This window comes from Cupressus sempervirens, chromosome 2 (assembly GCF_028749045.1).
Source record: "Cupressus sempervirens isolate cs-2001-9-10 chromosome 2, ASM2874904v1, whole genome shotgun sequence".
Taxonomy (NCBI): domain Eukaryota; kingdom Viridiplantae; phylum Streptophyta; class Pinopsida; order Cupressales; family Cupressaceae; genus Cupressus; species Cupressus sempervirens.
The window spans coordinates 345,026,673-345,098,761 of NC_143119.1; the positions used below are offsets into that span (position 1 = coordinate 345,026,673).

At 34.5% G+C, this 72,089-nt stretch overlaps 1 protein-coding gene across 1 annotated transcript; it reads left to right on the plus strand.

The window, feature by feature from the left end:
- Positions 1-918: 918 nt before the first annotated feature.
- LOC149572537 (uncharacterized) lies at positions 919-53,831 on the plus strand. Its single transcript, XM_089815852.1, has 8 exons — positions 919-1,765; positions 1,865-2,062; positions 2,177-2,247; positions 2,398-2,503; positions 2,591-3,360; positions 3,472-3,996; positions 5,290-5,643; positions 53,721-53,831. The coding sequence occupies exons 1-8, from the start codon at positions 919-921 to the stop codon at positions 53,829-53,831; spliced, it is 2,982 nt and encodes a 993-aa protein (XP_089671978.1).
- The last annotated feature ends 18,258 nt before the right edge of the window (positions 53,832-72,089 follow it).

The window sequence follows — 72,089 nt, forward strand, 5'->3', positions numbered from 1 at the left end:
TTAAAAGATCAAGATCAAACATCATAACATCACAATCACATAACTCCCAAGCCTCTAGTAACATCCTAAGACTGGTCAAAGCTAGGTCAAACCTTGAAACCTCAAATCATAAGTTATACCTCGCATACAGAATGTACAATGTAGCTTTTTGAATACATTACATTTTGAAGACACAAAGGTGTACTTTTGCCATAGGTTTCAAGTTTACACTTTCATATAAATCCAACTTGGAAATAAAATCTCAAGTTCGCCTGTTAGTCATTCATAACTTACAATTCCAATCTATTTTAATAATAATTTAATTAATTACTCTAATTAAATATTATTAAATTTTGATAATCAATTCTTATTCCCTAAGAGTATTTTAATAATAGATAATTAAAACCTTTAATTAAATATCATTCACTTCTTTAATAATAATTTTTTAGATTATTAATAAAATAACTATTATTTTATTAATAAAATTATTATAACATTAATAACAATTTAATTAATTATGTATAACTATACTTTAAAATAATATTTTTTCTTTTCTTTTTTTTAAAAATACGAGCAAGGGGAATAATAAAAGAAATCGGATGGTGACTGTTGCGAGTTTTGCAGGCGCGAGGGCCTGTGTGCCCTAGGCGCAGTTTGGACGTCCGTTGGTGGTGGCGTTCGCGCAACGTTTTGGCCACAGGGGCGGACTGTGCAGGCGGCACCGTTTTGGATTGAAGGGTGGGTTTGATTGCTCGAGCGGTGGTGAGACCGGCAGGGGCGGGCCTGCATCCGTTGCCTCCTTATTCTGGGGCAGCCAGTGTGGGGCATACAACTGGGGGTGGGCTTTGTGGCTTCTTTTATTGATTGGGGTTTGGATTTTGGTTCTTGCTCATGGGGAAATTGGAGGTCCCATTTCAGATTTTCTCTGAGGATTTGGTGATGGCTGAGTCCTCTCCTTTTTTGCGGGGAGGGCTTGAAGGTAAGGGTTTCAATACTTTTTCTGGGATGCATGCATCATCATCGAAAGATTCTGTCCGTATCAAGAAGAAGAATGGATTTTTGGAGCGCTCTGATGATCGACCAATGTTAATCATTCAACCAGAACAGATTTTAGAGGATGTGGAGTATTGGGGCAAGCATGCACTCATTTGTAAGTTTTTGGGTCTCTGGCTCTCCCTTCCTGTGCTAGAATCGTGGGCGCATCAGATATGGAACTTGGAAGGGGATATGGAAATTCTTCTAGCGGCCAACAACTATTTTTTGGTCATTTTTTCAAGTATGTCAGACAGGAACAAGGTCTTTGAGGGGGGCCCATATTTATTTAACCAGGTTGGGCTTTTCCTCAAACCTTGGCACATTGGATTTAACTCTGCTGAGGAGATACCGTCTCGGGTCCCTGTGTGGGTTAGGCTTCCTCGATTGCCTCTGGAATTTTGGAGAGAGGACATCCTTCATTCAATATTGCTTCTGCTGGGGAAACCGGTTGGGTCGGCCACACTAACCCAAGACCGAAAAGTAATTTCATATGCTCGAATTTGTGTAGAAGTGGATCTGAATAATCCGCTTCCTGACTCTATGGAAATTTGTATGGGCACTTCTTCATGGGTTCAACAGTTGGACAATGAGACTTTACCCTTTAGATGCAGGATTTGTCGTGAGTATGGGCACCTACAGTGCAAATGCCCCAGGTATAAATCTTCTCAGTTAGCTACAGCCACTGTTTCGTCTCCTAAGGAAGACAAGGGTAAGGCCCAGATGCCAAATGGTCCCTCTGCGGATAAGGAAGGTTTTATCCCAGTTAAGCCGTGTAATAAAGGAAAGGGGTAGAAGAGAGCTTGGAGAAATAGACAAAATGATGGTACTTTTAACAGGTTTAATGTTCTAGAGAATTTGATTCAAGAGGAAGGAATCCCTATGGAGTTACCTCTGGGTGATGGGTCCTTATCTGCTCCCCAGCTCCAGGAGGATGGGGTTCTGACCCAGGTTGCTGAGAAAGAACAAGGCCAGCCAGTTGGATTAGATGGAGTGGTTCAGGAGATTAGTTGTGATATTCCAGGAGGGTCGCATCCTGGTGAAGCTCCAGGTATCGCAGGTGCAAATCTTCCCAGCAAGAAAGGGGTGTATGATAATACAAAAGGCGCTAAAACTGCTTCCACTTTAGGTTTACAATAGAAGCCTTTTAAAAAGGGGACCGCAGAGAAGTCTGCTAAGAGTGGAAGGAAGACGGATCAGGAGAAGGTCAAGATGATGGGAGAGACTTTGGTTGAGGTAGGCTTAGTGATGCCCATTGACTCTCATTTCTCTTAGTCCTCTAAATGATTATTCTATCTTGGAATGTGAGGGGGTTGAGCAACATCCCTAGACAAAAGGTTGTTCGTAGATTGATAGTCTCATTCTCTAGATGTTTTGTTCATTCAGGAAACTAAGCTTTCAGTTGATGAATTGAATAACTGTGGACCAAAGATTTGGCCCCAAGGTTGCTGGCAGGGAGTAAGTGCTCATGGGAACTCAGGGGGCCTTGCTTGTCTTTAGAATCCTATGAAGGTGACTCCTTTGTGGTGGATTGCGAGCAGGCCTTCTATCTCCTTCCTGGCTTCTCATTTTGAGACAGGTGAAAGGTGCTTATTTTCTAATATTTATGCTCCTAGTGACTTGGTTGGTAAATCTCATATGTGGTCTCATATTATGTTTGTCCGTTCTCTGGACCCCTTTCTTCCATGGATTGTGGCTGGAGATTTTAATGTTGTTACGAGTCTAGAGGAGAAGAGGGGCGGACATTCCCGTTTGGGTCCTTCTTCTAAAATGCTTAGCGATAATATTGATTCTTTGAATCTTATTGATGTTAAACCCAACTCTGGTATATTCACCTGGAATAACAGAAGGAATGGGATGGAGGCTATCTCTGAAAGGCTCGATAGATTCCTAGTATCCTGTTATTGGATGCATAGTAGATGGACTACCAGTTCAAAAATTCTTGATTGGAGAGGCTCTGATCATTGGCCTATTAGGCTCTCTATCACCCCTTTCAAGACCTCCAAGAATCCCTCTTTCAAGTTTCAGCTGATGTGGTTGAGGGATCACTCCCTACATGAGCTTACGATTGCCTGGTGGTATGAGGGTAAGCCTTCACATGGAACTTCTATGTACACCTTCGAGAAGAGACTTCAGCATGTTAAGTTCAAGTTGAAGAAGTGGAACAAACAGTGTTTTGAAAACCTGCAAGAGCAGTTGAGTGATGCTCAAGCTAGGTTGAATAATGTCACTCGCCAAATCAGGGACCTAGGCATGACTCCAAATTTGATGTCTCAAGAATCCTCAGCTCTGAAGGAAGTTGAAGAATGGGAGCTTCGGGAGGAAATATTTTGGAAACAAAAGTCTTGGGTAGACTGGTTGTAGGAGGGAGATAGAAACACTACTTTCTTCCACAACACTGTCAAGGCCCACAGGTTTGGGAATTCTATCACTTCTCTAGTCTCTACTTCTGGTGATCAGCTATGTTCCAAGGAGGCAATTGCTTCAGAGGCCATTAGATACTTTTCTCAACTCTTCTCTAGGGAAGATCCTGCTTCCTTGGAAGAGACTAGGTCTATTTTAGACTGCATTCCTCATCTTGTTTCCAGCAGTATGAACAGAGATCTTTTAAAACCTATTATGATTGAGGAATTGGAGAAAGTGGTTTTTGGTATGCCGAAAGGTAAAGCCCCAGGCCCAGATGGGTTTCCCATTGAATTTTTCCAGGAGTTTTGGGAGATTATTAAACTTGATCTTCTAGATTTGGTCCAGGAGTCATATCAAAATAAACAAATGCTCAAGTCTATGAATGCTACTTTTTTGGCTCTCATTCCCAAGATTGATGGCGCTAACAGGTTGGACCAGTTCAGACCCATTGCTCTATGTAATGTCACGTACAAAATCATCACCAAATTAATTGCTGAAAGGCTCAAGCCTTTCCTTACCACTCTGATTTCTGAGGAACAGGGAGGTTTTGTCAGTGGGAGACATATTCTTGATGGGGTGGTGATTGCTATAGAAGCTATTCATTCTATGGCCTCGTCCAAGGAAAAGGCTATGTTTATTAAGCTCGACTTAGCTAAAGCATATGACCGAGTTAGTTGGGACTTTCTAGGTCGTGTGCTTCTAGCTTTTGGATTTTCTACAGAATGGGTGGATTGGGTTTTCAGCTGTGTGTCGTCCCCATCCTTTTCGATTCTTATCAATGGAGAACCTGATGTTCTCTTGTCCTGATGATGGATCATGTAGTATGATCCGAAACGTTGATGCTAAAAAAACTCACACAATCTAATCCAGAAACATTGCTCACATACTAATGGATTGTGGAAATCTGATTATGTTAATGGAGAACCTACTGACCTTTTCTCTGCTTCTCGAGGACTTCGCCAGGGGGATCCTATCTTTCCTTATCTATTTATTATTATGGCAGAGGGCTTAGGTAGATTTATAAAATCTCAAGCATAGTTGGGACTTATTCAAGGGTAGAAGTGGGGTAATGATATTCCTTCATACACGTACCTCCAATTTGTGGATGATACTGGCTTGATGGGCTTGGCTACTACCAACGAGGCAAGGAACTTTAGAAAGATTTTGGATATTTATTTAAAAGCTTCTGGACAAAAAATTAATGAAGGGAAATCTTCTATTTATTTCTTTAATACTCCTTAGTCGATTTAGCTCAGGATCGCTAGAATTCTCAGGTTTCAAGTTGGATCCCACCCTTTGATCTATCTCGGAGTTCCTTTAGCTTTGGGGACTCAACGGAAAGAGTATTGGCAAGGTCTTGTTGACAAATTTCGTAGTAGAGTGAGGCATTGGACACATAGGTGGATCTCATCAGCTGGGAGGGTTACCTTGCTCAAGACTATGATTCAGGCCCTCCCTATTTACAGGTGCTTAGTGCAAACCCCTCTCGTGGGAGTTATGAAAGATTTTGATGCTTTGTCACGACAATTCCTTTGGTCAGGCAACCTTCAATCTTCTAAATGGAGCTTAGTCAACTGGGACACTGTTTGCTTGCCTAAGTTTTCTAGGGGTCTGGGCCTTAAATGTATGGCTCTCAGTGTCAAAGCTCTTGCTACAAAGTTATACTGGAGATGGTGCAAGAATCAAGACCGGGATTGGGCCAAGATTCTGACCCATAAGTATTTCCCAGGAGTGGAGGTTTAGGATATTCCCAAACTTGAGCTTGATGGTAAGGGGTCCTTTATTTGGGACACCCTTAAAAGGGGTGCTCCTTTAATTAAGGATGGTCTTTTCTGGATCTGTAATGAGGGGTCAAGTGTGTTATTCTGGCAGGATTCTTGGGATGGCCACCCTCCTATTCTCTCCAATTTTCCCCACCTTCGACCTCCGTATCAAGTTTTTTCTTCTGTAGGTTGGACCACGGTTGCTCACTTCGAGGCTGTCCAGAGGTGTGGTTTGATGGAGGTGGTTAGCTGGAAGGATCCACAGCTTTGGCCCACAGGGGGCTCCCCGAAGAATCAGGCTGAACTGGCACATATTCTCTTCTCTAGGCTTTGTAGCTCTTCTAAAGACAAAGACATCTTGGTGTGGGGACCTTGCCCAAAAGGTAAGTTCAGTGTGGCCCAGGGATATGCTCGGCTGGATAGGAAATGTAATGTTATTCAGGAGGTTCCCTGGTGGAGGCAGGTCTGGAATAAATTTTCTTGGCCGAAATGTAATTTTTTTCTTTGGTTGGTTGCACAAAATAAGTGTCTTACTTGGGATAATCTCCAGCGAAGAGGATTTCAGGGACCCTCTTGTGTTTTTCTTATGTCCTCTCTCTAGGGAGATCTGGCATAAGTGGTGGGAGGCATGGTGCCATAGATGTATTCATGTTGTATCTCTTATTGAATTTTGGGCCAGCCTTGGCAGACCCCCTACGAAAACTTCATTCCTTCAAGTGGCCTGGGCTATTGGACCTTCTTTCATTCTGTGGAATCTTTGGTTGGAGCGTAACCGTCGAATTTTTTGTAATTCCAACTTGGGAGCCACTAAACTATGGCAGTTGATCCTATCCAGGCTTCAAGAGACTATCTTTGCTAAATGTGATATGTCAAAGCCGGTGGATCCTGGGGATTCTCGTATTATCAAAAATTTAGGATTAGTGGATAAAGGATTTGAAACTAGTAGCAGTAAGAGATATCAGCCACGAAAGAGGAAGGTCTGTAGAGTGGGGAGATGGAGCCCTCCTCCTGCGGTAGTCCTAAAGATTAACACTGATGGTTCCTCCCGTGGGAACCCTAGACAGGCTGGAGTGGGGGGATTGGGAGAGATGCAAATGGTAATGTTATTTTCATATTCTCTATACACAAAGGAGTTCATTCCAATAACGTGATGGAGGCTTTGGCCATTAAAGTGGCTATGGAGTGGGCTTGCTCTCTTGGATGGAGGAGAATGGTGTGTGAGTCTGACTCTCAGATAGTTGTGGATATGATTAATAACCGGAGAGTGGATGAATCTACCTAGCAAATTGCATCTATTGTTAGAGAGATTCTCCACTTGAGTAGCTTTGTGGATGGGATCCTTTTCTGTCATATTCCTAGGGAATGGAATGGAGTGACTGATGTTTTGGCAAAATGGGCATCAGAGAAGGGTGCTGGTTGGGATATTTCTGATAGAGATGATCTTCCTGCTGATCTTAGTGGGATCTTCAAGTAATTAGTGGATAAGGATAGATCGTAACTATGTTGGGTTGGTGATTTGGTTGTTGGGCCTAAGGCCTCCTGTAATCGGGATTTAATTGAATAAATTTTTACCCCTTTTTTGAAAAAAAAAAGAAGAAGATCTTTTTAAATTTATTTATCATATAATAATAATACATTAATAAAATCTTATTAAATTAACTTATAATTAAATCATATTGAAACTAAATTAAATTTTAATTAATTAAAAATTTAATAACTTAAATATTTCATATTTAAAACTTATTAATATAAACTATTTTTAAATACTAATAAATAAATAAATAAAAATTAACATGTGATTTTTAAATTGAATCCAAGCCATATGAAATATGGTTGCTGTCGTAGTCGTACTGCGACCGTAGCAACCATGTTGCTGCTATCGCAAGCACGGTTGTGAGCAACATCCTCGACAATAAAAGTCACAGGGTAAAAGGTAAGGCGGGAGGTGGGGGTGTTACAACCCTGCCTTCCCATTTTTTATTTTGTTTAAATTATATACAATTTAATTCAAACAATAACCCCCTCTTTTAAAATTATTTTAAAAATATATATTATTTTAATAAAATGTTCCAACTTTAATTTGATATAAGAAATACGACCAACGGGTCGAATTCTCAATTGAAATTTTCCAATTTAATACAAAATCCTTCCCCATTCAATTCCCACTTTTAAATCTACTAAAGAAGGATAATATTGATCTTTTAATCTTCCCATGTATAGAAGATTTGACATACATGCTAGAAATTCACAATACTGAAACATTCATCACAAGAATTATTTAGATAACCATTTGATAGTTGTGATGAAGATAGGAAAAGAAAAAGCGTAGTAAACTGTGCGAATAATCACAAACATCTACCTGGACTCTGATGCTAATCACTATGCCCAAGAAGATTGAGAAAGGAATTTCTCCTCTCAAAAACCTTCTCTCTTCTAAAATCCTTTCCTCTTCCCAAAATTTTTGGTCCTTTGAAAATGAACCCTCAAATTGTGATATGGAGTTCTCTCCTAAAATTGGGGCAGTAATTGTGCGATCACCTAAGAGAACTCTTTGCTCACCAGACTTTAACTCTTTATTATCTTTTTATTATCTTTTTCATGCACGTTTATTGAATTATAAAATAACTTTATTTAATTTCACTTGACTTCTTTTTTCAATTAATTTGTTAAATTTTAATCTCATGCATACATTATGCACTCTTAAAACTTTTAATAAGTTAATATCTTTTTCACTTAATTTATTTTCAAAATGTTAATTGATAAAAATATTTATTATCCTAAATAATAATAATATCTAGCATTTATTTAAAAATAAACTCTAAATATATTATTATTAAATTAAATAAATATTATCATGTTCTAAAATTAAACTTATAACTTTTATCTTAAAATTTAATTCTTTTTATTTAATTAATTTCCCAATTAATTAAGTATAATTAAATATTAAAAACACCATAATAATTTTCCATTAAATTAAATCATTAATTTAATCTTTTAATCTGAGTTAATTAATAAAAAAAATACCAAAGACTTATAAAACAAAATACGAAAAACCCATCATAGAAAATACATATAAGATCAAACTAAAGGGTTATAATCACGAATTAATGTCATATGACACATTCAGAAGGTAACCAACTCAGATACTTGTCCTAATTTTCTAGGACAAATTGGTTCAAAGGTTAGGATTTGGACTTAAGAATTTATCTCCCCCCTCTTACCATTGAGATAATGCGATAGGGTACACTCATCCTGGCAATTCAGGAAGTTGATACTCGGTACCTGTAATCTGCATAAAATTCACACATGTACAAACATATATATACTAAGCTAAACAAGCAATCACAGAAAATGATGCATTGTGTAGATCCTGACTAGCAGGTGACTACGACTTCCTTCCTTAACCACATCAGAAATGCCATACATAAAGAAAATACACACACACACACACACACACACACACACACACACACACACACATGCAATATGGCACCATAAAGAAAACATACTTGTCCTAATTTTCTAGGACAAATTGGTTCAAAGGTTAGGATTTGGACTCAAGAATTTATCTCCCCTCTCTTACCATTGAGATAATGCGATAGGGTATGCTCATCCTAGCAATTCAGGAAGTTGATACTCAGTACCTGCAATCTGCATAAAATCCACACATGTACAAACACATATATACTAAGCTAAACAAGCAATCACAGAAAATGGTGCATTGTGTAGATCTCGACTAGCAGGTGACTATGACTTCCTTTCTTAACCACATCAGAAATGCCATACATAAAGAAAACATACACACACACCTTACACATGCAGTATGGGGTAAGTATCCATAAGAAAACAAGTATGATAATCCATCTAACTATTCATCATCAATAACTGAAAACACTATAATAATCATTATGCATACATGAAGTATAGAGTACTACGTAATCTCATCATAAATCAACTAAATCTAAAACAATATATGATAATCTCAAAAAAATGGTACTAATCATAAGCATAAAATTGGCCTAAAAGAGTTCAACAATAATAGAAAAAGTGTAAACTAGGGGCAGACACTACAGATATGAAACTAGGAATGCAGATGAGAAGAAGCAAGTTGAAGACATGATAATGTCCAAACTAGGTAAATGGAAATACTCACCTGATCAACTTGCACAACAAATTCCTAATGAGATTATGGAAAGAATCAAGCCTAGATGGGAAAATGCTAGGAAAATTGCAAAATATATATTTGAATAGACTCTAAGGCAGCTCATGCCGAGTCTTAGTGATAAAGAGGTGAAAGAATCTATAAAGAAAAATGAGGAAAAACTCACTCTGAAATTCAACACTTGCATGATATTGGTTAATGACATTGAACATGTGGTGAAGACAACTTCAAACAAATGGAAGAATATCTACAAACTTCATCAACAGAGTGATTTTGTTGTTCATTCTAGTGATATAGGCGATGAAGATGACAAGGAAGAAAATGACAATAATGATAAAGAAGATATAGAAATAGATGATGTAAATATGGATGATGAGGAGCAAGAATAGGAAGCTACTGAGGAGAATACCCCTGAGATTCAGAGCATTGAGGAAACTGACCCAGAGAAGATTGCAACAGTAGTTATGGCCTCATTTCCTCACTCTCTGAGAAAAGCTTTAATGTCATCAAGCTCAAAGAAAGCTTCTACTGAGTTGGTTGTGGCAACAACTGCAACACCATGCACCCAACCAATCTCTACACCTATTCAACTAAGTACCATATTGACTAAAGTAATCAACACTTCATCTACTAAGTAGCTAGTGATTCCTCCATCATTAGATTTGGCTTCATGACAACTAGGTATTTCTATTATCAGTGCAAAATCTACTTTTGGTTCTAGCCCTTCTATTTCTACTATTGTTACTATTCCAAGTATGCAAATAGTAAGTACAAAGACATTTGAGAGCAAGCCTTAACTAAGTACTAAAGTTCCAAGAAAGGACAAAGGTAAAGAAGAAGACATTGATCTTGATGAGGATATAATTATCCCAAATTGGGATATCTCTACTCTAAATCCCTGATCAAATGAACATCGTAGGTGAACTATTGCAGAAGAAAGCTAAGAAATAGAATCTTAAAGAAGAGAAAAGCAAAGAAAATCAAGTGCTTGAAGATGTGAAGACTATACTTGTACATGCACTAAGTACTGAGGTTGATAATACACAACCTATTTTGGTTCAATTAGCAAAAGTTGTTTAGAAATTCAACGAAGATCTAAATGGACAAGAAAAGTTGTTACAAAGAGAAGAGAGGAAAATTGAGAATAAAGTCACAGAAAATTACAATATATCAAGTATAACTATCTACTATTCTTAGCTCATTAGAAACCTCTACAAATAATGTTACTTCATTATTCAACAAGTTGTGTGATACATCTATATTCACTCAAGAAATCAAAGATAAACTATCTAAGATAGATGAAGACTTGAAGGCAAGTGCACACCAGTTGTCACTTGACCCGAGCTACAGTTCTACTCACTACTCAAAGATTAGATTTCTGACTAATATGCAAGCAAAATTATTAAGGGAAGAAGCCAAAATCAAGGTCACACTTGTAGATATCCAAGGCATGATTCTCCCAAATATGGATGCATTGCAAAAACACATTGCACATGCCAAAACTCTCATCCATGATAATAACTTCTCCATAGTTGATCACATGATGGAGTTATTAGTAGAAGTACAGATTACATTACATGCAAACAAGGTGTTATAGGAAAATTGAGACAAGATAATGGCATTGATTTTGAAGGTACATTCTTGATTTTGAAGGTAAATTCAACTTTGGCATTTATGTCAAAAAGGGGGAGAAGATGAGATAAGATAAAAAGGGAGAGAAGGATGTGATATAAAGATATGAGATATATAGTAAGTAAAGTATAATATGTATATATGTATGGGGGAGTAGCATAATATTCATGTACAATTAATCATAAGACATCTTTACAAAAGCAATTTTGAAAAATCTCAAAAATAGAGTATGTTACCAAGTTGAAGACACAAGATGGAGACTAAAGATTGTTTTGAACTTGAAATTTTGAGAATTTAGTTTTTGATTGCTAAGTTTTTTTGTCACTAATGCCAAAGGGGGAGATTGTTGACATTATGGTCAAGTTTGTTCATTAGTGACTCACATTTAATCAAATGGTTGGCAACTATCGAGCTTATCTTACAATTTATAGTGTTAACCAAGTAATTCAGGTTCTACCAAGTTCTACAGTTGCTATCGAGTTGTAGAATTAGTATTCAGTTCACATCGAACAATATCTATCAAGTTAATGAATATCAGTGCAAACCAAGCTTCATAGTATTTACCAAGTTGCATAGTGCAAACCATGGTCTCCAGTATTTTCTAAGCTTGCAACATCAATGATCTGAATCAAGTGTTGACCAAGTCAGGAAGTGTCAACCAAGTGATTCAGTTTATATTGAGCTCACAGTCCTGGTGTTGACCGAGTCTTGCAGCATCAACCAAGTGATTTAGTTTATATATTGAGTTTCATAATGTTCACCAAGTCGCTAGTGCTAACTGAGTTCAGATTGCTTGGAAGTGATTAGTATGAATTCAGATTCTATGTCTACCAAGAGCATGATGATGCCAAGTGTTGACAATGTTTGCTAAGTATCAGAACCTGAGGTTCATCTTAATAGGTGGAACAATTAAATCCTTTCACAAGGTGGACTTAAATGTCTTTTTCAAATCTCTTTACCAAGCACATATTTCATTGTATATTTTGTAAATCCTTTTAGCAAGGTGGACCTAACAGTCCTTATTACTCTTGATAAGGCAGATCATTAGAAGTGATCAATTGTAAGCCTTTACCAACCAACTTTATACTATAGTACTAAAGCTTGTGGGTATCATCCCCACCCCAGTTTTACTTTCTATTTGGAAGGTTTTTGGGTCACCATATCTTGTGTCAAAGTGTTATGAATATTTTAATGCTTTTACTTTTTCATGCATGCAACTAGATCAAAATAAATATGAAGGATTAATTGGTGAAATAAGAGTAAGTTTTGTTGGTTCCTAATTCACCCCTCCCCTCTCAGTAACCTAGCCTATCCTATATTTCCAACACAAACTAGAAGCTAAAAAATTGAAAGCACAACAACGAGAAGACACCATGGAAGAAACAAATGATAATGTAAATGCATGGCCCACATAACTTGTTAGTATCTCGAAGTACTCAATGGATGATGAACCAATTGAAGATGAGATCAAGGAAGTCATGAAAGAACCTAGGTTTCAAAAGACAGTGGAAAATATCTTAGACTTAGATAAAGAATGGTACTTCCTCATACTTGCACAACAAGGTGTAAATCTAGCTATTGATTTTGATCACAATCAACTTAGGAACACTTTCAGTGATCAAGGATTTCCACAAAAAGGGTTAACCCAATAAGATCTTTTTAAATATGGTTCAAACTCACAAGGTCCTTTAGCACCAAGTGGTCCTTCACAACCAAGTGGTACTTTACCTTTACAAGGACCTATTCAACAAAGTCAATCTTTCCAAGATCCTATACTAGGTTCAACATCCCAAGGTCTTATGCAAAAAAAGTTCAACACAAGGACCTCCTCAACAAGGGTTAAACCAACAAGATACTACTCAATAAGGTTTTTCCTTACAAGGTCCTTCTCAACAATTTCATCATCTCAAGGTCCTAGATCACAAAGTTCAAATTCTCAAGGACCTTTGTCACATAATCCACTCCAACAAGGTCACAACCAAAGTTTAACATCTTAAGGACCTACTCAAATATTAGCTTCACAAGGACCTCCTTATCAAGGTTATACCTAAGAAGGTTTTTTTCAACTAGGTGTAACCCAACAAGGTCGTATTCCCACAAGTTTGACTTCACAAGGACCTCCTTAACAAGGTTATACCCAACAAGTTTGTCTCTACAAGGTATACCCAACAAGGTCCTATTCTACCAAACATAAATTCACAAGGACCTTATCAACAAGGGGTAACCAAAAATGACTTACACAATAGGATTATCCCCAACAAGTCCATACTCAAGGTTATATCCAAAAAATACCAACACAAGGTTTTCAACAAGGTGTTTCTCATGCAAAAGCACTAATTTATTGGACGTCTCATGGATAATTTAATACTTTACATTTTCTTTAATATGGTCTCATTATTATTTAATGTCTTAAAGAATATTTCGAATCCATTCAAATCATTTTGTAAGGCTATTAAAGTCATTAAGATTATAATGACCTATAAGGTTCTAAAAAAGTCACGTATCGTAAAACCACTCAAATGTATAAAAGTAGAGTGGAAATAATATACTTTTAGTCTTAATTAACCATACATAAAGGTTTAGGAAATGTTTGAGGTCTTTTGGATAATAATTATAAAAGTTGTTCAAAAATTGCCAAAATTATAATGACAACTTTCACAACCTGGTGACAACTTTTAAAAAGTTGTTAATGGGTAGTTGTAGGTTTATTGAATGGTTTACTATGATGAAAATTGTATTTAAATATGGTCCCCAAGACATGAAATTTTAATTTGGAGGAGTTTTAAATAAGATTTTGGAATGAAAGAAAACTTATTTTTGATGTTACATATCTTAGTTTTCTGGTTTTTTTTTCTTGCAATTTGTTCGATATTTTGATTCCAGTATGAACTCATTTTAAATGATCTAGACCTGAAAAATATATTTTTAGATAGGTATATGAGTCATTTTTCTTTTTTTTTTGGTTAATTTTTACTATGTTTTGAAGACGTTATGGCTGTTTTTGTAAAGACTAGTCAAATTTTGTCCTAGGATGAGTAGTTTTGGAAAAACTGCAATAACTTTATTTACTTGTATTTGGTTGTAAATTGGAGGAAATGTTGGTAATTCATTGTTATTATATCCTACCAACGAAATTGTCTTCATTATTTCTTTTACAAAAGTTATTAATGACTGATTGAGGGTTTTAAAGTTTTCCCTAGTTTGATAAATTATTCTTAAATTGCGAAATGCTTGCATTTATTTGAATGGTTAGAAAAAGGTTGTAAATGTGAACCATACCTCTACATCAAAATCCAAGCAAGGAAATTAAATTTATTGCGTTTTTGCCAAAACTTCTCATCCTAGGACATACTCTAACCAATCTTCACCAAAATGGCCATAACATCTTCAAAACATAATGAAAATCAACCAAGCCAAAACCAAATGAAAGATAACTGATCTACCTATCTAAAAATATATGTTTCAGATCTAGATTATTTAAAATGAGTTTCCAATATCAAAACATCAGACAAATTGCAAGAAAAAAAACCAAAAAACTAAGATGTGTAACATCAAAAATAAGTTTTCTTCCAGTCCAAATCCTTCTTCCAACTCCTCTAACTTACAATTTCATATTTTGGAGACCAAATTTATACAATTTAGAAGCACAATAAACCATTCAACCAGCATCAAACTACCTATTAACAACATTTAACAAACTTTTAATAAGTTGTCACCAAGTTGTAAAAGTTGTCATTACAGTTTTGAAAACTTTTGGACAACTTTTACAATTAAAGCTATCAAATTTCCACAATTATTACTTGGAAAAAAGATAGAAATTTTAAAAATATTATCCAATTAACCTCAAACTTTTCCTAAACCTTTAAAATATGACAAAAATGACTTTAAGACCTAAATTATATCAGTTCCACTCTACTTTTACATAGTTTAGTGGCTTTACCATACTTGACTTTTTAAGGACCTTATAGGTCACTATGATTTTAATGGCTTTAATAGCCTTACAAAATGATTTGAATGGATTCCAACTATTCTTTAGGAAATTACAAAATAATAAGACCATATTAAAGACAATTTAAAGCATGAGATTATCCATGAGACATCCATTAAATTCGTACTCCTACACCATACTTCTAACCTTAAAAGTTTTCCAAGTCCCTTGGAAATGGGGTTTCAAATATCTCTTCATTTTCACTTTTGGTCTCTCAATCCTTTTCCTTAAGAATATGAACTTGTTAAGAACAAATTTATGTCTCTTCCAATCTTATTTCTTCATCACCTGCATTGAAATAAACATAGTAACAAAATCATGTACAAAGTTCAATTGATAGTGTCAAAATAAATCACAAAGTTTATAACTTTATACTCAAATATTCTTGGCAAATTTTCCCTTTTACCATCAATTTCATCATAAATATGATCACTCTCTACTATCTATTTATTATCCTCATTTATTTATGCAAATACTTCAAAATAATCACTATAATCTTTGTAAAAAATGTCAATCTTTATGGAGTCTTCAATTGGTTCAACCTTCTCATTAGATGCAATCAAAATTTCCTCTTTTGTTTCTTCTATCCTTGTTTCTCTTTGTTCTTCCCTAACTTCTTGAACCTCTTCAAGATTAGGTTCTTCCTCTTCTTCACTATTTTTCATTACTTCATCATCTTGAACCTTTTCACTATTGGGTTCTAATTTCTTTAGGAGTGTGGCAAGTACCTTCAACCTCCTTTTATTTTCATCTAATGCTCTTTCCATTCTTCCCATCTTCTCTTGCATCTTCTTTTCCTCTTCTCCTTTCTTTTTTCGTTCCTTCTTTTTCTTTTTTGAATCCATACCCAACAAATGACTATGCATCTATTACCTAAATAAATCAATTCTCAAGCGAGTCTTGTTTACCTTTCTTATGTTTGTCTTTGATACCTCCCCTCAGGCCTTTCTCCTCTTTGCTCTATTGGCTTAGTCTCTCAATGTCTAGGTTCCCTCTTCAACCTATAAAAGATAAACACACAACCACACAATATCTTTTTCCTAGAATTTTTATAGCTCTGACACCAATAAGATGCATAGGTATGGTTGACATTTAAAACATTTTTCTAACCATTTAAATAAATGCAAACATTTTGCAATTTTAAGAACAGTTTCTCAAACTAGGGCAAAATTTTAAACCATCAATAATTCATTAATAACTTTCATAAATGAAATAATGATGCCAAATAATTTTTTAGGATATAATAATGGTGAATTTATGACATTTTCTCTTATTTATAGCCAAATCCAAGCTAGGAAACAAAAGTTATCGCAATTTTTCCAAAATTGCACATCTTACTATAGAATTTGACCAATCTTCACCAAAATGGCCATGACATAATGAAAATCAACTAAACAAAAAGTAAATGAAATTTGAATTATATACCTTTTTGAAAATATATTTTATAGTTATGGATCATTTAAAATGGGTTCATACAAATCAGAACATTAAAAAATTTGTAGGAAAATTTTACCAAAAAATTGAGATATGTAGTATAAAAAATAAGTTTTCTTCCATTCCAAATCCTTCTTCAAACTCCTCAAACTTAAAATTTCATATTTTGGAGACCACATTTATAAAATTTGGAACCATAATAAACCATTCAACCAACCTACAACTACTTATTAACAACTTTTAACAAACTTTTAAAAAGTTATCACTGAGTTGTAAAAGTTGTCATTATAATTTTGGCAACTTTTGAACAACTTTTACAATTATTATCCAAATGACCTCAAAATTTTCCTAATCCTTTAAAATATTATTAAAATGAATTTAAGATTTAAATTATACCAGTTCCACTTTACTTTTCTACATTTGAGTGGTTTTACCATACTTGACTTTTTGAGGACCTTATAGGTAACTATGACTTTAATGGCTTTAATAACCTTACAAAATGATTTGAATGGATTCTAGCTATTATTTAGGACATTAAATAATAATGAGACCATATTAAATATAAAAGTATGAAATTATCCACAAGACATCCAATGAATTGGTGCTTATGCACCAAATTTGGCTATAAATTGGAGGAAATGTTCGTAATTCACTCTTTTGTTATCCTACCAAAGGAATTGGCTTCATTATTTCATTTATGAAAGTTATCAATGAATAGTTGAGGGTTCCAAATTCTTGCATGTATTTGAATCGTTGGAAAAAGGTTGTAAATGTGAACCATACCTCTGCATCACCTCCCCAACAACAAAGTTCAACATCTCAAGGACCTTATCAACAAGGATACAAATACATATGGTTCTATACTCAAGGAATCAATATTTAAGAAATAAATACCCAAGGGTTTAAAATGACAAGACCCAAATTTCAAATATCTATGGAAACATTTCATAAGGACATACTTTATCATTGGATCCTCTTGTACAACAAATCCAAATGCTTCAACAACAAATCCAATATATTCAAACTAGATTTTCAACCAAGAGGTATACTTTAGAATACATATGTCCATATCTTTTTTAAAAGAATTTAGTCTTGAATCCATTTCCTCTTTACTTTGAGGTACCTAAATTTGACAAATTCAAAGGAAATATGGATCCTCAAGACCATGTTAGAGAATTTTGTTCTATCAGCATTGCAATAGCTCATGGTGATACTTATCTTATGACACTATTTCCACGAAATTTAAGAGGCCAAACTATGGAATGGTTTTCTAAGTTATCACCAAGTATCAAGTCCTTCAATGAACTAGTTGATACGTTTGCGACACAATATTCCTACATATTAGACATGAAGTGACAATGCTTGATCAATACAAAACAAAAGAATGGAGAACCATTTCAAACTTTTTACACAGATGGTATCCCCTTTTCTCAAAATATCCAAGAATCATTCCTAAATATGAAAGGATGGAGATCCTTATACAAAGTCTTACACCATACATGAGCCATAGAGTACAATTAAAATGTTCCCCAAACTTCAAAAAGCTCATAGAAAATGGTATAAAAATTGAGGATGTTGTGGTAAAAGAAGGAGAATTAAAACTTTACACAAAAGACAATGTTAGCTCCTCTAAGAATTCCAATACCAACAATGATAAATCCAAGTATTGGAACAAAAACAAGAACATTGTAAATGATAGAGTAGTGGATAAACGAAATGTCAAGTTATTATGATCGATTTTGAATCTGGGAAATAAATTCACTACTCCTCAAACAAGTCAAAATACTCAAAATATTCCCAACAATAAATGAAACTATTAGTCATTTACAAGAAAATATTTCATATCTAAGGAGAGAATATTCACTTCTTTAGGTGAGTCTCTTGAATCAACTTTGAGGAAGTTAATCACTAAGAAACTCATTACGCTTCCTAAAGTAAGAGATTATGAGCTAAAGTGAAACCATCATGGTGGATTGATGATGACAATTGTGAATTTCATAGAGGCAAGAGACATAAAACAAATGATTGTCAAAGATTAGAACACATGATACAAGACTTGGTAGAGAGTGGTAAGTAAAGATTTTTGGACATTGCTAAATGAGATACATCTTCTGTTCAAAGATCCACTTCTAGATCATGAGAAAGGCAATGTGTCCAACAATAAGAGTGACAATCAAGCCAACTATAATGAAACATCCTATAAGTACCTCAATAAGATGTCTGGATGTGATCCTTCTTACTATTATTCCAATGTAATTATATTCCATGAGAAGGATGAAACCAAACATGTTAATGTTACCACTAGAAATTAGGCCAAGGTCACACTACAAGGTGTCTCATCCAAACTAGCTATTTCTCAAACTAAAGTTGTCTGTATACCAAAATCTACATCTAAATGTCAAAGCAATACAACCTTTTGGATAAATTGAAGAAAACACCAACCCAAATATCTATATTAGATATTTTCCAGTTGTTGCCATCATAGAGAAAAATCTTTTAAAAAATTCTTATAAAAACTATAGTCCCTGCAAATCTAGATTGCAATCAATTCCAAGCTATGGTAGGACATTTAACCACACCATATTTTATATCTTCTATATAACATGATAATCTTGTTATTCACCAACCTCATAATGCTCCTCTCCATATGGAAGTCCTTGTATAAAATCACAAAATCAAAAGAGTTCTGATAGATGGAGGAGTTGGTTTGAATATAAGTACTTTAAAATGAGTCCTTGCATTGTGAAAATGTTGTAGATCCTAAAAAAAAAATCACAATAAAATGCTATGATGAGGAAGAAAGATCATCTAAAGGATCATTAGTTTTACATATCAAAGTTGGTCATGTGGTCAAAGATGTACTTTGTCAAGTTATGGCTATGGACCTATCATATAACATTCTCTTGGGGCATTCTTGGATTCACTCCATTCTTGAAGTACATTCAATATTTCATCAATGTTTGAAGTTCCCTCATAACGGACAAGAGATAGCAATCAAAGGGGATCCAAATCCTTTGTAATATTGTAATCCATTGAAATTATCAACATAATCTCTAGTACCACACAATCGAGCTATACCAACATCTATGAGTCATGATCCTAGTAATGTCACATCTACTTCCAAGTCATTAGACCTAAAAGTTGATGTAAAAGAGCAAAGCATGGGAGAATATACCCTGGGGAAAACTTTTTCTATCATAGAATTACCTCTATCTCGTAGATCTTATTGTTGGAAATATAAGAGGAGTAAGTATGAGGGGAATGGAGAATTAGTTACCACTAAAATAAATCCCAGATCCCTTAGATGTTAGCACAAAACATAAACACTACTGAAAATACTATTACTCGACAAACACATAGGCACTCGATCAATATTGATAATATGTTATAACTTGGTAACCACTGAAATAACAACTTTAACTCAACAAATGCTTAACATGAAAATCTTAAGATATTTCTTGTGATCAACCTTAATTAACTTAGTTGCATACACATGCAAGAAATAACATGAACACAAGTGACACCAAGACTTAACGTGGAAACCCAATTTAGAAAAAACCACCAATTGCAACTAGTTACTAATTTTACCTCTTCTAAAGTGAGCCCTATTAGGAGCCAACCCTATTAAAGGTTACAAAATATACTACTATGTGTGACCCTATTAGAGGATTTAATCACCCTATTAGGAGTGACCTTGTTAGAGGTCTTTAAACACTTCAATCTAGAAATGCCACCTTGTTAGAGGATTTACAATTAGTTGTTAAGATAACTCTGTTAAGAGATTTAGATCACTACTACAATGGTTAGAGAGTAACAATGAGATGACTTAATTTCTGATGCAACTGAATTGCTAATTACTGATCTTAATTCTTGCTTGAATACTTGATCCTTCTTGATTGAATGTATCTTTGCAGCTCCAAGCATCTCTTATTCTTCCATCCACTTGCACACATTCAATCCTCAACTTGGCCTTATACTTATATTGTATCAATTGTCAAGTCAGCTTGAATACAACTTAGAATAATTAATATTCATCTCCTTAGTTAGCTAGAACCAACAAACAAATTCATTGAACTCAATATGCCAAAATAAGAAAGTCCTTGATTAGCCAACCCTACGCTGTAGACACTAACTCAAAAATGATTTTCTTATGTTAACCAAGTGAACTCGGTTAACACTACATCTTCATGAAGTTCCTTTGGTAACTGAGTGAGCTCAGTGTTAGTTGGTGTTTTGAACCCCAATTTTAAAACTTGGAAACCTAGCTCCCTTGATAACTTATTCATATGTTACCCCTTAGTCTCCCCTAATATGTATTAAAAAATGCTTTGTAGAGTCTTGCTTTATGAAGGTAATGTTCAGATTGATTGTCATAACAGCGAACCAAATGACACAGCTATCAAAGTTCAAATAGATTTAGATGGTATGAAGCAGTTCTGAACCACTTTGTACCTATTGAACAAGGTTCAAGTGGTTCAAAAAATCAATGGTTCGATGGTCCAATAGTTTTGAAGGTTCAATTTTCATTTCAAACAAGTCCATACTTTCATATGGTGAGAAGGGGGTCTTGTCAATTCAAGGTGATGTCAGAGTATTGCAAGATTCATTTGTTCTCATGATTCAAAAAGTAGAGGTGGCTACTCATTAAGGAGTTTAGTTATGGTGATCTTAGTTTCAAAGTTCAAAGGGACAAAACCTGAAGTCAGAGTTGAGTGTTAGTTTGAGAATTTAGTTTAAGTCAGTTTTAACAAATTTATAAGTTTCAAATTTGAGAACACATTTTCAAATGTTCAAAAAGATATTAGAGATGTAACACCCCACTAGGGACCCAAAAAGAAATTAACCTAAAGTTTCACTATGTTTGCCAAACATATTTTTTTGAAAAGATAATATACAACAACAGTTATAATATAGTGGAAGCAATAACATACACCCAAGCACATACCATAAAATATATTACAATTCTCAAGGGTCCCATGATGTTGAATTACATTTAAGTTTAATTAATACTAAGACCAATATATATAACACATCCACATTAAAATAAAACCACAATTTTGAATCCATTTAAATAATATACAATTATCTTGAATGCCACTTGGCAATAGTCAAAATGCACAATCATCCACTGTAACACATCCACATTAAAGAATAACCACAAGTTTGAATCCATTTAAATAATATACAATTATCCTGAATGCCACTTGGCAATAGTCAAAATGCACAATCATCCATTGTACAGGTCATAGGGTATGAAAGGCTGAAAGAATATACATCATAAAATAGATTACATCACCTCTTAAGATCCCTAAAATAAAATACAATACAATAGGTATAACCATCCATCATAGTACACAAGAATAGGATGAATGGAAATGCAGATCAGGGAACTCCATCCATGACATCGAACTAATAGATCTCAATGGTAAAAGAAAATGCACTACCACTCGACCTCATGGTAACTCGAAAAGGGTCGACTCCCATCGTGCTGAGGAGATAGTCTTAAGTACCAAATAGGATAACAAACTCAAAATTCAAAACCAACATCTAAGTTCAAGGAATCACCTGAAAGTAAACTATCTCAAAGGGTACCAAGACACAAGTATTAACTAATCCCAGAGGCAACAAGACACGTAGGAAATATACTATGCAAGTGGGCAAGTGTCATTGCATGAGCCAACTCTAAGGTTACCCTGATAACCACTATGGACTCTAGACCCCCTATTATCTCTATGTGGCATCAATATCCTTTTGTACAGACAAGGCATACTAGCAAGTTAGCTCTAAGGTTACCCTAGTAGTCTTTTAATATTTCAGACCCCCTAGTGACTTTTTGTGGTACCAATGTCTTATTAATTCATTTTAAACTCATTTAATGAAATATTATCACTTATTAAAATGACCTTCAATGGGTTACCTACCAGCCTCTTTAGGTCCTCAGCCTCCATTGCAAGCCACTTTCCAACATGGTATATAGATAACCTACCCAAAGCTTAGCAAAAGAAAAAGATCTTAAATGACCATAAATCACACATCAGTTCTTAAGTAAGCAACTAGAAAGTACTGAAATATAAATGATCATAATCACATATTCCACCAATACAATCATCCTAATAGGATTGATCCAAAATCAAGTACACATAAACCAAATCCATGTCATAACATGACATCACCAAGAACAAATCAAATAATTACCTCAGTCCTATACAAGAAACTAGGAAGCAATCCAAAGATAATTAATCAAAGACTCAAAGGTTATATCGTATAAGTCACACCATTCACCTCAGTTTCACACAAGAACACTGGAAAGAAATAACCACCAATAGATCAAACCAATCATAGAACACACATGAAACATTACCATGGTTGGGTATAAAAGATCATAATCAAAACATCATCATGATATCAGAGAACAAAACTCCCAAGCCTCTAGTAAACATCCTGGCTGGTCAAAGAACTAAGTCAACCCAGAACTTAACATTAGTAGATCATACATCTCATAGAATACATATAATGTAACTTTCTTAATACATTAGGTTTTGAAAACACCAAGGTTTAATTTTCACTTATAGGTTTTCAAGTTCTCATTTTCATTTTCAAGTATTGTAGTTCATAATGTTTTTGATCTCAACCAAGGTTTCAATTTCCATTTCTCTAGTTGCCAAATTCACTATGGTCTTCGAGTTCACTAAAATTCCAGACAATTCAACAATTCATATAAATTTGTTTAAATATTGTGTCATAGTTTAATTCATTATCAAAACATAAGAGTTCAATAAACATACACATTACAATTTTCGTCTTTTCAAAGTATTATATTCATTAAGGGTTTTCGAGTTTACATAATCTCAAAAAGACTTAACAATTCATATAGAAATAATTTAAATATAAAACCCCCATTTGGAATAAAAGAATATTGATTTAACAACACCAATATCCATTAAAATTCTCTAATTAAACTATCATTATGTTTTTCAAACTTTAAGGATAATATCATAGCCAATCTTTTTAATAATAATTATAAAAATTAAATAACACCCTTAATTTTTAAAGTAATAATTTATTAAATAATAAAATACTAATCTCTTAAAATCTATACTTTCTAAGTTTTATATAATAAAATTTATAAAATTTATTAATAATACTTAATACAAAATAAAGTGTTAAATCATAATTTTAACAAACTAAATTAATGAAACAAAATAATTTAAAAACTTAAAAAAAATTAAAAAATAAATTAATAATAAAACAAAATACATTTTAAGCCCGTCGACTCTTTTAGAGAAGGCTTGTAGGCCACTGTGGTAGCAGCATTGGCTATCGAGGTGGCCTTGGCTACCGTGGCAGCTTCGGCTACTCACGATAGCTTTGGTTGCCTTCGCAACCAGGGGACGGGGAAGTGGTGACTGTAGTCCCCATTAAAATTTGATCTCTACTTTAAAAAAAATAAAAAACATTAAAATAGAAAACATTAAAATAGAAAACAATTCCCCCCTTAAAAAGCATTTTCACATTTTCTGAACAATGAAATGTGAATTTTTTTATCAGAGTAAATATTTTACTCTGAAATGCTATCAAATATTTTACTCTAAAATGTTATCACTGAGTTCCCTCCTTATTAATTCATTTTAAGCCCATTTAATGAAATGTTATCACTTATTAAAATAACCTACAATGGGTTATCTGCTAGCCTCTTTAGGTCCTCAGCCTCCATTGTAAGTCACTTCCCAACATGATATACAGATAACCTACCTGAAGCTTAGAAAAAGAAAAAGATCTTAAATGACCATAAACCACACATCAGTGCTTACACAAGCAACTAGAAAGTACTAAAATATAACTGATCATAATCACATATTTCTACCAATATGATCATCCTAACAGAATTGATCCAAAATCAAGTACACATAAACCAAATCCATGTCATAACATGACATCACTAAGAACAAATCAAATAATCAATTTAGTCCTATACAAGCAACTGGGAAGCAATCCAAAGATAACTAATCAAAGACTCAAAGGTTATATCAGATAAGTCACACCATTCACCTCAGTTTCACACGAGAACACTGGAAAGAAATAACCACCAATAGATCAAACTCATCATAGAACACACATGAAACATTACCATGGTTGGGTATAAAAGATTGTAATCAAAACATCATCATGACATCAGAGAACAAAAAAATTTGTGGAGGAGAGAGAAAGTGACGAAAATGGAAGGAAAATAATTAAAAATAGAAAATAGGAAAAGTGGAGAAAAGAGGAATCTCTATTTTCAAGGTGCATGGGTGGCATAAATAGAAAAATAATAAAAATAGTTGTTATTCCATTAATTGAGGTGTGTAGGTGGCATCATGCATAGAAAAAATAATAAAAATAGCTGTTATTCCATTAATTGAGGTGTGTAGGTGGCATCATGCATTTAATATTTGTTGTGATCCACAAAAGAAATGTAATTTTCTAATTGGGCCACATAGTGGTGCTTAGTTGTATTTAGGTGGAAATTCTAGAAGGTTGTAGATATTGTAGAAGGTTGTGGAGATTCTAGAATGTTGTGGATAAATCATGCCTTGGGTGGTAAGTGCCTATTTAAGAAAGGCCTATTATCATTTGTATAGAAGTTCTTGAATTGTAAGCTCTTCAAATGTAATCTCTTCTAATGAATTTCAAGTATTAATGGATGCTTTATGAAGCAATTTTGTCATCTCTTGTCTCCATATTATTGCATTCTTGGTTGTGAGTTGGTATGGGTGGTGTGGCCCGTCATCACCAAGCCTCTAGTAAACATCCTGGCTGGTCAAAGAACCAAGTCGACCCCGAACCTGACATCAAAATCATACATCACATACAATACATATAATGTAACTTTCTCAATACATTAAGTTTATAAAACACCAAGGTTTAATTTTCACTTATAGGTTTTCAAGTTCTCATTTTCATTTTCAAGTATTGTAGTTCATAATGTTTTCAATCTCAATTAGGGTTTCAGTTTCCATTTCTCTAGTTTTCAGATTCACTATGGTTTTTGAGTTCACTAGAATCCCAGACAATTCAACAATTCATATAAATTTGTTTAAACACTGTATCATAGTTCAATTCATTATCAAAACATAAGAGTTCAATAAACATACACATTATAGTTTCTGTCTTTTCAAAGTATTATATTCGTTAAAGGTTTTCAAGTTTACATAATCTCAAAAAGACTTCACAATTCATATAGAAATAATTTAAATATAAAACCCCCATTTGGAATAAAAGAACTATCGATTTAACAATACCAATATCCATTAAAATTCTCTAATTAAAATATCATTATATTTTTCAAATTTTAAGGATAATATCATAGCCAATCTTTTTAATAATAATTATGAATATTAAATAAAACCCTTAATTTTTAAAGTAATAATTTATTAAATAATAATTAATAATAAAACACTAATCTCTTAAAATTATACTTTCTAAGTTTTATATAATAAAATTTATTAATAATACTTAATACAAAATAAAGTATTAAATAATAATTTTAACAAACTAAATTAATGAAAAATAATAATTTAATTTTTAAAAAAATAATAAATAAATAAATTTAATCATAAAACAAAATATGTTTTAAGCTTGTCAGCTCTTTTAGAGAAGGCTTGTAGGTTGTTGTGGTAGCAACATTGGCTGTCAAGGCGGCCTTGGCTGCCATGGTAGCTTTGGTTGCTCATGACAGCTTTGGTTGCCTTCGCATCCAGGGGATGGGGAAGTGGTGACCCTAGTCCCCATTAAAATTTGATCTTTATTTAAAAAAAAAAAAAAACATTAAAATAGAAAACAGCTCCCCCCCTTAAAAAGCATTTTCACATTTTCCAAACAATGATATGTGATAAAAATTATCAGAGTAAATATTTTTGGTAAATTTTATTAACATATATATTTTAAAAAAAGTTTTCTTAACAAATCTAATAGGAAAATTGCGGATAACCAATTGAGTTTCACATCCTAAATCTTGATTTCTTTTCCAAAACATAACTAGATATTTCTCAATCGAAGAATGATATTTTAGATTCAAGGGTTTCAATTTAAATTATAGACAATACAATAATGAAAAATCAATTCTTCTCAACAACGACTTCATTTGTTTACATATAGTTTAGAAACGAAAATCAATAGAATCACAATAAGGGTTTTAGATTCTCAATCATATATAGAGGATTCTCAAATGAAGCACAATAAAATCATATGCAAGGTTTTCAACCCAATTGAATTCTGAAAACAAGTTCGCAAACATGGAGAAGACAGAGAAATCAAGAACAAGCAACTACTACACAAGCCCACAAGATCCTACCTGGATCTGATGCTAAAACAATGAACGCACAAAACATGCAAGAATTTCCTTCTCTTTCAAAAATCTTATTTTCATGAACTGGCTCCTCCAAACCTCGGTTATTGCAAAATGAGCCCTAGATCTCTAATAAAGAGTTCTCTCCTAAATTTAGGGCTTTGATTGTGCAATCACGCGAGAAGACTCAATGATCTTTAACTATTATTATACTTTAATTTCATGCACAAGCTTTTTGCCATTAATTAAAATATCTTTATTAAATGTTTTTCTCTCTCTTTAATTAATTATGAGACATTTTAATAATATATTTATTAATTAAACTAATAATAATAATTTAGATTTTATTAATCAAAATAAAACTCCTAAATAAATTATTATTAAATTAATAAATATAAATACGCTAAAATTAGAACATTAATAAAGTATTTTAAATTTAATTCTTTCATTTAATTAATTAAATATAATTAAATATTGAATTTTATTTATAAAATTTCCATTAAATTAAATCATTAAATTATATTTTAATTTGATTTAATTAAAACAAAAAATCATCATAGACTCACAAGACTAAATACGAAAATCCATCATAAGGTACAAAATACCAAAACAAACTCTAGGGTCAAAATCACTAATTCACGTCACTTGAAAAATTTGGAAAGATGAAACTAACTTAGATACTTGTCCTATTTTCTAGGACAATTGGCTTAGGTTAGGATTTAGACTGAAGAATTATCTCCCCACTTATACCATTGAGATATTGCGATAGGGTATGCTCATCCTGACAATTCAGGGAAGTCTATACTCGGTATCTACAATCTGCATAAAATCCATGCATGTACATACTCATATATTCTAAACTAAACAAGCAATGGCAAGGAGTGGTACATCATGTAGATCCCAACTAGTAGGTGACTACGACTCCCTCCCTCAACCACATCAGGAACATCAATCATAAAGTAAAATAGACAAGTACACCATACACATGCAAGTATGGGGTAAGTAACCATAGAAATTGTGTATAAATAATTCATCTAACTAATCATCATGAGATAACTGAAATCACAAACTAAACGTATGTATATCATCATTAAAAGGATAAACATAAACACATGAAATAACTGGATAACTCATCACATAAATCAAGTGAGTATGAAATGACAGATAATCAAATCTGGTAACCAATTACTGATAATCATAAAACACAATACAAAAAATGGCCTAAAAAAATCTGACAATACAACAAAAAAGTCAACTAGGTGTAGGCATTACAAGAGGAGGTAGCATTAGGAGAACTTGATGCTGGTATTGCCATCGTAAAGCCACCAGGGCATCATGCAGAGGTTGATGAATCCATGGGATTCTGTTTGTTCAATAATGCAGCCATAGCAACACAACATTTAGTCCATAAGAGGCCAAATTTTGGCATATGCAAAGTATTGATTATTGATTGGGATGTTCATCATGGCAATGAAAAACCAAATATGTTTTGGACTGATCCATGGGTTTTGTACTTTTTAGTTCATTAGTTTGATGCAAGAACATTCTATCCTTGTGGAGATGATGAAAATTCTAAAAGCATTGGAAGAGAACCTAGAATAGGTTACAATATTAATGTTCCTTGGAAACAAGTTGGCGACCCATTGGGTGGATACTGGCTTACACCTTATGGTTATTCACTTATGACATAGAAGTTGATGGAATTTGTTAGTGGGAAGATTGTTTTAGCTTTGGAAGGTGGTTACAACTTTGAATCATTAGCAATTTATTTTGCTACTTGTGTAGAAGCTTTGCTTACAGACAAAGCCATTAGAAGCTCCTCTATGTTGCCTCCATTTGAATTGACTTTGGATGTAATTCAAGTGGTCTGCCTAGAGCTTAGATCGTTCTGGCTAGCATTCAACAAGGATCTACTATTATCAGCACTAAAAAGGATGATGTCTTGCAATCACTTGAAAAGCTTAATGATTAAAAGGATTTTAAAAGCTCGACAAGTCATGAATAGTGACTCCATGACCCGATCAAGGATCAATCCAAAATTGAAAAACTGAATCCCTTTCAAATCTTTAAGAGAATATGCAGTGTGTAATTCAAGGATGCATAAAAAAGGAATGGAAAAAACTCGGATATGTGAACCAGAGCCCCCAAGCCTAACTCGTCTAAGTGCCACAAAGCTAAACATCAAAGAAGCATGTAGCATTCAGATAGAAGGTGATATTCTGAGGGAATTCGAAGACTTGTGATTCTCTACTTATACAATAAGAGGAGTAGAGATAGTCATGATTTAAGATTTGAGCTATTGGCAAGTGACATTTCTTAATTAGAATGATGGATTGAGAATTCTTGTTGGAATTATAGATGGAGTAATTGAGAGAGGGGGGGGGGGGGGGTGAATTAGTTACCACAAAAATAATTTACAGATCCCTTAGATGTCTTAAATAACTAGTTACTGCTGTCACTCGGTAGCCACACAGAGAAATGTTGTAACTCGGTAGATTAACTTGTTTAACCATTCACAATTATTAACATGCATGCAAAAGTAAATAACATGAACACAATAGACACCAAATTTAACGTGGAAACCCAATATGGGAAAAACCACCAAGTAACTAGCTACCAATTTTGACTCTACTGAAGTGAGCCCTATTAGGAGCCAACCCTATCAATGGTTACAAAACACACTGTTAGGTATGACTTGGTTAGAGGATTTAATCACTCTGTTAGGAGTGGCCTTGCTAGAGGTCTTTAGAATAATTCAGTAGAACTGTCCACCTTGTTAGAGGATTTACAAAATGGCTGTTAGACCAACTCTATTAAGAGATTGAGTAATTACTGCTACAATGGTGAGAAAGTAAGAATAAGTGACCTGAATGAGATGCAACTAAACTTTGCTGATACAGATCTCTTCTCTACTTCAATAGATCCTCACTGATTGAATACAAATTTGCTACTCCTCAAGGATATTTGATCATTCTTCAAAATTCACTCACACTTCTTCTTCACAATCCACTTACTTACATACTCATTCATTCATACATCCATCCATACATTTGAAAACACAACTTGAACTTTTATTTATACATTATAGATTGTCAAGTCGGCTCATTTACAAGTTGCATTTACCAATAAACCATACATCAGTCGACTATAAATATTACATTAAACAAATAAAATTTATTTCTCAAAATAATGAAATCCTTCATTGGCTGACCTTGCTCGATAAACACTACTCCAAAAAATTATTTCCAGTGTCAACCAAGTGAAGCTTGGTAAACACTGCAAACTTTGCAAAATCCTTTGGAGATCGAGTGAACTTGATAAGAACTAACTTTCCTTTACTGATCTTGCTAGCTTGGTCGAAATAGATTTATGCTACAGAAGCCTTCAATGCCTGAGTTAGCTCAGTAGAAGCTGTCTTCATAGTGTGACCTCCAGAAATGCTTGGTAGACTCTCTAATTTTCTTTGCTAACCTTCTGAGCTCAGTAGACTCTATCTTTTGCCTTGCTGACCAACTGAGCTCGGTAGACTCTGACTGATAACTGATATGACATTTGTGTAACATCAAAGACAATACACAATTGAACAATTGTATCCAACAATCTCCCTCTTTGGCATTGATGACAACACAACATGTCATACCAGAATGAAATTTGAAAACAAGTCTTTTTTTGACAAAATGCTTCTCCCTCTTACATTTCATTCCACAAATTTCTTACTTACATACAATAATCTCCCTCTATGAAGGAATTACATGGCTTCTATGCAAACATCAAACTCTTCATAAACATATTCAAATTTCAGAAAGATATGATAGTAAACTCTCCCTCTTTGACAACACATGCCAAAGACAACACAAACCAAATGAATAGCAATGAACCTTATGTATTGATTCATATGCAATATTTCCATGTCTATTTAGCATCAACTAAAAAATCTTCTACTTGATACCTGTTGATGCATTACTAGAACTTCATCTTGGTGAGCTTCAGATAGGGGAATGACCCATAACTTACCTCTTAGATACAAAAATGGATCCTTAGGTAAAGGCTTTATGAATATGTCAGCAATTTGTTCCTTTGTATGGACATATTCCAATATGATCTCCTTATCTTGCACCAATTCTCTGACAAAGTGATAATTTATTGCAATGTGCTTGGTTTTTGAATGCATCACTAGATTTTTGGATATGTTAATTGCACTTGTATTATCACAAAACATAACAATAGGTTATTTGATTTCTTCTTTCATACTTTCCAATAACTGTTTGAATCAAACAATATTAGAATAGTTTACTGCTACTACAACATACTCTGCTTCTGATGTAGATTGGGATGTAAAATTTTGCTTTTTTACTTGTCCAAGAAACCAACCTCTTTCCATGAAAGAAAGCTCCTCCATTTGTACTCTTTCTGTCATCAACGTTTCCTGCCCAATCTGCATCAGTAAACACTTTCAAATCTAGATTACCTCCAAACTTGTACTATAATCCATAATCTTCAGTGCCTTTCAAATATCTCATGATTCTTTTGATTGCCATCATATGATTTTCTCTTGGTTTTGCTGAAAATCTTGTTATAATACCAACTGCAAGGGCAATATCTGGCCTTGTATGCACTACATACTGCAACTTTCCAATCATAGATCTATACAATGTCTGATCTACCTCCTTTGATTCATCATCCTTGGTAAGTTTTAATCTAGTACACATAGGAGTTCCAACTGGTTTGCAGTCTTCCATACCAAACTTTTTCAGTATCTTTTTGATGTATTTAGATTGAGTGATGTAGATTCCATTCTTACTTTACTGAATTTGAAGACCAACAAAGAATTTGATCTCACCAAACATTGATATTTCAAATTCTTTGTTCATTTGTTCTGAAAATTCTTTGCAAAGATCATCATTTCTTGTGAACAAAGTATCATCCACAAATATTTCTACCAAAATATCTTATTATCTGATCCTTCCTTGATATACAAGCTACTATTATCATTAGTTCTTTGAAAACCAATTTGTATAAGATAGTTATGCAATCTTTCATACCATGCTCTAGGGGCTTGTTTTAAATTATACAATGCTTTATGTAATTTGCAGACTATGTCCTTCTTGTCTGGATCAACAAAACCTTTAGGCTGCTCAATGTAAACTTCTTCATTTAGTATACCATTTAGAAATGCTAACTTGACATCCATATGATAAACCTGAAATCCTTTGTATGCAACATATGCAAGTAAGGTCCTAACACCTTCCAATCTTGCAACAGGAGCAAAAGTCTCTCCATAGTCTATTCCTTCTTCTTGAGAGTATCCTTTGCATACTAGTTTAGCTTTGTTCCTTGATACCTTACCATCTTCATTCAGTTTATTTTTGAATACCCACTAAGTTCCAATCACATTTTTATCTTTAGGCCTAGGTACAAGAGTCCATGTTTTGTTTTTCTCTATCTATTCTATTTCTTCATTCATAGCCTCAATCCAAATTTCACTCTCTAATGCATCTTTGACATTTCTAGGTTCAAAATCAGCAAGTAAACAAGTACCTTTCAACTTACTTTTTTTCATAATACCTTCAAATTTGTCTCCAATGATTTGATCTGGTGCATGATGTCTCCTAACATACTTAGCTAATACAGGTTCCTTGCCTTTTGAACGCTTTGCATTCTCATCCTCTTGTATTTCAACTTTAGGTTTTGGCAGATCTATCTGCTGCTTAGGTCCTTCAGACTTGGTAAGCATTGGCTTGGTAGCATTAGAATGTGACTTGGGTTCTCGTAGCTTGGTTTGAACTTCCTGCAACTCGGTTATTGAAGACTTGGGAGTAGAAATTTTTTGATTGACAGGTGTATCTGGCACCATATTAGGTTCAATGAAAACAAATCTCCTGTAATCTTCTTGTTCCATTTTGCTTTTTTCTTCAGTTCTTTCTGCAAACTCGTCAACTATCACATGTGTACTTTCTATGACTTTGTGAGTAGACAAGCTCAAACATCTATATGCTTTACTTTTGCAAGAATAACCCAAAAATATTCCTTCATCACCCTTCACATCAATTTTACCTTTTCTAGATTCTTTCAAAATGTAACATTTGCTTCCAAATACTTTTAGGTAACTTACATTGGGTTTGTAGCCATACCATAACTCATAGGGGGTTTTGAATGAGTCCTTCTTCAGCTGTACTCGGTTCAAGGTATGAACTATAATGCTGATAGCTTCCTTCTAGTATTTGATAGCAATGCTCTTTTCAATCATTAGGGTTCTTGCACAGTCCATGATATATCTATTCCTTCTTTCAGCTATTCTATTTTGCTCAAGACTTCCAGGGGCTAATACCTGTCTTTTGATCCCTCTTTCAATGCAAAAATTATTGAACTCATGTGAAATGAATTCACCACCTCTATCTGATCTCAAACATTGTAATATTTTGCCTATTTCCTTCTCAACTCTAGCCAAATACCATTTGAACTGCTCAAATGCTTCTGATTTCTTTCTCAGGTACATGACAATCATCATTCTTGAGTAATCATCAACAAAAAGAACGAATTTTTTTTCACTAGTATAGCTTTCAATTCCAATAGGTCCACACAAATTATATGCACAATTTCTAAAACTTCTTCAAACTGATAGTTCTTACTTTTAAAGCTAGTCTTTCCCATCTTCCCAATTTGACAATTCTTGCATAGACCAACCTTAGGCTCCTTTATGTTAGGAATGCCTCTTACTTTCCTGAATTTACTTATTTTCACCAAGTTATCAAAGTTCACATGACACAACCTCCTATGCCATAACCAACTTTCTTCAACTTGAGCAATAAAGCATGAACATTCACCAAGTTCAAGATAAAAAAAGTTACCTTTTGTTTGGGTGCCTGATCCAATCAGCTTTCCTTTGTTATCTAGTAGTCTTGCTTTTTCATGCATGAATTCCACTTTGAATCCATTATTAAGTCACTGTGCCACACTCAACAGATTGTGTTTTAGTCCTTCTACCCAATATGCATTATCACATACAAGCTCTTTGGTTAGTGATATTCTTCCTCTTCCTTTTATGCAACAAGGTTCATTATTACCAAACCTCACACTGCCATCATCATAGTCTTCAAAATGTTCAAACTTAGTTTTATCTCTAGTCATATGATGAGAGCAACCACTATCTATAATCTGTGTATCATTTTTTCTCACATGAGAAATAAGTACTATTTCCTCATCATTATCAGACTCATCTTTTATAGCAATGTAAACAATTTCATCTTCTTCTTCATCATCAAAATCATTAAAATTCTTAGCTATGAAACATATTTTCTTAGATTTGTCCTTGAATGATTTAGAGTCTTTCTTGCCATTGCACTTGTGACCTTTCTTCTTATCCTTGTTCTTCTTATTTGGGCACCTAGTAGCAATATGTTCAATTTCTTCACAAGAAAAATAGATTAGAGGAACCTTACCTTTGTATTTTCCTTTGCCTCTTGAGTATTTCCTTGCTAGTAGAGCTTCAACTACCTCAAGATCACTGTCAGAACTCTGTTCTGATTCTTCTTCACTTTCTAACTGAGAATCCTTTATCTTCTTGGCTTTCTCCTTGAGCGAAAGCTTGGCTTCAAATGCCGATTCAATGTTCTTGGTAGCTGGAACATAGTTATCATAGTTATCTAGCTCAAATGCAGGAAAATTTCCAACTATAGCCTCTAAATTTATCTTATGGTTTGCTTCACAACTTCTTTCTTGAATTGCAGAAAATATGATTGCATAAATTGGAAGTAATGTTCTAAGAACTTTACTTATAATTGTTTCCTCTTTGATATCCCCTTTAGAAGCTTTGATTGCACTAAAACTTGCTTTGACTCTTTCAATATATTTTGCAATGTTTTCATCCTCTCTCATCCTCATCTAATCAAATTGACCTCTCAAACTTTCAGCTTTGGCTCTTCTCACATTATCATCACCTCCATAGATTTCCTTCAACTTGTTCCACATTTCAAAGGCAATTTTTTAGTCCTTTACATCATCAAATTCTTCATAGCTTAGGGAAGATGCAATGTCTATCATCATGATGTTATGAGTCTTCTTCTCAGCAATGTCATTTGCAGATAATGTACCAGTAGGAGTTACATATGCTTCATTTAGATATTTCAATCATGTATCTCCAATGGAAGCTAGATGGAGTCTCATGAGACCTTGCCATGTTGAAAAGTTATCCCTGTTAAGCCTTGGAATTTTCCTCTTGTAAGACATCCTGACCTTTAGCTTAGATCCTTGAAATCCTTCCTACAAGCACCAAAAGCTTTGATACCAATTATTGGAATTATAGATGGAGTAACTGAGGGAGGGGGGGGGGGGGGGGTGAATAAGTTACCACAAAAATAATTTATAGATCCCTTAGATGTCTTAAATAACTAGTTACTGCTGTCACTCGGTAGCCATACAGAGAAATGTTGTAACTTGGTAGATTAACTTGTTTAACCATTCACAATTATTAACATGCATGCAAAAGTAAATAACATGAACACAAGAGACACTGGATTTAACGTGGAAACCCAATATGGGAAAAACCACCAAGTAACTAGCTACCAATTTTCACTCTTCTGAAGTGAGCCCTATTGGAAGCCAACCCTGTCAAAGGTTACAAAACACACTGTTAGGTGTGACCTGGTTAGAGGATTTAATCAACCTATTAGGAGTGGCCTTGCTATAGGTCTTTAGAGCAATTCAGTAGAACTATCCACCTTATTAGAGGATTCACAAAATGGCTGTTATACCAACTCTGTTAAGAGATTTAGGAATTACTACAACAATGGTGAGAAAGTAACAATAAGTAACTTGAATGAGATGCAACTAAACTTTGTTGATACATATATCTTCTCTGCTTTAATAGATCCTCACTGATTGAATACAACTCTACTGCTCCTTAAGGATATCTAATCATTCTTCAAAATTTTCTCACACTTCTTCTTCACAATCCACTCACTTGTATACTCATTCATTTGTACATCCATCCATACATTTGAAAACACAACTTGACCTTTTATTTATACATTATAGATTTTCAAGTCGACTCATTTACAAGTTACATTTACCAACAAACCATACATCAGTTAGCTACAAATATTACATTAAACAAATAAACTTTATTTCTCAAAACAATGAAATCCTTCATTGGCTGACTCTACTCGGTAAACACTGCTCTAGAAAATGATTTCTAGTGTTAACCAAGTGAAGCTCGGTAAACACTACAAACTCTGCAAAATCCTTTGGAGACTGAGTGAACTCAATAAGAACTAACTTTCCTTTGTTGACCTTGCTAGCTTGGTAGAAACAAATTTTTTCTATAGAAGCCTTCAGCACTCGAGTTAGCTTGGTAGAAACTATCTTCATAGTGTAACATCCAGAAATTATTGGTAGACTCTTTAATTTGCTTTGCTAACCTTATGAGCTCTGTAGACTTTGTCTTTTGCCTTGCTGACCAACTAAGTTCGGTAGACTCTGACTGATAATTGATATGACATTTGTGTAACATCAAAGACAACACATAATTGAATAATTGTATCCAACAATTCTAACCTACTCTTGTTTGAAATTGTAGGTTGAACTACTTGAATGCACCTCACCACTGCATGCCATTGGAGGAACTTAAAGTCACCATCAAGCACAAGTGGAGGCACAAACAGTGCATGGGAACCATTTGATGAAGGGTCAATTATGATTTGTATCTCACTTCATGACAAGATGAATGTAGATGATTATAGCCAAGGCCATGCTAATATAATGTTGAGCCCATAGTTTGAAGGCTCGGGCTAAGCTTCTGTGAGATAGTATACCCACGACAAGGGTGAACTTGGGTCTCTTACGAGATGTAATGGTTGTGAACATACAAAAGGTGGAGCACACATTTTTTTGTGCACATATGGAATCCATGCTCTATTTCATGCTTGAGCTTGAATAGATGCATCTTTAGTATGATAGACACTGAAACCCGACACCCATGTTGAACACAAAATGGTAGACTGTCACAAATAAAACAAAACACAGACAAAGAGTGCATGTGAGTCATTTGACAAAATACCCAAGAATGATGATCACACGATAGGATACGTCAGGCATAATGAAGAGAGAACACATTTCTAAGAGGAGAATTGTATGAGCTTAGGCTTTCTTGAAAGAAGACATAATGCTCAAATCCAATTGATACCATATGCCTACAACCATGAATGAAGGATGTAGCTCATAGACCATCACTAATTGGTGATAAAAAGCATTTCTTGAGGAAAACAAAGAAGATTAGGTCCACACCTCCAAGTCATCTCCAAAATGGCAATAATAAGTAATGACATGTGTTCAGATTATCTTAACCATGCATAGACACTTGGCCTTAGGCCCGCTACCTCACAAATAGTATTATTTGTATCTCATACATGGTGAAGCATGAAATATGTTTGCTATCTTTGTAGAGCCCTTAGTATTAAATACCAATGATGAAAGAAATCAAAAGAAGGAGGTCATTTTACATTAAAAGATTGGGATTCAAGGGAATTGAAATAAACTATCATCAAGGAGTGATTAAAGAAGGTGATTCCAAGAATTAGTTAGGATAATAACTACAAGGTTATGAGACTGTCCAAGTGTTAAATAGTTTAAAGGAAGAAGAAACTGGGGTTCTTTTTCTAAAGGTGATAGACTGTAGGCCGCACATGAGGAAAATGTAGAATGTATATGGTTGGCAGTTTTTTTGATGGAGATCATACTGTAAAATCTTAGCTAGTTTCATTTGTTATGCAAGTATTATGGTTTTCCAACATTATAAAGGAACATGATTGTTTTTGGATGAAAAAGGTTCTATAAATATATTTGAAGACTGTGTACTTTGAATTGTTCCCTGTTGGTTTAGGATTGAATTGACATTGAATAGTGCAATCTGTTTCTAATGTTGAATGCTTATATTGTGCATGACTTAGATAATCTATCTGTTTCATATTTTTCTTGAATGGTGATTGACAGGAAAACTATGAATTTCCTTGGTTTACCAAACATTCCATTTACTTTATTGTTGTTTATTTGATTGTCCCCCTATCAAAGAATAGTGAGAGTAGCCTTCACTTTCTGATTAAAAGCATCTATTAAATTCATTCATTGTACATTTAATCGGGGAGCTATACTCTACAAAATTCAGAGGATGCTTACATAATTCCATTGCAACGCATCCAACTATCGGTGTTATTTTGTCTTCAAGTTTGGGCATCTTTGAGTCATTTTGTAAGTATTTTATGTGAAGACAAATTTGTCTACCAACACTTGGTTAACACTGGTTCCATCCAAATTTCCTTTGTTACCTGAGTGAGCTCGGTTAACACTCAACTTATGTGAACTTTTCTTCGATGCTCGAGTGAACTCAATAGACATTGCCTTCTGAACTTGGCAAACATTGGAATGCTTGACAGACACATGAAACTGTCTTCATCACTCGAGTGAGCTCGACATACACTGTCTAGTAAAGATATGTCATTTTGTGTAATATCAAAGACACTACACAATTAACCAATTGTTTTCAACACTTATGGGAGATCATTGATCTCAAAACAAAAGTTGGAACCTCCTCCTGCTACTGCTTTTGGCACTTTTGTCAGTGGGGGTACTTTGATGGATGAAGAAAATAAGAAAAATGCTAATCAATTTCTCTATAGGGAGAAGAAACATGAGATTATCAACTATGAAATATATATCCCAAACATTATGGCAAAGGATATAGGTTATTATAAAAAATGGGATACCAAGTGGACCTATAGGTTTACAAAGAGAAGGTATTTTACAACCCATTTTCAAGAATCCAAATTATTAAAGAGATACTGCAAGGGAAACAAATGGTCGCACTTGAATTTCTCAATCAAATCTAAGATAAACAAGACATCAATGATGATGATGAGGAAGATTCAAATGCTTATGAATAGGATGAGATATCTGTTATCATTATGGACAAGTAGTTAGATGTTTTAAAGATGTATAGTAACTCATACAATGAAGGGGAGAGTTCATAGTCAAAATCATTAGAGTTAATCCCATATTATTGTTGGAAATACAATAGGAAAGGTAAACTTCTAGTGGGAGGGGGGTTTGAATTAGTAGTTTAAACTTGGATCCATAAAAATTTCACCAAATCTTCACTACTACAGTAATAAAGTGTATCCAATAAAGGTTACAATGTTTTGATCATGAGACATGATCTACCATGTGAAAGCCTTGTTAAAGGCTTACAAAGATTGTTAGGTATCACCTTGTTAGAGGATTTCAACACCCTATTAGAAGTGTGCCTAGTTAAAGGACTTTAACTTACAACTAAGTACCCTGCTAAAGGATTTCATACAACCTGTTAGGACTACTCTGTTAAGAGATTTTGACTGAAATCACCTATTAGAATGTCTTACCATAGATCCTATGATTGGTACTTGGTTGCTTGATAACAGATCACCTTTAAACAATGTTTTCTTGATCCTTCTCGATAATATGTCTCTTTCTATCCTCTACTCTACTCTAACTGATTCTACAATGTGGTTTCAATTCATAACTTCTAAGTCAGCACAAATGCTCTATTTTTGTATGCAAACTATCCTCTTTGCTCCTTCAACAACCTTGTTTTTGATAGAGAATTTAGGGTTTCATCCTCCTTAAGAAGATTTTGGTGTCTTAGGGTTAGGTATGAATCTATGACTGAGATTCATCCATTTTGTCGCTCAATCCTTCCCATTTTCTAATTGGTTTCATGTAATTGCATAGAGAATCTAGCTAGAGATTCATCCTTATCTCCAAAATATTGTATTCATCCTTAAGTTGGCTCAAAAATAATTTACATAGTTGCTTGTGCCATTACAAGTAAATATGTCAAAACTATGTCACTTAGCATATGAAGTCTTTGATGCTTGGCATACACTAATCTTTCTGCTATGAATCAATACTTGTATTTCTCGACATCCACTGTGTACTCAGCTCCTGAATCACTCAGCATGGTCTATCTGCTGAGCACTTGAGTGACTTGACACATGAGTGGCTCAGTACTCACTATGACTTGGCATGGTCTAATATTTACATATTGTGCTTGGCATGCATTACTAGTTTGGCATGAACTAAGTAAATAACTTAAGTGTGTTGAAACTCTCTTGTCAAAACCAATCTGAGATCAACAATTATGCTAATTATGAGAATCATGAGGAAAAAGAGATTTATTATGAATTTGACATTTTAGATGAGAGTGTGGAAATAGAAATTGTCAATATATTCCTAATTCTTGGGAACTTCTCTATCAATACCATCACCGCCTTTAAACATGACCCAAATGATCCATTGCCAATTTTGCATCCTGAGCTTATAGATGGGGATTCACCTCCTATTCCTAAACTTGATGTTTTCCATAATGATGACACAATGATAGACAATTTGGGTTTCATAATTTTTTTATCACTAGGAGATCACAAGATAGGGTTTCATATTGAACTCAATTACATGACTTACGTTGGTGAGAGTGTCAATCCTTCTAGTTGTAAAAATGTAAAAATAATCAATACATCTAATGGTGAACACCACTTTGTGGTAGTATTAGATCGAAAAATAGTAAAAAGAAAAGACATATTTGAGGGTGAAAATCTCTCTAAGGTGCCTAAGGATGAAAGGATTGACACCCTTCTTGATTATTTATATCAAGAGAAATCGACAATACTTATTGAACCAACAATCCCTATCAACATTGGAACAAAGAACTCTCAATGTATTCTAAAGACCACTGCATCTTTGTCAAAATAAAAAAGAGAAGAGTTTCTACAAATTTTTAGAGCTAAAAAAATTAATTTTGCATGGTCATATACTGATATGCCTATTTTATTTCCTAATCTTATAATGCACCATTTATCTATATCTCTAGGAATTAAACCAGTTAAAAAGAAAATTAGAAAGATGCATTCACATATTATGCTCCTAGTAAAAGCATAATTGAAGAAATGATTGGATGTAGCCTTTTATGGAGCTTTAGAAATTTGTTCTCCATAAGAAAACCATTGCTCGTTTTCATGCTTTGGGATAGACATGATTGTGATTTAATGAGTTTTTGAAATTTTGGATGTGCTAAAACATAGCAAAAACAAAATTATTTGGCTTCTCTAATTTTGCAATTTTGTTGAATAGAAAATGTCACTTCTCTGATTTCGTGATTTCACGATTTCACTTAGTATTAAACTTTGACATTCTGATTTCACGATTTTGATGAATGTTATAAGTCAATCTGTTGATTTCACAATTTCTCATCAAGCATGGTTTCTTGTGTCTGATTTTGTCATTTCTCAGTTCATGATTTTTGACATTCTGCTTTTGTGATTCCAAGTGAGGAAGGAGTCTTTAGAGATGTAATTGTGAAGATTGATATTTGAGAAAATATTTAGTTAGTACCATGACAAGACATGCACATTAAACAACTAAGTATATTTTCATTTTTCTTAAATCAACATTGAAATAGATGTGAAAACTTCTTCATGCCGGCGGGTGTGAATAGTTGGTCTAATTTAATTGATGTATTGACCATTGTTTAGAATGACATTATGACATTGATTCACCTGAAACATTCTTGTACTGCAAGATTTTTTTGTTCTATGTTTGTGTAGTTCTAGAGATTTCACACCATGGGATTGCCAATTCAAGGTTTTAATGTAGAAGAAGAGCCACGACCAATCATGCGGCCTGATTTATCACCAACCCAGGAATATTAGTTGGATGTTCTCAAAAGCATGTATGCGTCCACCTAGGAATTGCGAACAAGTTATGTTGACTATGTCAGTGATACTCATCAATTAGAACTTGAGGAAGATAGAGCCGAGGTTCATGTCATCCTTATAGAATTCGAGGAAATTCATGGAAACTGTCATTTTGAAGAAATTTTTGATATGGTATGAGAACTATAGTTTTTTTTAAGCTTATTTAAGCTTTATGATTGTAGATTTTGGTGAATGGTTGCAATTAGTTATTAGTTAGTTTCTTTTGTAAAGGATTAAAGCTTTTTGCAACCCTTTCATTTTCTATAAGAAAAGGTACCAAGACCTTATAGGGGGGAGATACATAGAAGAAAATAAAATAAAATTATTTATCAAAATGTGTATATGCAACATAGGGTAGACATTGCAACTAGTCACAACCCAATTGTACTTGTTTTTAGAATCAATAAAAATACTTTGTTTCTCTTCCAAAGTTTAGGGATTGATCATAGATATTGTTACCTATAAATTTTCTTAGATTAGATTTATATTGTTGTTGATAGATTGAAATTGGGGCAAATCCTTGATAAGCAAAACTCATATATGGGTTTTGTGTAATCGGTTTTCATTTTTTTTGAAGCTAAACACAAATAACTAGGGTTTTATGACTTTGAGTTCTCTATCCAATGATTGATGATAGAACACCTATCTCCAAGTAATTTCATATTCATAGTAAATATTATATTTGACTCTATTCTCCCAACAAAAAAGGATTATCTTTTGTTTCTTTTAAAGAAAAGTACAGTTTTGTGGAAGGTGATATTCATTGTCTTACTCATCTTCATACATACCTTTCTTCACCCATCATTTATTCATATTTAAAACTTTTTCAAACTTGATTTCTCCTTGAGGGGATACTTTTGGACTCAAGAGTATCAACATAAAGTCTATGATAATAGTTTTTAATCCATTTCAAAGGTTGAGACAGAAGGTATACATGCCTAGGTCCACAAAGCCTGAAGTGTGGAGATTGACTGTAAAGCCTTCAATCTCTAAAGTTGGCCAAGATTGTGTTGAAATTACCAACATTGAGTAGGCAAGGCTTGTAGAAATTTAACTGACAATTTTGAGAACCAACAGATTGGCGACTCTACTAGGGAGAGTTGCTCACAATTCTATTGTGCAATTATCCAAGGTTTTCAATCTCAAAGATTAAAGAGAACAAGTAAGTATTCTTGTTCAAAGTGCATTCTACTAGAGGGAAGAGCTCAAAAGATCCAGTAATTAATCCTTGGGAGAGGTGGAAATTCTATTTATAATCTATGAATACACATGTTCATGAATAAGTAGTTATTTGTAGTTGAAAAGGAGAGGACTAATAGAAATCTATCCCTATAATTTATGTGCAGAAGAAGATCAATTCATTCCAAAATAGAATTTCTTGACTACACTCCCAAGAAAAGGAACAAAAAAGGAAAATAGATTGTTGACATGTCATTCATAGGATACAAGAAATTTTCTAACCGAGAAAAGGAGTTTAATAATGATGATCAAGATAGCAATGAACAAGGGGAGGAAAATCCATTTCACAACATGGGTTCCTTCCTTAATCAGGAACAACCCGAAATTCATCAAGTAGATAATGAAATTGATGAAGAAGGAGATGATGAAGATGAGAATTGACAAAAACTTGTTGAATCTCTTCAAATTTTGTTGTGTCCTAACAAAACATCAAAATTTATAAGGAAGGTTCTGAGTGAATTGATGGAAAGGGTAGGTCTCAAAAAGGACAAAATTGTGGATCCAAAATGAACGGGAGAAAAGGTAGCAAGAGAAAAAGGCGAGTCTTCTAAATTTATCCCTCATAAAAATATAAATTCTTCATTTAAAAATACACATAAGAATCCTTTATACAATAAGACTGGAGAGACATATCATATTCTTAAACAAAGAGATAAGACTGATGTAAATTGGAGAAAAAATAATACTAATAATCAAAGTAATATGGTGAACAATCAGAGGGGAATTTTTTTTTCACCATGAAGGTGTAAGGGCTCCAATGACAATTGAGAAATAAACACAATTAGATTTCACTAGGATAGTTAGATATCCAAATTCTATATCAAATAATTTGAGAATTGCTATACCTAAATTTTTTGGAGAAGAAAATCAATCTATTGAAACATATGTGATTAATTTCAAAAATATTGTGAAAAAATTTGAGAAACATAATGAAGATATTTTTATGAAATTATTTGTTCAATCATTAACCAATGATGTTGTTGAATGGTATAGAGGTCTCCCTGATAAATCTATACCAAGTTGGCAAGAGTTTTTAAACTTATTTCTTGAGAAATTTGGAAATCATAGTGATACTTCCTTTGCTTTACATGAATTAGCCAACATTAAGAAGAATATTAATGAATCAATATTTGAGATCAATAAAAGGTTAAAAATGTTTTAAATAGAATCCCACAAGATATTAGACCTATTGACTCATTCTTAATAAGCTTTTACCTAAGTGCATTTGAACATAAGACTCATTATGAGATAAGGTTAAAAGACCAAGCACATTACATGGGGGGATTTTAAAGTTGCAATGACGTTTGAGAATGATAGAAAAGTTACTAGTAAAATTGGTAAAAGAGATGACCCAAGGTTATTTAATCCTATAAATCCCAAGCCAAGAAAATATGAAGATAAGATTGATAAACTTTTGGGTATGATCAAAGACCTCCATATCAGATATAATAAGAACAAGGGAAGAAGGTCAATAGGAATGAGAAACCTTATTACAAAACAGATAGATATAGATTGCAAGATATGCCTTATAATACATCTTGGAAAGATGATAGACCAATGATGAATAATAAAATCCCTAATCCTTTGAAGAAAAATAATAATTATGTGGAAATTGGTCCTTGGTGTGAAGCTTGCAAACTACCTCATATACTAGAACAATTTCTAGTAGCAAGAAGCATTTTAGAAGAAGGAATCCACTGAAGAGATGATCAAAAAACAATGAATAAATTGTCATCCAAACAATTTTGGGGAGAAGATGACTACTTTAAGGAAGAGTATATCTCTAATGTTCATATAAGGAGATGATGTAGGAGCATCCTAGGATTGTTTGCAATCTTGGATGTTGGAGGGATTTTGGCTAGGAGTTGTGGACTCGATCACCAAAAGAGTGGTGCTCAATCGCTGATGTGTATAGTTTTGGCCAAGGAGCTCAGTCATTGAAGGGGCTCAATTATTGTGGGAACCTTGGCATCTTTTTTTGCTTGACATGTATTGATTTCTTAGTATGTGTTGGTTTCTTAACAATGCTTGGAGTTTTTTGACACTCAACACTGTGTTGGTGCCGACTAGAGTTCTTGTGGATTTTATCGATTGAGTTGAAGTATTTAATACATGTAGCATGTGGCCATGATGTGGATCAATCTGGGATTTTGTGTGGACCTACCTATTTGGGTCTTGGTTGTCTCTCCTATGTGAATTTAATTTGTGATGTAAGCCTTTTAAGATATTTAGGTATTTAATATCTATTGGAGGCCGACTTGTGGCTCAACATATATTTAATACAAGGGATTTAATTTAATTTGTAATGAATTGGGCCAACTTGTGGCTTAGTTGGGTATATGTAGGGGGTCTTGTGGAGTCTTTAGGCATTTAGTTAGTTAGAGGAGTGAGTCAGATATAGATCATCTAGCTTGAAGAAGAGGATGATGTGGAATAGCAAACTTTGAAGGGCTAGTAGCTCTGGCTTGGTAAACCAGAAGATTTGTTGGTGGGCTTGCAAGCACAAGTTGAGATTTTCTTGGAGGTTTTGGCCTGAGTGTGGATTTGGACTAGCTAGGATCAATGTTTGGATTAGATCTTGAGGGATCTTGTGGAACTGTTATTGTAATCTTTGTTGTATTTGGCCATAACTAGGAAGGCCTTACAACCTAACATATTGTATGCAAACAATTATTTTATTAGTAAAGATTTGTGATTTGGTATTAGATCTTACATTGTTGTTATGTTTCTATTGTGTGGTTATTTAATGGGGGCTAGGACATGTCCTTTGAGTATTCTCCTGCCTTGTACTACATCAGGTGGTAACAGAGCGAAGGTGTTCCTGAGAAGATCGCCAAAGTTGAGGCAACTTGCACCAGGACTTGGGTGAAGACTGGAAGAGAAGGTTGATCTAGTGGAGTTGATTGATCTTCTAGATTGGTGGATCTATTGCTTTGTGTCTGCAAAAATCTTGTAAGATGCCTCTAAGAAGATTTGACCCTAGGGAAATTGATGATCTTAGTGATGCTATGGAAGAAAGGATCTTAGAGAAGGTCAAAGTAGATTTTAAATTTGAGATGGAGGAGGTTAAAGCCAATTTTAGATTTGAGATGGCACTGATGAAGAGTGATATGATCACTGAGAACATAAGTGCTTTAGATGGTGTACCTCAACATGTGGGTACTGAAGATGGTTATGAGGATGTTGTTGAAGACTTTGAAATTGCTAGATCAAGTGGTAAGGATAGAACTAATCATGTAGAGAGACCTATTAGAACTAGGGACGATTAGTTTGCTAGACCTAGATCTTAGTTGAGGCTAAAGCATAAGATGGAGGTTTCTAATTTCTTTGATACTTTGACTCTTGAAGACCTAATTAATTGGATTGGTAAATTGGAAGACTACTTTGAGCTAAAGGATATTGGAGATCTACTTATAGTAAGGTTGGCACAAACTAAGTTGAAAGGACATGTTGCTCTTTGGTGGAAAGAACTGCAAAGAGATAGAGATGAAGAAGGTGAAATTAAGATCACTAGATGGATGTTGATGGTAACTGAGTTGAAGGATAAGTTAATTCCTACTGATTATGAACTTGAGTTATTTAAAAGGTTGTAGAATATGAATTAGAAGGATATGACTATGAAAAATTATATCAAGGAATTCTACAAGTTGACTATTCGGTTTGGGCATAGAGAATTGTCAAAGGAAAAGGTAGCTTGGTACATCAATGGTTTGAGATTCAATATTCAAGATGAGGTTGGTATGCTGAATATTTCTTTAGTTGAGGATGCTTATAAGTATGCTCTAAAGGTAGAAGACAAGTTGAAGAGGAAAAGTCAAGGTAACGCTAGAGGGAAGGAGAAGTAGGATAACTCAACAAAGGCTAAACAGAGTGTAGAAGATAAACCAAAACCCATTGATAGGAAGAGGAGGATAAGTGGAGGTGAGTTTAGAGGTACATAGATCTTTTGAATGTCCTCATGGTAGGAGAGTTGCTATTATGAATGAGGTTGAAGTCCAGGATAGTCAACCTGAGCAAGGAGAGAGTTTGTTGACTTGACGAGTACTAATTGGTTAGAGGACAATAGAATCTTGTCAGAGGACTAGTTTGTTCAGGACTTGTTGTAAGTCTAGTGGTAAAGTTTGTAAGGTGATTGTGCATGGTGGTAGTACTAATAACCTTGTTTCTGAGGAGATGGTTTAGAAACTTGGTTTGAAGTGAGTGAGACATCCTTATCCTTATAGGATTGGCTAGTTGCAAGGTGAGCATTCTTTGGAAGTGAGGGAGCAATGCCTTGTTGATTTCTAGATTGGATAGTATATGGATCAAGTGTTGTGTGATATTTTTGACATGAAAAATTGTCATGTGTTGCTTGGTAGACTGTGGCAATATGATTACAAAGTTTTTGCATGATTATATCAAGAATGTGTTTACTATCGATAAAGGTGGCAAGAAACATTCCCTAGTTCCTTTGTAGAATGAAGAGCTTGGTAGGAGGAACCTAAGTATTGGAAGCTAAGTTGGGTTGAAGGATTTTGAGAGGATTAGAGATTAGTATGAACAAAAAACCTGTGAAATACCGAAGATGGATGTGAAGAAGCAAAAGAAGGTCAAGGGAAAGAGTGCACAAGTTGAGGACTTAGAGGATATGTATGTGAAGAACTAGTTTGGGATTTATGTGTTGAATCCAAGAAGATGTTCTTCCAGCTACTGAAAACATCTTTTCAAACTTGGGGTGTCTGATGTAGGAGCATCCTAGGGTTGTTTGCAATCTTGCATGTTGGAGGGATTTTGGTTAGGAGTTGTGGACTTGGTCACCAAAAGAGTGGTGCTCGGACATTGATGGGTATAGTTTTAGCTAAGGAGCTCAGTCATTGAAGGGGCTCAGTCCTTGTTGGAAGCTTGAAATCTTCTATTGCTCAATACTTGTGCTCAATAGGTATTGGTTGCTTGACATATATTGATTTCTTGACATGTATTGGTTGCACAACAATGCTTGGAAGTTTGCTGACACTCAGAAGTGTGTTGGTGCCAACTAGAGTTCTTGCAGATTTTCTTGATCGAGTTGAAGCATTTAATGCATGTAGTGTGTGATCATAATGTGGATCAATCTGAGAGTTTATGTGGACCTATTTGGGTCTTGGTTGTCTCTCCTATGTGCATTTAATTTGTGTTGTAAGCCTTTTAAGGCATTTTGGTATTAAATGTCTGTTGGAGGCCAACTTGTGGCTCAACATATATTTAATGTAAGGGATTTAATTTAATTTGTAATGAACTGGACTGACTTGTGGATTAGTTGGGTATAAATAGGGGGTATTGTGGAGTCTTTAGGCATTCATTTAGTTAGAGGAGTGAGTTAGATGGTTGATCATCCAACTTGGAGAAGAGGGTGATATGAAATAGAAAACTTTGAATGGCTAGTAGTTGTGGCTTGGTAAACTAGGAGATTGCTTGGCAGGCTTGTGAGCACAAGTTGAGATTTCCTTGGAGGTTTCTACCAGAGTGTGGGTCTAGACTAGTTGGGATTAGCATTTGGACTGGATCTTGAGGGATCTTGTAGAGCTGTTATTGTAATTGTTGTTGTATTTGGTCATAACTGGGAATGCCTTATAGCCCAACATATTGCATGTAAACAATTATTTTATGAATAAAGAGTTATGATTTGGTATCAAATTTTGCATTGTTGTTGTGTTTCTGTTGTGTAGTTATTTTTTGGGAGCTAGGACAATCTCCTTTGGCAATTCACCTGCCTTATATTGCATTAGGAGAATAAGACAACAACATACTCAACAAGTCTTTTCTGATAATGATGAAAAACCAATGTTAAGGATATCATCTAAAGAAGAAAGAAGGACTTGTACAACTGCAGTAGTTGAACAAGTAAGGAGTAATTATTGTTCGATTATTCTCCACTATAAACTATCTGTAATATTAGCTAGCTATCCATTGTTCTAAAATAATAGATTTGCAAAATGTAAAATTTAATTAATAAAGCATCATAATAACATTCACACAAGTTTGACACTAGGATTTAACATGGAAACCAATTTGGGAAAAACCACCAACAACATGTCACCAATTTTCACTCTTGTGAAGTGAGCCTTGTTAGGAGATAATCCTATTAAAGTTTACAATACACACTATTAAATATGACCTGGTTAAAGATTTAATCACTTTATTAGGAGTGGCCTTGTTAGAGGACTTTAGAACATTCTATTAGAATGTCACCCAGTTAAAGGATTTACATAGACTATTAAGTCCTTATGACTGTTAAGTCAACCTTGATTAAAGGATTTCAAATACTATTCACAATGGAAAGAAAGTAACAATAGGTTTGATCTATTAAGTACAACTCAAATTGTATGTTTAGATATCTTGTTTAGCTCCTAATATTGACTCACTATTTGGCCTCCATTGTTATCTCAATCTCAGATTCACTTGGCAACCCTTCAAGAAATCACCCTTCACTTCTTCTCAACTCAATTAATCTTTTTTCTTAGATTCACTAGTTAATAGCATCAATAATAACTCCAACTCTCTGGAACTTCTTCTCATGTGCACAATATCTCTACTCATACAAAAAGTTTGCCTCTGTACCTCATTAAATAGGTAGTTTTGATATTTTTTTCGCTTAAACAACACTATAGATCTTAGGGTTCATGATTTGATCCATTAGATACGTCTCTAATTGTCATTATGTTTATCTCTTCTTTTCTACAAAATTATCCTTGAATTCATCTCCTAAGTCAATTACCTAATCCTCTCCTAAAATTAAATGATCCAACTCATCGATCCTTATCTTCAACATGTTTTTCATATCCCAAGAAATTAACTTAGTCATCTAGAAATTATGATTCCTCACAAATGGTTATAATGTTGTTCCTCAACCAACACTAAATTCTGACACTCGGTCATCACTGAGTTACTCGGTCGCTATAAATTTTATTGCTCAACATCAACATTTTCACTCGGTCAATATTGATACTTGATCAACATTGAATTTTCTCAACATCTACTGTGGCTCAGTTGACACTAGAATCACTTGACATGTCTGTCAAAATTCCTTAGTCTTTTACTATGTTACTTGATCAAGCCTACACATTTGATCTCTCTTTGCTCACACTTCTAAGACTTGAACATTACCATCTTCTCCACTTGCAACATGATTTAAACAATCACTTTATCTTGTCAAAGTCTAACTAATCAAATGTCCATTTGTAGTTTCCTCTTCATAACTCAATCTTTCCTCTAGATTCTTTTGTTATGAAAAACTTCTTAAATCCTCTTCATCAATCAAATAGATATGATATTTAGATAAGATAACAAACTATCTCACCAATAGATTTGACATCAATGACAACACAACAATTATTCCTATTGTAGTTTCCAACAATCTCCCTCTTTGGCATTGATGGAAACATCTTTTTTTTTTTTTGTTGCAAAAATATTTCAGGTTACCATACAATCCAAAATTGGTACACTCTTTGAGCAACACTCTCAATGTATCATATCTTTTGTTAATATCCTTAGTTTCATTTTGATGCATATCTCTAATTTGGAAACACCTCTTAAAAGCTTATGAACTCCCTAAGTAATCACTCTCTCTTACTTAATGTCTCTACTAGCATCCACTTGCTCTCTTTGGGATATTCTTTCCTAATGGATTCATATTTTTGTTAGCTTTCATTTCTTCATATAGTCTCTCCCTATTTGATATTCTATGCAATATGCAATCCCTCCCTCTTTGACAACAATGCCATAGATACTATCTCTTTCTCATACATCTTGATTATGTAGATAATTGCATGTCAAGTCTGAATTCTTCATCTATCATCTTCATATGACTGATCTTTTATATTTTCCTTCTTCTTTACTATTACCTTAGACAACTCCTAGTGTAGAACTGTCTGCATCAATGCATAAGATAGTTTGATCGACACATTTGATGCAATGCTTATCTATAGCTTAAGTTGTAATTCCTACCCCTACTTGAATTTTCTAATTTCTTTTGACTGGATTCTTTTAGGCCTATTCTATTATTATGTTTTATGATTAATGGTACTAGATTATCGAAATTGATTAGTTGTATTTCATATTCAATTGATATATATATATATATATATATATATATATATATATATATATATATATATATATATATATATATATATATATATATATATATATATATATATATATATATATATATATATATATATATATATATATATATATATATATATATATATATATATATATATGGTGCTGGATTATCAAAATTGATTAGTTGTATTTCATATATATATATATATATGTTGTGGTACTTAGTGCTAGTTATTTCAGTTATTGACTGATGTTAGTTAGACGAATGATTTTTATGCAGTTTCTAGGGATACTTACCCTACACTTGCATATGTATGGTGTGCATGTATGTTTTTTTTATGTTTGACGTTTCTGATGTGGTTGAGGAAGGGAGTCGTACTCACCTACTAGTTAGGATCTACACAATGAACCACTTCTTGATATTACCTGTTTAGTTTAGAATATTGTGCTTGTACATGCGTGGATTTTATGTAGATTGTAGGTATCGGGTATCGACTTCCCTGAATTGCTAGGATGAGTGTACCCTATCATAGTATTTCGATGGTACAAGTGGGGAGATAACTCTTGAGTGTAAATCCTAAACCCTAAGCCAATTGTCCTAGAAAATAAGACAAGCATTTGAGTTAGTTTACCCATCCAAATTTGTCAAGTGACTTGAATTCATGATTTTGACCTTGGAGTTTGATTATGTTCTCTGCCTTCAGTTGATTATCATTTTTGGTTTTGTGGGTATGTGGTGATTTTCTGTTATAATTAAATCAAATTAAAAGATAATTTAATGGAAATTTTATAAAGAAAATTCAATATTTAATTATATTTTATTAATTGAAAAATTAATTAAATAATAGAATTAAATTTAAAGATTTTATTAAAGTTCTATTTTTTGACATATTTATATTAATTTAATTTAATAATAATTATTTAGGAGTTTTATTTTAATAATAAACTCTAAATAATATTATTAATTGAATTAATAAATATATTAGTAAAACATCTCGTAATTAACTAGAGAGAGAAAACATAAATTTAATAAAGTTATTTTAATTAAATTGCATAAAGCGTATGCATGAAATTAAAATATAATAAATTAATAAGAGAGAGTAAGCAATTGTTTGATAAAGTTTATTTTAATTAAATCATATAAAGCTTATGCATGAACTTCAAATATAATAAATAAATAAGAGAGGGTAAGAAATTATTTAATTGAATTGTATAAAGCTTATGCATGAAATTAAAACATAATAAATTAATAATAGAGAGTAAGCAATTATTTAGTTAAGTTTATTTTAATTAAATTGCATTAGGCTTATGCATGAAATTAAAATATAATAAATTAATTAAAAGAGAAAGCAAATTAATTTGATAAAGATATTTTAATTTAAATTGCTTAAAGTTGTTGCATGAAAAATGTATAAGAAAATTCAATATTTAATTAATTGAAAAATTAATAAAATAAAATAATTGAATTTAAAAGATTAAATTAAAGTTATAATTTTAGTATATTTATATTTATTTAATTTATTAATAATTATTTAAGGTTTTATTTTAATAATAAACTCTAAATAATATTATTAGTTGAGTGATAAATATTATTTGATTAAAAAAAAACTATTAAAATATGTTAATATTTGATTTAATCAATGTAGACACCTAAATTTGTCCCATTTTCTGACCAATTAAATAAATATTTAATATTTATTTAATTCCCCTACTTTAATTAAATAAATTTTACATTTATTTAATTACATTTGCCTTACCTTGATTTAAATAAACTAAGGTTTATTTAAATCCTAACCTATTCCCCTTGCATCCTAACCCATTCCCTTTAATTAAGTATGTCATTTACTTAATTAATTCCCTCCTAATCCCCCTTGGAATTAAATATTACATTTAATCCTATTTGAGCACATGACTCCTACATTTAACCCTCACCTAACCTCACTACTCTAACCTAGCCCATCTTGCTAAACCTACCCACTTTCTAATCATGCTTGCTTTGCATAATCATCCTAGCTAATCACCTCTTAGTCCTAAGTGTGTTCTCACACATGTGTGAGGAATCCTCACACATGTGTGAGAGATGTTCACACTTTCCTTATCCCTCATGTCTTGCATGTCTCTTGCACACTTTCCCTCTTGCATGAGAGTCAAGGTGTCTCACACATGTGTGAGAAGCCATGCCTTCTCACACCTCTTGCACACTTGTCCTCTTGCATGAAAATCAAGTTGTCTCACACGTGTGAGAAGCCATGCCTTCTCACACCTCTTGCACACTTGTCCCCTTGCATGAGAGTCAAGTTGTCTCACATGTGTGAGAAGCCATGCTTCTCACACCTCATTGATCATGTCACCATCAAAGGTTGTTCACACATGTGTGAGCATATTGCCCCCTTTAAATGGTCAAAATCCTAATCCATGTGGAGTCTACTTGTCCTCCACCTCATTGACACCTCATTGATCCTGAGAGATCCTAGCCCTCCATCTTGCCTTCAATCTCAACCATCCGTTGCATCCATTTTCCTATAAATGGAGAGACCTCTCCTCATTTTCAAGAAGACCTACCTCATTGTTATGTTGCTGGATTTGTGAGCAACCACATCCCATGAGCAATGAAATCATCTAGACTTGATGGTTTCATGAGGTTTGCATATGTGTTATTTTGATTTCATTAATACTCTCGTTTGTTTCATGTTTTTCATTTACATGTCTTCTTTCATATTTTGAGGTTTTGCATGATAATGTAGGAATATATGTTAGTTGCTTAATGCTTATTCCTTTAGTTACATTTTTACGCAACACATTTTGGCATGCTCGGTGGGACCCATGTCCTTGGTTTCACTTCAAAAATTCACAAACTACCTTAGTTTAGTCGTAAAACATCGGATTGTCATCTTCGCAGGCCGCAACGTCGTCTAAGATTGTCATTTGTGCAGACCAGCATCTCCGCAAATTGGCATCTTTGCAGATTAGCGTCTGCGCAAATTGGCGTCTCCGCATTTTTCCATTTTAAAAAAATTCTATTATGTCGTCTACGAATTTTGTTTGTCATCTCCGCTTCGTAGATTGTCGTCTGCATTGTAGGTGCACTAAACTGTCATCTCCACCTCTAAAATTATCGTCTGCAATTTTTTGGTGACCTTCTACTTTGTCGTCTTCGATTTTTTGGCAACCTATTCTGTTGTTTGCAATTTTTTGGTGACCTTTCTATTATGTCGTCTGTGATTTTTTGACGACCTTTCTATTTTGTCGTTTACGTTATCTTATCATTTGAGTGGTTTGTCATCTACGTGGTTTGTGGTTTGCACTTTCTGTCGTCTTTGCATTTTGGCGTCTGCATGTTTTAGCGTCTACGTGTTCTGTCGTCTGCGTTCTTGAACATCAATCCTTAATCAATTCATCAAGTTGACCCACTCAGCTAATAATCCATTAACCATATTCAAACATCATTATCATGGGATGAATCCTTCCTAATCCTTGGATGTGCATTACGCTTAGCATTAACTTTGCCATCCTTAATCAATCATCATCAATCGATCCATTAATGGGTTTTCAGCTTGACTAAGGGCAAAATGGTGTTTGCTTTTGGTCTTTTGTGCATGGTTGCTTGATTACTTGTATGCATTAGCATTTTTTGCATTTATCATGGTCTTTGCATCCTATTGTCCTAGGAATCATGGTCTTCCATATCATGGTTTCATAAGGCATATGGTTGTATTAGACCCCTTTTTATCACGTACTTGACACATGGTCATCTTGGTTCCTCATACCTTGGTGCATAATGTCGAATACAATTTCAAACTTAGGTTGTTCACACCATTGCAGCATAACTTTCCCCCTCCCTTCCATTCTTCCTATCCATTTCGAGAGAACATCCGTGTTCTCCTAACCCACATGTCCTCTTGAGGGGCATACCCTTCCACCCTCGTCATCCTTCCTCATCCTTTCATGACTGGGGCATCACACTACTAGTCTTATCCTCCTAGCCACTATATTTTATTCTTCTTTGATATAACATTACTAATTCTATATCAAAGAGGGGCAAAATGTAGACACCTAAATTTGTCCAAAACTCATTTCCTGACCAATTAAATAAATATTTAATATTTATTTAATTCCCCTACCTTAATTAAATAAATTTTACATTTATTTAATTACATTTGCCTTACCTTGATTTAAATAAACTAAAGTTTATTTAAATCCTAACCTATTCCCCTTGCATCCTAACCCATTCCCTTTAATTAAGTATGTCATTTACTTAATTAATTCCCTCATAATCCCCCTTGGAATAAAATATTACATTTAATCCTATTTGAGCACATGGCTCCTACATTTAACCCTCACTTAACCTCACTACTCTAACCTAGCCCATCTTGCTAAACCTACCCACTTCCTAATCATGCTTGCTTTGCATAATCATCCTAGCTAATCACCTCTTAGTCCTAAGTGTGTTCTCACACATGTGTGAGGAATCCTCACACATGTGTGAGAGATGTTCACACTTTCCTTATCCCTCATGTCTTGCATGTCTCTTGCACACTTTCCCTCTTGCATGAGAGTCAAGGTGTCTCACACATGTGTGAGAAGCCATGCCTTCTCACACCTCTTGCACACTTGTCCTCTTGCATGAAAATCAAGTTGTCTCACACATGTGTGAGAAGCCGTGCCTTCTCACGCCTCTTGCACACTTGTCCTCTTGCATGAGAGTCAAGTTGTCTCACATGTGTGAGAAGCCATGCTTCTCACACCTCATTGATCATGTCACCATCAAAGGTTGTTCATACATGTGTGAGCATATTGCCCCCTTTGAATGGTCAAAACCCTAATCCATGTGGAGTCTACTTGTTCTCCACCTCATTGACACCTCATCGATCCTGAGAGATCCTAGCCCTCCATCTTGCCTTCAATCTCAACCGTCCGTTGCATCCATTTTTCTATGAATGGAGAGACCTCTCCTCATTTTCAAGAAGACCTTCTACCTCATTGTTATGCTGTTGGATTTGTGAGCAACCACATCCCATGAGCAATGAAATCATCTAGACTTGATGGTTTCATGAGGTTTGCATATGTGCTATTTTGATTTCATTAATACTCTTGTTTATTTCATGTTGTTCATTTACATGTCTTCTTTCATATTTTGAGGTTTTGCATGATAATGTAGGAATATATGTTAGTTGCTTAATGTTTATTCTTTTAGTTACATTTTTATGCAACACAATCAAAAATTAATTAAATTTATGCTTTAAATAAAAAGTCTAAATTAGAGGTCTAAATTTTAAAAATTGTTGAAGAAAAATTAGAATATGATGTTATTTAATTAATTAGAAATTAATTAAATATGTACTTCAGTTTAAAATATTTATTTCTAATTTAAGAAGTTGGATAAAAATAGAATTAAAATATTAAAAGATTAAAGATTTAATATTATTTTATTATGATTATTTAATTAATAATTATTAAATTAGAGTTGCATCTAAATAATGAGCTTTAATTATTCTTATTAATTTAAATAATAAACTATGCTTTAAATAGTGCTTACACTAATAAATAAGTGGACGAAAAGAAAATATAAAAGAATATTTTAATTAAAAAGTTCTTTAAATGTGCATGAAAAAATTAAATTTAAAATATTTGATTAAATTTCTAATTTAGGCATATTTATACTTATTCATTTTTTGATCGATAAATGGTCAAAGGCCAAGATAATTTTATTAAAATAAAAATAATCAGTACAATAGCAATCCACCGTTCAAACGGGCATTGGTAGGAAAGAATGGGGAAGAAAACCTCTAGTCTCGCCCGAGACCATAGTCCTATATTATTACATCAGTAAAGGGGCATACCCTCGTAAAATTATCTCAAATATTTACATCAATTTAAATTAGAAATTTGAGCTTAAAGCTCCTTGTTACATATCAAAGTTTCTTAAATTTGTCACTATTTTTACAATCTTTCATAGTTCTGTATCAAGCATCCCTGTCTGCTTCTCTTACCAATCAAACTAGTTAATCATGAGACTAGTAAACAATTTAATACAACAATGTATAAATTAATAGATTATTTTCAAATTAATTACCAAATCTTTAACTCAAAAGAAGTCAATAACTTTATCAACAACAAATCGAGGAAGATAGAACATAAAGACTTAAAGAGAACTAGAAATCAACCTAAACATACGAAAACCTGAGAGACCCATTAGATATTAGAGAAGACATCAAACCATAAATACTTAAATCCAATACTCATAACTGAAACGAGAGGCATTGATATATACATGAATAAATAAGATCTCTAATCTTGTATACGCTCTTATAAACTTAAAATTACCAAAGGATCGACAAGCTACAATCCTGTCATAGTGACAACATAAAGGTCTTAATCTGAATGACAGAGAAACACTTCAAGTGATTCAAATCTTAGCTTTTTGTGAAAACATCAAAACATAAACAAAACATTTGATTAGCATCGGACTTAATCCCATTTGGGAACAAGGACCCCTTCGTGATGATAGAAAGGGAAGACCTTAAAAATCCCTATATAAAATCTACCATACTTAGAATATACCAATCCATTGTAACTAAAGATGCTAGAATAATTCTAAAAAAGAACAACTAATCTTGAATCCCCAAATGCATTTGTAAACAAAACAAATAGATAAGATATGGAAATCCTGATTATGAATCTTAGCTATACAATTAGAAGATGATAAATACGAGAAATCAGCTGATTCAAATTTCCACAAAACTAAATTTAGAGATTCTCAAATCAACAAATCTGAAACAAAATTTTCTACCACCATATATCGAAATCATATACACGTTACTAGCTTCATTTTCCATTGTAAAGGGTTTCAAACAGAATTAATAACCCTAATGTCCAATTTCAGCAAATCAATCTAGGGATAGAACAGAGCTATCCTTAGAACACCAGAATTATCATCATATGCAACCCAAAATTCAACCCATTAAATCACGAAAATAAAATATATGTAGCTAAAAATAGAATGGGCCATAATGAGTCCAGCCCGAATAAGCCATAAAGCATATAATTGTGACATACTATAAAGTCTAGATTATATTAACAGAGTAGCATATTTACAATTAGGATCATACCATAGCTATTCGCACCAATATGAAAGTTTCCAAAATTTCAGAACCAGAGAACCTAACTACAACAAACCTTCAAAGTTTATATATAACAAGATGATAGAAACCATAATCCTTAATATGCAGTGGATAATAGTATCACAAACCCTAGAGATAAATCTGAACAAAAAAACTTTCCCTTGGATCTATTAATTAACCATTTACTTCCAATACACCATGATGACCTCTAGGATATCATTCAGTTTCTCAACTAGGAAATTCATAGGGAATTCGAAGTCTTATTTTGCCCTGCTAGTTTTTTCAGAGTTTGACATACACAAATTGAGGGCATTGAGGTTATTGAATACCACTCCAGGTTGTATATAAGCATTGAACAGATTGAGATAGTTTGTTATCCAATCTTTGCTCTCGTCCTAACCAATCCTTCTCCACTATAGTAGAAAATTAATGCTTTTCTCCATCTTGGGCCATTCTTGGTAGAAAGCCAGATTTTCTCTTATAATCAAGGTCAGACGTTGAAATGCTGTCTCTAGATCTGGTGATCCCATTGGAAGACATGTATTTCTCTAGGAGTGGTATGCGAAGTTTATCATCTATGCTATAAACAAAGATATCACAACATAAACTAACAATGTCCCCTAATTCGACCTTTGCTCTCGCCAAACACCCAATGAACGAACCAATAATGTTACTATTTGTCCTCCAAGAAGCCCTATGACAAAAAACCCCTCCCTGATGGCCCTATTAATAGCAATCCTAGTCATGTCATCTACTAAATTGAGCAATCTATTCCATCTTTCTAGTTTGACATTAGCAAGGAAAGCCATAGTGCGATTTTTAGTGGTGTGATAAATATAAATGTTGGTATCCATTTGCAGAGATGAAAGAGATCAATTGAAAATGACAGATGGAGATTCTAGATGAAAACAAAAGGAAACAAAAAATCTAGAAGTCCATCATGATGACTGTTATCTATTTTTGCCCCCGCCAAAAATTTGAATTCGAATACCTGAGCCCACCCAATGACCACTTTCTATCTTTTATATTATTTTAATGCCTGGGAAATATCAAAAAAATAAATAAACAAAAAACCTTATGATATTTTCTATTTCCCTAGGTTTATTTCCACTGGCCAGTCATAATATCGCAAAAGGAAAGATTCGGGTCTACAATCTTATGATAGCGACATAAGATTGTAAGGTGATTTCCAAGACCCCACGATGCTACGACACCCCCCTTTATCGTGAGATCATAAATCAAGTTCCTGAGCTCTTTGATGTTACGATGAGGCTCCTCCTTGTCATGAGATCGGGAGGAGAATTTTAAAGGGTTATGATGACACGATGTTGTGTTATCATAAGATTGTAAAGAGCATAGAACAAAGGGATGAGTTATCAAACACATAGCAGTCTCCTGATTAAATAGTGTGTGCGCGAATGCCAGGTTAGATGATGTCAAAATTTGTGGGCCCAGAAGTATTAAAAGACACGGTAACATCCTACTTAACATTTGTGGGCTGGAAGTTTTGACTCCATCGGAGCTCACTATATCGCTACTAGGAAGTTCTAAATTTTTCCGATAGCAAGGTAGTGACATGCCTAGGAATGAGAAACACGGTAGGGTTCAAAAAAAATGGAAATTAAATAATACATATGTGTGCCAACATGTTAAGCTAGCTCAGTGATAGCAGTACCTAGACCCACGCCTCTTTCATTAAATACATGAGGAGTTCTGACCATCAGATCAAGCTAGAATCTACGATCATCACTATCTCACTATGGTGAGTTGCATGAAGGTTGCAAATAGTGACATAGCAAGTATTGGACCCAACACCCTATGGGGTACCTTGTGCAGTTTTTGTACCCTTGATTTGATCTCAGATCGACGATTGTCACTATCTCACCATGAAGAGTTACTCGGAGGATATGCATAGCGAGGTAGCAACCTATTGACATGTGTCCTCAGTCACTAGTGGGCCCAAACATAAATACCATCAAGGAAGGAGCTGTGTACATGCGCAATTTTCATTGGATTGACTGGCCAGCTTGTCAAGAGGAACGCCAGGTTGTTTTTCTTCATGTCCCATGATCATAGGATTTTTATCAATCAATGATACTCGCTCACTCACTATGGCAAGGTGCTCACTTTTTATGTATAGCGAGATAGCGATTTAGTGACACGTGTCCTTGCGGGCCTAGGGAGATAACACTGTGGTTGGCATTAACAGTTAGAGGCTGGTAGTTGGGAGATCGCCACGGTCAAGATTCTGAGGAGGTGGCATAGTTAGTTATAAAGATGTGGTCAAACTCGGGAAGACCTTGTGAGGTGGCAAAAAAGATGAAAGGCTATTGGCCCATGTGGCCCATTTGGGTTGTAAGACTCAGTTGACTATTGTTTTTTGTTGATTCATGAGCTAGAAACAAAGGAGATCAAATTCTCCTACGCGATCTAATCCCTGTAATCAATGCCAACTACCCTTGAATGAATGTTGAACTCAATGAACGAAGGAGAACACTCCACCACCTCAATTTATCTATCTACTTGGTAAGAATGGTTAATGGTGCCATTCTGTCTGGGCCCTGTTTCAACAAAATATCAGATTTTCTCCAGATCTTTATCGAGACTTAATGGCAGTAGTTGTGGAGTAACTTCAGTGAGAAAATATCTCAGTTATGCTTGAGCTATAAAGACAATTTTTTTAGATTTTGTTACAGTCGACTCTTCTCTGACTTCTTTGGTATTGCTCTGCAATTTCACTGTAAATTCCCTTTGCCTCTGAACTATATGACATTTTTCCTAATCTCCTTTAGCCATTGATGTAAAGTGCAAGAACTATTTGCCTCTCATTGGTGTATTGTAGAGATCTGCAATCTTGTATGACTATATCTCTTTTGGCTTATGAATGATATATAAGTGAATCTTCTCTTTCCTTGTGTCATTCATTTGGGTTTTCTGATCTGTATGTGATTGTTGTTAGATTAAAGCATGTCTGGATGTGTATATCTCTTAGTGTCATGATGGTTCAATAGTGCAAGTATGGGTAGAGATTGGTTTGAACACTCTATTTTGGTGCATCACCCCCTTTAGGTTAGAGTAGGTAGATTTTCTTTCATGCATTCCTTCTCCCTTTTCCTCTCCAAGAGTAGTTAAGTGCACCTTGATAGTAAAGGAAGTCAGCCTTCTCCGAAGACTCAACCTTACAGTTCAAGTCCCATAGCTTGGAGGTTGTTTCGATGTTTCACAAGGTTGTCCTTAGGTAAAAACTTTGGACAAGGGTGCAAACCTTTGTGACAATAGTTTTTGGCATGCCCGGTGGGACAATATTAAGAAAATTTCAAGTCTACTGGTGTCAAAAGGAATATTTCAAGATTAATACCGAGGAGATAGTACTGGCTTCGATATTCAAGCCTTCAAGAGGCTCATTCTTCAAGTACTTGGTGACTCTAAGCTTCAAATACATTTGGTTCCAGACCAAAGTTGCAGTAATTCATGCCCAAAGCTGAAACAAGGGCATCTTCTAGAGGTAAATTTTAGTACCAAGAGCTTTCATTTTCAAATCCTAGAAGAAGGAAGGCTAGAGTATCTTTATCACCAATTAGGAGTGCAATAGCAACAAATACACTTGCAAGATCCATCTCTACTCCTCCTACTATTAGATCTCAGCCTAGATTGCCATCAACACATATCAATAGATCACTTGTCTATATGGCACAACCTAGAGCCCATACTTTTGCCACCTTTAATGGTGGAAGTCCTCTTTTATTGGCCCAAAGACATGACATACCAATAGCTACACTCAAAAGTATTCTAGAGTTTACTGGTGAAACTTCTATCTCTCCCTCAGAACACATACAAGAGGTTGCAAATGTCTGTAATATCCATGGTATTACAGAGGATGATGTTGTAGTTAGGCTTCTAGCCTCATCCTTGAAAGGAAAAGCATTACAATGGTATAGAGGTTTGGCTCATGGTTCTATAATAGATTGGGATGGATTAGGAGTAGGACTGTGCAAACACTTTGAGGACAAAAGTGACCATTTGTCACTTTTAGAATAGTTGACTACTATAAAAAGAGCCCCCCATGAATGTATGATAGATTTCAAAAGACATGGAATAGAATACCTACTCTAGTAAAGCCTACCCTTGGTAATGATTTCTTGCATTACCTCAGAGCTTTTAATAGTGATATTGCCACTAAAATTCAAACTATGGGAGGAGATACCTTACCTAATTCTTATGACATAGCAATAAAGTCAGAAAACATCCTAATACAAGGAGGTAAGCTAGCTCCAAGGCCTTCTATGCCATTCTTCCCTGATGTTCCAAATCACCAACTAGAAATGGCTCCTCTTCCCACAACTTCCACATCACGATCCCTTGCTCTAGTCCCTCAGGCTTCCACATCTTCAAATGGAATAGATGAAATAAAGGAAATGATGCAATCTATGATGCTAAACATAGATAAAAGATTGCAGGGCCAAGAGAAGAAGCTGGAGGATAGCTTCTCTGTAATGCAGAAAGTGAGCAACAAGGTGGTGACTTTAGAGAGACAACAAGCTCAAAGTAGTAAGGTTCATCAATTGCAACATCAAACTCTGAATAGTGGTAGGCCTCCAAATCATAATCATGAGAATATTTCTTTTGATCAGAATAGGCAGAATAGCCATGCTTCAACCTCAAATATAAACCAAAGCAGGGCCATAGTTCCTCAAAACAACATGGCCCAAGATCAGGATTTTTGTCCCTCCTATAACTACTCCTATGCCCGTTGCATGTGTCAGAAGGCTGAATCTTATTTGGCCTTGATCATCCAAGAGCCGCAACAGGACGATCATATAAGGAGGACCAATTTAAAGATGCCTCATGTATGCGAGGACAAGGTGATTGCTCCTTTATGAATCATCAAGTGGAGGAACATTGCAATGTAAATCGAGATTCCATTGCTCACAACACTAGGAGAAAAAGAAGAGCTATTGAAGATGCTACCCTCCTCCTCCCAATCATGCCTCAACTTCAAATGAAATACCTCATGAGAAAGCAATAAATGATCAATCAAATACTTCTCAGTAGCAAAGGCGAAATAATGTTAGAAAATATGTAAGTGATCCTCAGGTTGTTCCATCTCAACCTCCTACAAATGTAGCTCCCAAGGCTGCTACCAAGGTACCTACTGCGCCATTCAGTGTGGTAGAACAAATGTAGAAGACAAATGTGAACATTTCCATGTGGGATGTTGTTTCTACTATACCCATGCAAAAGAGGTTGCTACAACAAGAATTGGAAAGTATTGAACCAAAGGATCAACCACCCAGCATGGAAAGTGCCACAAGCCTAGTACAACCATCAAGGGAGGAAGAAACAAATAAAAAGGTTAGACCCCTTCCATTTTATGTTTCTCTAATTATAGGGGATAAACTAGTCCACAATTGCATGATTGATTTAGGGGCTAGTAGTTCAGTGATGCTTAGGTGTGTTGCTGATGCTTTGGGAATGAAATATGAGCCCATTGTTACGGATGTATTACAGCTGGATGGTAGTACTATCAAGAATTTAAGGATCCTTAGGAATGTGGAAATGGCCCTACATGCATGCCCTGGTTGTACTGTAACTCAAGATATATCCATTGATGAAGTCAAGCCACATTTTTCCATCTATCTGTCAAGAGACTTCACTGCCCAAATAGTTGGTTACATATCTTCTGATTGGTCATATATGTCTTTTAGGACAAGATATGGGACCAAATCTTCAATTAGAGTAGAGCCTCTAGCCCTCCATCATACTGAACCCTACTCCCCTAATCTCATCAACATGAACTGCACTATCCTAGAAATGGATGAGAATGACATAATGAATGAGCCTACTACTTTCCTAGTAGAGATACCTGATTTTATCTTAGATGAATGGGCTAATGCATATCAATTTGATCCTATGCTAGAAACCCTTGAGGCAGGCCTTAGTACATACTGTACGTTAGAGAAAGATGCTCTAGTTCCCAATCTTGTGGAGACTAAAGAAGATGTGAGTGGGATATGGAGCATGTACTTTGATGGATCAAGGAATAAGAATGGATTAGGGGCTGGTGTGATGTTGATTTCTCCTGCACAAGTAAGGTACTACTTCTCCTTTAGGCTCTAGTTCAGTTGCAATAATAATGTGGCCAAGTATGAATCCTTGATTCAAGGTCTCCTACTTGCTCAGAAAAGAGGAATTCAAGCCTTAAGTGTATATGGAGATAGTGAGTTGGTGGTTAAACAAGTGAGAAATCAGAATATCACCAAGAATGGTTTGCTCAAGTCTTATAAACATAGTGTATGGGATTTTCGTGAGGGTTTCAATGCATTTAATATTCAAAGCATCCCTAGAAAAGAAAATAGATATGCTGATAGACTTGCAGCAATAGGTGCATCTCATGATGTGCCAGAGAATCTTGAGGAGAAGAAGAAGCAAAAAATCAAAATGGTAGTAAGGCCTACCATCCTTGACAACAACATCCATTGGCAAGTGTTTGAATTAGATGAACAAATTTTAAGCTTCTTGTAGAATAAATCAGAATTTTCAGATAGAAACTAGTCAAGACTGCAGGATCAATATGTTGATCAAATCATTAATCTCAGTTCCAACAAATCGCCTAAGGGTCTCATTACCTTAGAGAGTGTTTTTAATCCTGATGACCAAGCAAGAGGTAGAGTCATAAACTTAGCTACTAATGAAGTTGATCACACCCCAGTCATGGTTGTTGATGGAAAATCCTTAAACATGGGGAAGGTATGTTCTGAGATTGAGCAAGAAAGTTTTATTCATCTATGTCAAGAATTTAATGATATATTTTCTTGGATGTATGATGATTTAAAGGGTTTTGACCCAAGGTTGTTTCAGCATACCATAGATTTAATTGATGATGTCAGACTAGTAAGACAAAAATAGAGGCTAGTGAATCCCAAAATTGAACCCTTAATGAGAAAAGAGCTATCCAAATTGATTGAGGCCAATATATTTTTCCCCATCAAGCACTCATCATGGGTAGCAAACCTTGTCCCTGTTAGGAAGAAGAATGGATAAATTAGATTGTGTGTAGACTTTAGGGACCTTAACTAAGCTTCCCTTAAAGATCACCATCTTCTCCCTTCCATGGAGCAGATTTTGTCCAAGGTTAGTGGTTCAAAGAGGTTTTCATTTCTTGATGGATTTTCTGGCTATAATCAAGTACTGGTCAAAGAGTCTAATAGGTACAAGACTGCATTCACTACCAAATGGGGTACCTATGCTTATTCTAAGATGCCATTTGGGCTAACCAATGTAGGTGCTACATTTCAGAAGGTAATGGAAATGGCCTTCAAAAACATGATTGAAAAGTTTGTATTAGTTTACCTTGATGATATCACAGTGTATTCAAAGAGTGCAGAAGATCATTTTGATCATTTGAGATAGGTGTTCTTAAGGTGTAGAGAGTTTGGGGTATCTCTTAACCCAAGCAAGTGTGTCTTTGCTACCAATCAAGGAAAATTATTAGGACACATTGTATATGAGGATGGTTTAACCATTGATCCAGAAAGAATAAAAGCAATACTTGCTCTCCCTCTTCCTAAACATAAGAAAGGGTTGCTAAGTTTCCTTGGTAGGATAAATTTTGTGAAAAGATTTATCCCTAATCTTGCTACCATGGTAAAACCCCTTACAACTATGCTCAAGAAAAGTATGGTCTTTGCATGGAGCAAGGAAGGGAAAGAAAGTTTTGAAGAGATCAAGGTAGCCATAGCCTCAGCCCCCACTCTCATTAATCCAAATTTTGAAAAGGATTTCATCCTTTATACCCCAGGTGGCAAGTCAAGTATTTCTGTTGTCTTGACTCAAACAAATGATAAAGATGAAGAGCAGCCCATAGCCTTCTTTAGTGAAGGGCTTAAAGAGTATGAAGACAAATACAACTATGTAGAGAAGAAAGCCCTTGCAGTCATCAGAGCTTTAAAGAAATTTAGACACCTCCTGTCTCATAATAAAATTCATTTGTTAGTACCCCATGCCAGTGTGAAGGATTTCCTTTTGAGCAAAGATATTAGTGAGAAGAGAGCTAGTTGGATTACTAAAGTAACGGAATATGATGTTGACATCTAGATCACCAAGCTGGTAAGAGGGAAGGGGTTGTGCAAATAGATGATATCATCTTAGGAACCTGATGAGGAAGTTGTTATGATACTAATGGAGCAACAAGAGACAAGAAATAATGACCCAAGGAATTGGATGGATGATATGAAGAATTTCTTATTAGGCAATGGATATCCTTAAGGATTAGATAGAACTGAAAGGAGACAGTATAGATTACAGTCAATTCCTTATGTTATAGTTGATGGTATCCTTTTTAGGAAAGATTTTAATGGAGCCCTATTAAGATGCATTGACATAGACCAAGCTGAAAGAATGATTAGAGAGCTTCATGATGGTCCTGATGGTGGTCACTTCTCAGTAAGGACAACTACAATGAAGGTCATCAGGGCTGGTTACTACTGGCCATCCTTGTTCCATGATTGTCATAGGTATGTGAGGAAGTGTGAAAAATGTGCCTTCTTTTCTAGTAAACAAAAGCTTGCAGCCCTTCCTCTTCATCCCATTCAGGTGGACCAACCTTTTGCTCAATGGGGATTGGATTTCATAGGCCCTATCAATCCTCCTTCTAGTTCTGGTCACAAATGGATTTTAGCTGCTATAGATTATTTCACTAGATGGACAAAAGAAATTGCATTGAAGGATGCCAGAGAATCTTTAGTTGTTGAGTTCCTTGATGGAATTATGACCAGGTTTGGTGCCCCTTCAACCGTTATTTTAGATAATGCAAAATCTTTTGTAGGAGCTCAGATTTGTGCATTGGTAGTTGACCATAATATCTACTTAAGCACATCCTCAAACTACTATCCTCAGGGTAATGGTTTGGCTAAGTCGTCCAAAAAAAATTTGATTAGGATTATGAAAAGAACTATAGAGGATAACCAGAGGTGTTGGCATCAAAAGTTGAGGACTGCATTGTGGGTTGACAAAATAAAACCTAAGAGGTCAATAGGAAATTCACCATTTATGTTGGTATATGGTAGAGAAGCAAGGCTTTTAGTTTCATTAGAATTCCTATCCCTAGAACTAGCTCATCAGCTGGAGCTAATTGAAGATGATGCCATGATAGTAAGAATAGTAGAGCTGATGGAGTTGGAAGAGAAAAGAAATCAGGCCATGCAAACCTTAGAAACACATCAGCAATAGGTGAAAAGGAGCTTTGATAAAAAGGCTAGGGTCAGAACCTTTAGAGAGGGTGATTTGGTTTTGAAATGGGATGCAGACAGGGAAAAACTCAAAATTTGGTGCACTGTGGTGTGGTCCCTACCTGATTGTCAGTTGCAAGCAGGCCAATGCTTTTCAATTAAGTAGGCCTGATGGTGAAGTTTTGCCTATCTCAGTCAATAGGATCTATCTCAAACTATGTTTCTGATAGGGTTTGAGGTTTCATGTACAAAGGTAGCTTAGTTTTCCTTCTATTGGTTTCCTGCTTTCCAAGAAGTGCACGAGCACAAGTTTCTCTCTGTGAGATAGCTTAGTTTTTTTTCAAAGTTTTGAAGGTTGTAGAAGGTTTTTTGGTCTTTGGTTCTAGTTGCAGAGATAGAGGGAAATTTTTTAGGGTTTGGTTCCCATAGAGGTAGGGTTAGGGTTTCACAGTGCACTGATCCAAATATTTTGTGACTCTACAGCCCAAGGATGCATAAGGTCACTGGTCACATGCATAGCTGGCTTGCATCCCCTCTGAGGCGCTAGAAATGTTATCTATTTTTGCCCTCGCCAAAAATTTGAATTCAAATACCTAAACCCATCCAACGGCCACTTCCCATCTTTTATATTATTTTAATGCCTAGGAAATATCAAAAAAATAAAGAAGCAAAAAACCTTATGATATTTTCTATTTCCCTAGGTTTATTTCCGCTGGCCAGTTGTAATATCGCAAAAGGAAAGATTTGGGTCTACGATCTTACGATAGCAGCGTAAGATTGTAAGGTGATTTTTGAGACCCCACGATGCTATGACACCCCCCTTTGCTGTAAGATCATAAATCAAGTTCCTGAGCTCTTCAATGTTACGATGAGGCCCCTCCTTGTCGTGAGATTAGGAGGATAATTTTAAAGGGTTATGATGACATGATGTTGTGTTATCGTAGGATTGTAAAGAGCATAAAGGTGAACAGAGGGATGAGTTACCAAACAAATAGTAGTATCCTAATTGGATAGTGTGTGTGTGGATGCCATGTCATATGATGTCAAAATTCATGGGCCCATAAGTATTAAAAGACACGACAGCATCTGACTTAACATTTGTGGGCCGGATATTTTGACTCTGTCGAAGCTTGGTATATTGCTATCGAGAAGTTGTAATTTTCATCAGTAGTGAGGTAGCGACATGCCTAAGAATGAAAAAAACAATAGGGTTCAAAAAAATGGAAATTAAATAATACATATGTGTGCCAACATGTTAAGCCAACTCAATGACAACAGTACCTAGACCCATGCCCCTTTCATAAAATACATCAGGAGTTCTGACCATTGGATCAAGCTAGAATCTATGATCGTCGCTATCTCACTATGGTGAGTTGCACGAAGGTTACAAATAGTGACATAGTGAGTATGGGACCCACCACTCTATAGGGTACCTTGTGCAGTTTCTATACCCTTGATTTGATCTCAGATCGACGACCGTCACTATCTCGCCATGAAGAGTTACTCGAAGGATATGCATAGCGAGGTAGCGACCTGTTGACATGTGTCCTCAATCGCCAGTGGGCCCAAATGGAAATACCATCAAGGAAGTAGCTATGTATGTGGGTAGTTTTCATTGGATTGACTGGCCAACTTGTCAAGAGGAATGCTAGGTTGTTTTTCTCTGTGTCCCATGATTGTACAATTTTTATCAATCAACGATACTCGCTAACTCGCTATGGAAAGGTACTCCCTTTTTATGTATAGCAAGATAGTGATTCAGTGACATGTGTTCTTGCAGGCCTGGGGAGATAATGCTATGGTTGGCATTAATAGTTAGAGTTTGTTAGTTGGGAGATTGGCATGATCAAGATTCTAAGGAGGTGGCACAGTCCGTTATAAAGATGTGGTCAAACTCAGGAAGACCTTGCAAGGTGGCAAAAAAGATGAAAGGCTATTGGCTCACGTGGCCTATTTGGATTGTAAGACTTAGTTGATTGCTATTTTTTGCTGATTCATGAGCCAAAAATGAAGGAGATCAAATTTTCCTGCGCTATCTGATCCCTGTAACCAATGCCAACCACCCTTGAATGAATACTGAACTCAGTGAATGAAGGAGAACACTCCACCACCTTAGTTTATCCATCTACTTGGTCAGAATGGTTAATGGCACCATTCTATTAGGGCCTTGTTTCAACAAAATATCAGATTTTCTCCAGATCTTTATAAGGACTTAATGGTAGTAGTTGCGGAGTAACTTCAGTGAGAAAATATCTCAGTTATGCCTAAGCTATAAAGGAAATTTTTGTAGATTTTGTTACATTCAACTCTTCTCTAACTTCTCTGGTATTGCTCTGCAATTTCACTATAAATTCCGTTTGCCTCTAAATTAATCTTTGCATTTTGAAGAGTAACATTCTTGTTACTAGAATTCTTTTCTGTTTCTTCAGTTCAAAGTTCTCTTAAAATCTGATTTATAAGCCCAGGATGATTTTCCAAATCTGCAACTGAGTTCATTATGCAATCATCATTTTTCTCTGAATATGTTCCTTGCTTATTAATCTTGGAGTCACTCTTGATAATATCCTCATTCTAAATGATTAAAATATCTCTTCTCAAGTCTTCACAAGTATAATTTTTGCCTCCTAATTTAAGAATCCTCTATATTAAAGCTTCCTTTTGAGCTTCAGAACTTTTATGGATATTTTCAAAATCGAATACCTCAATTAATTCATCCTTTAATAAATTAAGACTTTCTACTTCTGATTTTGATATATTCAAGATATCTATTTTTGAATCCAAAAGAATATCCTTAATTAGGAAATCTTGAACTTCCTCTACAAGAGGCTTTTCTGCTTTTTCTTTATCCTTTTGATTGATGACAAGTGTGAATGGAGAACTTATTGAAGTTGCTAGAGTCTGCCAAAACTTATATAATCTATAAGAAACCAGACTAACTTCTTTGTCTTCAAATAACTGCTTCTACACCTGGCCATGTTCCATTTTTCTCATGTAATTCTGACTTTGATATCCCTCTGCCTTTTTTGTGTTTGATTTAAATAACATATAATTTTCTATATCTTCTATGTTGTTTTCTTTAATGTCCCATGTTTCCTTTGCTTTTTGTGAACTTGAGATAACTCTAGCTTTTCCATCTTCGAGTGTAAGATTCACTTCAGCTTCTGTAGATACTCCATTAAGAGGGGAGCCGATTACCTTTTGCTTGTTTGATATGGAGTTAAAAATTTCCATTACTTTTTCCTTGCATGAAAATTGTTGTTGCAAATTCTGTATTTCTTTGCTTCCACTATTTTTACTAGCTATGTCAGGTTCTTCTTTCATGCATTGTCCCATTTTACTTTTTGAAGATTTCTTCTTTCATGCATTGTCCCATTTTACTTTTTGAAGATCTTTCCTTTTAATTCGCTGTTTCCTTTTAGACTTATCCTCTTTTGTAAATTCTGAGTTTTCCTTGTGATCTACCACTATTACTGATTTAAGCTTGATTTTTCCAACTGGAGATTCACTTGTCTTTCCCTTGTCTAACTCGTTTATGTAGAAAGATTCTTTTTGAAACTCAAAATCCTCACAAGAAGATATAGCAATGTTCTGATCCAACACCTCTTGATTCCTTCTTTTCCTCATAATTCTCAACCATGGGAATTTACTATTGAAATCTAAGGTAAGAGGAAGTGTCTTAAATATGATTTTGTTGTTGCCATCTAATCTTAAGATTTTTGTTATATTTCCTTCAAAGGTTTGTAATGTTATATCATATGTGGCTTTATATGTTCTCACTTTCCTCTACGTCTGTGAAGGCTGATTAAACTTGGTTTTGACAAGTATTTTAACATTATTACAACATTGGAATGAAGAATCAATACCTATAATTTCTCCCAAAGCTGATCCTAAGGACTTGAGTATATCTAGTTGGAGAAGCTCTGGAGTAAAGATATATTAAACTAGGTTGGAATCATAAAATCTAACCCTTCTACTTTAAAATTAGGGGACCATTCTATAAACTTAACAACATGCCCTTTAAAGAAGCATTCAAATACTAAAATAAACTCATTTTTAATAGATTCATCCAAACAATGCAAGTAAATAATTCTATCAGTAAAGTGAAAGATACTTACCTGATCCCCGTAGTTTTCTTCTAGCCAGTCAGAGAGAAGGTGAAGATCTTTTCTAGAGCCATTCCAAACCGCAAAAATTCCTACACTTTGACATTCAAGCTAGGAATCTTTGACTTCTTTATTTGAAATAATTATGCAATTATCTTCTTGTTTTGATGAAAACTTGGAATCACTGAGTTGTTTAGGGTTTAACAGAGAGCGATTGAATGCAATAGTAGACCGAAGATGAGGTGGGATATATGAACCAGGAGATGCAATTTTAGGTGAAGGAATAAACCTAGACCTATCCAGAGGCAGTAGTTCAACAGAAGCATGAAGACAGAAACTAAAAAGTTTTGAAGCAATTTCATGCTAATGGGGTTAAGCATATTTAGTCAAATTGAAAACCCTAAACTGGTCTCCTAAATTATCAATGGTGCAAAATGATAGTGATTTGAAACTACCTAGTCTGCATGATGAAAATGGTGACCTATTCGTAATAGAATTTGCTACTCTTTGGTGAAAATTTGTTCCCTGCTATCCTTGATGACTCTACTACTATTTATCCTTGAATTTCTCCAAAATGGAGAAATTTTTGTTAGTTTCAATCGCATAAGCAGCTCTGTGTGGATCTCTATTTGATATTACAAATTGGTGTTGATCCTTGAAATGTGTTTGCCAAGTGCTGCCATTTTGGTGCTCAATGCTAGGGTTTTTCCTTTTGTTGTTATGAAAATGTGACTGTCTTGATTTTTTCGCAAGTCTATGAGATTTTGCCATTTCAACAATCTATACTTGAAAAACATTTTTATTTATTTATTTCAAT

What these genes read in the sequence shown, in the direction of transcription:
- LOC149572537 (XM_089815852.1), top strand. Translation starts at nt 919, where the DNA reads ATGGCTGAGTCCTCTCCTTTTTTGCGGGGAGGGCTTGAAGGTAAGGGT. An exon ending in TCCCTCTGCGGATAAGGAAG is followed by an intron (nt 1,766 to 1,864) that starts GTTTTATCCCAG and finishes TTAATGTTCTAG; the next exon opens with AGAATTTGATTCAAGAGGAA. An exon ending in TGGGAGAGACTTTGGTTGAG is followed by an intron (nt 2,248 to 2,397) that starts GTAGGCTTAGTG and finishes TTGTTCATTCAG; the next exon opens with GAAACTAAGCTTTCAGTTGA.